Source organism: Sabethes cyaneus, chromosome 2, assembly GCF_943734655.1.
Source record: "Sabethes cyaneus chromosome 2, idSabCyanKW18_F2, whole genome shotgun sequence".
NCBI classification, from domain to species: Eukaryota; Metazoa; Arthropoda; class Insecta; order Diptera; family Culicidae; genus Sabethes; species Sabethes cyaneus.
The window spans coordinates 92,024,287-92,096,375 of NC_071354.1; the positions used below are offsets into that span (position 1 = coordinate 92,024,287).

Sequence of the window (72,089 nt, forward strand, 5' to 3'; positions counted from 1 at the left end):
GGAATCAAATTTGGCATTTGGGTGCTTTTAGAGGCAAGATATTTTACTATAGTGAACTGAAACCCTTAACCTCTTTAGGAAGAGATTTATGACCCCTCCCCGTTATAAGAGGGAGGGCTTCCATACAAATGAAATACAAATTTCCTGATAACTCGAGAACTACGCAATCAAATGAAACCAAATTTGGCATATGGGGGTTTTTGGAGGCAGGAATGTTTTCTGTGATGAATTAGGATCCCTTTCCTTTTTAGGAGGGGGGCTCCCATACAAATGAAATACAAATTTCCTCATAACTCCTGATCTAATCAAGCAAATGGACCCAAATTTGGCAGGCGGGTGTATTTGGAGGCAATTTTTTTCCTATGGTCGATTGGAACCCCTCACCTCTTCAAGAGGGGGGGGGGGGTGCTTCTATGGACATGAAATAGAAATTTCCTCTTAACTCGAAAACTAATCAAGCAAATGGTACCAAATTCGGCATGTGGGGGGTTTTTGAAGGTAAGAATCTTTTCTGTGATGAACTAGGACCCCTTTCCTTTTTAGGAGTGGGGGGAGGCTTTCATACAAATCAAGCAAAAGGAATCAAATTTGGCGTGTGGGTGTTTTTGGAGACAATTTTTTTCCTTGGTGAGTAAAGACCCCTCCCGTCTTTAGGAGGGGAATTATGACCCCTACCACCTATAAGAGATCGAGACCTCAGAACATATACTGTGTCAATGCAGCGCTCTAATTCAACGGAGGCTGCGTATTCTCGGAGAGGGCGTTCTAACGCCTAGCGAGATATGGTCTGCTGAAACAAAAAAGGTACTGAAATTCATTGAGGAAGTCATACCTTCTTGGAGGGAAATACAAATTCATAGGGCGACCAACAACTCATAGTGATGGAACGAACTGATTATGCAAACAGCAACTCGGAGTATACCACAATAGATCTAACTAATGGTCGCAGTGGTCCAGGCTCCCATAAAAAAAACCTATAAGAGGGAGACTCCCATACAAATGATATACAAATTTCCTCATAATTCGAGCACTAATCAAGCAAATGGAACCAAATTTAGCATGTGGGGGATTTTGGAGGTATGAATTTATTTTATGTTGGTTTGAGACCACTCACCCCTGTGGTAGTGGGGGCGGACACTCATACAAATGAAACAAAAATTTTTGCATAACTTAAAAACTAATCGAATTCGAGAAATTTTAGACTCTTCCCTAAAGCATTAGTCAATAACAAGACCACCAGAAACTATCTAAAGTAACACTAGATGACTCAGGGCGAGACGGCCGCAGTCCACGAGTGTTATCAGCGACCTGCCATCGGAAGCGCCGGCCACTGCGAGGGAGGTCCCCAGGGTTTATGTACAGCACAGTTTCATTTTTGACAATACGAAGTTTGTCGGGTCAGCTACTATATATATACATCCAATTCGTGTCCATATTTCAATTCTAAAGTTCGTTGCCAGTAATTCAGAACGATTTCTTTTTTCGTTTTCCATAACTTGTTTAATTTTTGAGCGCAGTATGTTGTGAGTGAGATTCGAAATCTCACTTTCGCTCCATACATATATTCCATTTCATTACTCAAATAAGTTATTCCGGAAAATTCTAGAAAATTCAAATCTTGAAAATAAAGTATGAATTTCAATAATGAAGTACAGTTACAGTGTACAGCTTTGTCGTCCGTACCTCGGAAATTAAGATATCGACCCAAAAATGATCCAAAGAAAACTTCAATCAAACTTCCAAAGGAGAGGATAAAACTTATATACTTTCATAAAGCATTCGATTGTCTGTAGCTGCATTGACAATGATCAAACTGGTGTCTGTGCTAGGGACATTCCTCACTTTCCTAGCAAGTGTAGGGGAATGTCCCCGGTTATGAAACAGGTTTTGTTTTTTGGCTATAGCTTTTGATTGGATCATCCAATTTTAAATATTTTTGAAGCATTGAAAAGTTTAAACATATACCTATCTTTTTGCCTAAGGAAGTATATGGTTTTTGTTTAAAACACATAAGTTGTAGCAAAATTTCAAAACATGGTTTTTTGTGGCTAAAAGAAAAGTGTCCCCGGTTGTGAAACACCTCGGGAAATCTTTAGAATAGAAAGGAAAATATAGAAATATCGAAGGAAAATCAAAAATTAAAATCATTAATTCATGGAAAATACTAAAAATACAAAATCATTAATCAATTTCTTCGTTTAATCATCTAAATCTGAATCGCAATGAATGCATGCAAAAAAGCATATTGGCGCATTTCAAATGCACTGGCCTGTCACATACGTTACAAAGAATTGAGTTTTTGCTAAACCTAAATGAATCCTGCTGCCATAAAAACTCGTAAAGCCCCAATTGAAGTAATGTACGATCATTGAAGCATAAAATAATTGATTTTCTAGATGTTTCACAACCGGGGAACTCGACTGTTTCATAACCGGGGCGGTGGCCATATTGCAAAAAAATTATAATAATTTTTGAGTCAATTATTTCACTTAAAATTTGTCTGTGTGATGAAATAGAGGCCCAAAACTTCGCTTATATGTCTTTACCTGAGCTTTTTTATTCCATTTGGTACACAAAATAATCAATTGCAAAACATGCGAAAAAACTTTTTCGGGTATTTTTTCGAACACTTTTCCTACAAAGCATTGTAAATGTTGAAGTTTGACCGATGTTTGCTCAAAAGTTATATTATTATGAGACTAGACGTTGGTAGTAACTTGACTGCACTAGGATAATAAAAACGTTAAAAATTACGTGTGTTTCACAACCGGGGCCGTTTCACAACAGGGGACAATCCCCTACTAAAAAGAATAAAATTTATTTTTTTACCAATCGATGCACAGAAGATTTTCCCATAGCTGAATTATTGACGCTCAAAACTTAACTACTTTTCGTGACGCTTGCATGTTTAGATTTTTTGAAATGACTTTAAAAAAATTAGAAACTTTGTTATGTAATAAATTCATACTAGCCACTAAAGTATAACAGAAAATACAAAAAAACACAGGAATATACTACTAAGTAGCGTTGAAGCGTACCTGTTATATAACAAAGGTTATTTTCGTTATTTAGTGAAACAATTCAAGTGTTATAAATTGTTATTATCATAGAGTACTGAAAATATGGCATCCTATATTGTTTAATTAAAAAAACACAGTATGCAAAGCTAGCAATAAATATTCCATAAAATCCCCAATCAAGCCCCGTTGACAAGCGACGCTCTCGGTACGAGAACGCCGGCAGCACATTGTAATTATTTTATCGACTCGGCGAATGCTCGAAGGTTCCTGTAAAAGCAGCGCTAACTACTAATGAGTTTCGCCTGCCCGCCCCATAGGGGAGATCCACTATAGGCGCAGTAAAAATATATAGACTCGCTTTCGATTAGGCGGTCACACATCTCGCGTAAGGATAGCTCGGTCCTCCACCAGCACGTATGTGTGCCAAAATGAGCGACGATATCCGCATGACGGGGGCTTTATGTGTCGTGAATATTTGCTGCCCAGATGGAATGTGCGCTTCCGTGCGCTCCTCTGACCGTACGGTACAGCGTGTGTTAGTTACTTGTCCATAAGTTGACCTCGTGTGGACTATTCAGGTACAGCGAGCAGGCGGTCGTGTCTTTACAAAATACAAAGTGACGCGATTTGAGATAATGCGAATTATATGAGATCACGATTGCTCCGACAGACGCCTTCTGATATGTCATTAAATTGGATGACATAATTTAATGTAACTTTTGTATCCGATTCTACAATTGTCCCGCCGTGCATCGTTTTGTGACTCATCAATTTATAGTATTGATTGATTTATTATATTTATTTCATGCAGTGACCAAAGTTGTTTCAAGGGTAGAACCTAAAACATTCACGAGAATCAAATATTAATAGCTTCCAAAAGCCTCGATCTAATGATAGACAAAGTTACAAAATTGCGCTTCTTCCACTTTACTTCTAAGTGGCACGCCTCGAGACTCTGGCTAACAATGTGGGAATTAAATATAGTCCTTCCACATGCTTACTACATGACAATTAGCCCCTCTAACCCTTCCTCCATTGGAACCGCATTGCGATACACACGTCCTGTTAATAAATGATCTCATTCCGACAGAGCATCAATATATTAATTAGTATTCACTGGCCGTGTTCTAGATCGGCATCTTCCATTCCATCTGCAGAAGCCAAGTACCGCAAGGCATCGTACAGTTTCTCATATTAAAATGAGTGATAACCCTCAGCGCCATCCATAACTCACATCTGTCCGCGCTGACCGCACAGGTTTGCCTTAATGGGATGCCTGACCTTGACCAAAGTCGGTAATATTCCTGACGGGCGGAGGCAGCATCCTTCATACGGTCCAACACGTGACAAGAGATCTGAAGAACCTTGTTCGGTTGTTTATAGCTTGTCGCTATATGAAGCAGGCTTGGTTTTCAGGCAAATACGAAAAATTCAGCACATATCGTTATGGAAAAGTTTTCTATTCTATGAGTAAAATATCCTGATTCAAAAATGCGGTTTAGCAGCTCCCCAAGATAACTTGAGCCCGACACGCCACCGGATAAGATTAATCGTAAATCATAACAACAATAAGGAGTAAATATTCTTGATGACTTCTCCTGCGAGTGTGCGGTGCTACGGATGTGGTCCAGGTATGCAGCAAAGTATAGGATTTAATCGGGCCATTTAACCGGACCGTCACGTAAACGTACTCAAATGCTTCATCATTATAAACAATTTGCAACCTCAGCTGCCTACCAGTCGAGAGAGTCGATTGCTCATTTCGCGTGACCATTCTAAGCCCTTTTATTTTGCAATCTTTCCGGACATAATACTTACTTGACTGAATGAGCAGCCGAAGCCAGGAGACGAAAGCTAATTGGTCAACATTTTCGCACATAATTGAATTAACTGGTTTGATCGGTGCGCTACAGCGTTTGGAAAATACGCAGTTTTATTTTTATTGCAATTACTTCCCTAGCAATCACAATTCAAAAATACTGAAACGATTGAACTAAATTGAAGTTACACAAAAACGAAATTTCGATTCATAAGTATTACGACTATTGTTAGAATCGCCAAAGTTCATTATTGGCTTATATTTGTGTTGATAAACAGGTTTATTATTAAAGCAGCAGTCAAAATACATGCCATGAGTTGTGCACAATAATGTAGACATAGGACTAGAATACTAATGGAATCTTTACGAGTTTGCAAAGAAGTAAAAAAATACCAGCATGACAGCAATAAATGAAAGAACTTTGACATGTTCTTACTAACAGTCAGCAATAGCAAATATCATCAAATCATGCCGGGTCTAGAATGAGATAGCACAAAACTTATAGCTTATGAGAAAATGGGAACAGTACAGTCATTCCATTTCCGAATTTTCTTTTACCATTGTTATGAAAATAGAAGCAATCCGTAGCAGGAGGCTGGTTAGTCCTCGTTATTGAGACTAATTGATGCGTTTGACTATTTAGTAGCTGCGAGTAATCAGAAGTATGAAATCGGCGATCGGTATTATTTGTTATGTGCCCAGTGTTTGCAACGAAGTTGAAAGAATTACGGCAACGTTTCGTAAATAAAGTAAAGTTTCGTAGATAAAGTAAATGTGTTCTGAATGGTATTCGTACTCATAGGATGCGCATGTTGACAATTTTCGAGAAAAATCGGGCGGGATTGGGTTCAATATTCGTTGGTGGATCTCCATGTGGCTTTATGGATATCCTTGCGGGGAAAGAAATTGTTTCTGATCACTAGACCTCGGGAAGCTACAAAGTTAGCCCAAGGACCATGGGAGTTCACTTGAATTGCTCTAAAAGAATAATTTTAAAGCGTACGGTAGCCCTACATTGCCGAAAAAACGGAGTCAGAGAAGTCCACTGCGCGCGATGGATCAAGAGCTTCCGGATTGCTTCAACCTCGACAGCGACTCGGAATACGCAGGACTTTCAGTCTCTTCGATGAATCTGGGTTCAACGAATGGGAAAATGATGAGCCGCACAGACAGTCTTTCTGATCGAGCAACGCGTTCAAATGACAACGGGGCACCAAAGTGGATTCATGGGGTTCTCCGATACACTGATACACAGGCTGTGCAAGATGTATGTCAGCGAGAGATATGCACAGCAAAAGGCCAGGAAACTGGTACTTCTTCATGTCGATCAACATTCGGCACGTGAAAATTGTGTCGTCAAACACGAGCGCTAAAGGTCCGAGTACCAAGCTACCAAGAATATTTAGAAATTAAAAGACTGTCGGCGCTTAAACTCCATTAAGAGACCTTGGAGGAACAAGTTCATTGCCGACGAGGAGTAAAATGGCTGGAGATTACGGTGAATACCAACCTCTTAAGGCGGGGGATGAAGCGCAGTGACGATGACGAACATATCTTATAACTGACATTCCAAAACCCGTGGTGTTCATGAGATATTTTATGAACCAGTGGTGAGCCATACCCCGAACAAGAGGTATGCTCCAACATCAGTATGACGGCTTTTGTTGGCAAAATCGCAGCCAGTTACTGATTATGGGATTCTGTGGTAAGAACAGCGAAAGTACGTACGGTACGGAGCAACCTCCTGCTCATGGCATGTCCGCGATGGTTACTAAGGTTCCGAAAACGTCCGGTTTTGTTTCAATTTCTTAGCTCCTGCAACCCCCGAAGCCCTCAGATGCCAGACTGGTTACTCAACACAGCGTCGACGTTTCTGGCCCCCGTCCGCCAGTTTCGGAGACTAACGACTTTGCCAAGAATGACAAATCTCAACAATAGCGGGCACCCGTTGCTGCGTTCAAGCGAACCTGTTCAGAGTGCTTTCAATGCACCGGGAGGTACGTGAACCAACGGTTTATTTACTTTACTTACTATGCTTTATTGGCGACGGTCCGTTATCGATCCTGCACCGAATGAATTATGGTCCTCCAGTACTGTCGGCCCTAAGCTGCTGTTCTCCAATCTCCTCGAACACCAGCAGACTGTGCGTGTTCTTCGACAGCGCAGAACCATCGAGTGTGGACTCTGCCCAGAAGTCCACGGCTTCTTCCCGGTTCTCTGCTAAAAATAGTTTTTGCTACGTTTTCATCGGGCGTTTCGGCTCTGTGCCCAGCCCACGGCAGCCTACCACATAGTACTACTTTCACTATATCAGCATATTTGTATGTTTGATTCAGCTCGTGGCCCTTGTGTCTGCGCCTGCGCCAACTCGTACGCTGCCCTGAAGTTCACAAACGGAAGATGATTTTGCAAGTTGTATTCCCGGAACTTATCTGGTAACTGACGCAGGGTAAACATCTGATCCATTGTGGTTTGTGGAGCGACTCTTACGAGAGCCAGCTTGGTACTCGTTGACGAAGGAGTCCGCTACCGCTTCAATACAACTGGCCTTGGATTTATGAACTAAAACTTTTACTCTAGAAAACTACGAAAGTAAATTTACTGCAGCTCACAATCCAAACACCAACCATTACAGGGAATAAAGATCTAGGAAGAAGGACGAAATACCGCCATCCGAAGTTATTGTGCTCGTGTGATACTGCAGAGCCCTCGACATGCCATTCATGATTAACTGCTAGTAAAGCAACTGGCTTTCTTTCGAGGAACCAGAGCAGGAATATTTTTGTCAACTTTTGGTCATATTTGCCAGATAGATTTTCTAGAAAACTTATCGGCAACCCTACCTATCAAGTAGGATCATAGATGGTTTTACTATGAAACAATCCAAGTAGCATACTTTAAGTCCATTTAGTTGAAGCCACCGAATTACGACTGAAATTAGTGATATTTCTGTTACCACAACAATTTTGTAACAATCGTGCTAGTAGGGAAGTACATCGCAGAGATTCGGAAAGCCAAACGGAAGTCCAGAGCCAAGTTTTGCGAGAGCATTTAGACTCTACCTGACGTTGCACGACTCTAAAAAACGTTGGCCAAAGACCATACCAATAATGGCAAAGGACAACTGAAAAGAGAGAATGAGTATCACATTGATTGTTTCCATGGAGTGTATCAAACGACTTAGTCCTGCTTGCACGCCAACTGTTTACGAAAGCTTCAATCAACTGATCATTAGGCTTTTTTTCTCTAGCAGAGAAATCACAGCATCTCCAAATGAGATACATCGTATACTATTCCTGTTGATAAAGGATGCCCTCAGGATGAAGTGCTCTCCCACCAACTCTGGTCACTGATGGTCGGTGTATTCCTTCATAACTCTGATCGTTAGAGGTAAATTCGACGCACTGCTACCAAGTCGTAGGCAAGGAGTTCCGATGCTTACAAGAGAAGCTTCTTAATAACCCTTCTAGATCTAGAAAACGTAACCATATTACCTTTGAAAAAGGCCAAAACCAACTACTACTACTACTACTACTACTACTACTACTACTACTACTACTACTACTACTACTACTACTACTACTACTACTACTACTACTACTACTACTACTACTACTACTACTACTACTACTACTACTACTACTACTACTACTACTACTACTACTACTACTACTACTACTACTACTACTACTACTACTACTACTACTACTACTACTACTACTACTACTACTACTACTACTACTACTACTACTACTACTACTACTACTACTACTACTACTACTACTACTACTACTACTACTACTACTACTACTACTACTACTACTACTACTACTACTACTACTACTACTACTACTACTACTACTACTACTACTACTACTACTACTACTACTACTACTACTACTACTACTACTACTACTACTACTACTACTACTACTACTACTACTACTACTACTACTACTACTACTACTACTACTACTACTACTACTACTACTACTACTACTACTACTACTACTACTACTACTACTACTACTACTACTACTACTACTACTACTACTACTACTACTACTACTACTACTACTACTACTACTACTACTACTACTACTACTACTACTACTACTACTACTACTACTACTACTACTACTACTACTACTACTACTACTACTACTACTACTACTACTACTACTACTACTACTACTACTACTACTACTACTACTACTACTACTACTACTACTACTACTACTACTACTACTACTACTACTACTACTACTACTACTACTACTACTACTACTACTACTACTACTACTACTACTACTACTACTACTACTACTACTACTACTACTACTACTACTACTACTACTACTACTACTACTACTACTACTACTACTACTACTACTACTACTACTACTACTACTACTACTACTACTACTACTACTACTACTACTACTACTACTACTACTACTACTACTACTACTACTACTACTACTACTACTACTACTACGGGGTTCCTGAAGAGAACGGATTTCACTACACAGTCGTCCGGCATCCTTGCGACGTGGCCGGCCCACCGTAGCCTCCCAACTTTCGCAGGTGTACGATGGGAATCTCTCCAAGCAGTACGTGTAGCTCGTGTCATACGACGTTCATACGTGTTCATACGTCTCCGCCACTCTCCGGCTTCCGTTTGCACTCCACCAAAAATAGTCTGCAACACCTTTCGTTCAAAACGGCAAGTGCAAGTATGTCTTCCGTAAGTTAAGTTACAGTCTCAAGTCCGTAGAGCAACGTTTTCCAAATGGGGGTCCGCCAAAACTTTAGTTCGCTGCAGAATAGTATAGGGAAATCCGCGTGGGGGTTCGCGAACCGAAAAATGTTGGGAACCGCTTGATCGAAACGTCTAGCAAAGGGAAAAGTAGGCTCGATTTCCAGCTTGAATGCGTCGTTGAATCTCCTTATTCGTATTATTGTCGGCGGTGACCAGAGATCCCAAATATACGAACTTACCAACCACTTCCAGTTCATCGCCGTCAATAGTCACTGTCCGTGGGAGGCAAAACGTTACTTTCTCGGGAGCCTCTTTCTACCATATATTTGGTTTTCGACGCATTAATTTATAACCCAAGCCTCCTAGCCTCCGTTTTAGTCTGGCGCAGATTGCCTCCTCCGTCCCACGGTTTCTAGTAATGTCGAGGTCGTCTGCGAAAGCTAGGAGTTGGCTACTCTTGCTGAAGATTGTTACTCTCGTTTCGATGCCCGCTCGCCGGATCACACCTTCAATAGCGATATTGAATAGCATACAGAACAGTCCATCCCCTTGCGTAACCCTCAGCTCGATTCGAAAGGACTTGAGAGTGTCCCCGAAATGCACACGTAGCACATCACTCGTTCCAGAGTAGCTTTGATCATCCGCGTCAGTTTGTCCGGAAAACCGTGCTCGTGCATTATCTGCCATAGCTGTTCGCGTTCAACGGTATCGTACGCTGCTCTAAAATCTAAAAAAATATGATGCGTGGGCACGTTGTACTCTCGACAGGATTTGTCGGAGAGTAAAAATTTGATCCGTAGTAGCACGGGCCCCCATAAAGCCCGCCGGAAACTTCCCTACGGAATCTCTTGCTATTGGGGATAGACGACGCAACAATGCATTGCAATGTCTGGGAGAGCACTTTGTAGGCGGTGTTGACCAGCGTAATGCCGCGGTTGTTACAGCAGTGTTGCCGTTCGCCCTTTTTGTAGATGGAACAGACTACGCCTTCCATACACTCCTCCGGTAGTTTCTCTTCTTCCCAAATCCTTGAAATCAGCCAGTGAAGTGCCGTTGCTAGCGGTTCCTGGCCATTTTTGTAGAGTTCTTCGAGATCGGGAGCCGGTACGCTGTTGTCGTTTGTAGGTACTTCGAGGTTAAATTCCATTGTGTCTCTTGCTGCTATATCGCCGTTGAGGTGTTCATCAAAGAACTGCTTTCAGCTGTCGACCACCTCACGCTCGTTTGTGATTAGAGACTCTCCCTCGTCCCTACACATGTCAGGTTTTGGTGTGTGGGCCTTGCGAGTTTCGTTCACCTTCTCGTAAAACTTGCGGGTGTCATTAGCCCGGAATAGTTGTTCTAGCTCCTCACGATCTCTGTCCTCCCTCTGGCGCTTTTTCCTCCTCAGGATCGTGGTCAACTCATTCCTCGCTCGTCGATACTTGGCCAAATTCTCTCTCGTGGATATGCTCAGATAGTTTTCCCAAGCTCTTTTTTTCCCTCTCTGTCGCTTCTTGGCATTCCCTGTCATTCCAATCATTTCGTGCACACCTAGCACCGCGGCCGAGCGTATCCTACTCCATCCGTTTTCGAGGTTCAAAACATCTAGCTCCACAGAGGAAAGCAGAGCTTCATCCAGTACGCGCGCGTAGTTTTCTGCAGTTCGCGGGTTGTCTAGTTGACGAATATTTAGCCGAGGAGGGCGACTTTGTCGTGAGGTATACACCGTCGATAGTTTTGAGCGCACATGTACTGCTACTAGGTAGTGGTCCGAGTCAATATCCGCACTCCGTAGGGAGCGTACGTTGGTGATGTTCAAAAAAAACCGGCCTTCGATGAGAATATTGTCGATTTGGTTCGAGGTTCGTTGGTCAGGTGGCCCTGTGGATATCTTTGTGGGGAAAGAAGGAGCTTTTGATCACCAAGCCTCGGGAAGCCGCAAAGTTGATGCATCGCTGACCGTTATCGTTCGTGTCGGTGTGCAGGCTCTGGGACCCGATCACCGGTCTATACATTGCTTCCCTGCCGACCTGGCCGTTCATATCCCCGATGACGATCTTGATGTCCCGTCGTGAGCAGCTGTCGTACGTTGCCTCCAGCTGCGTATAGAACGCTTTCTTCTTGTCGTCGGACCGTGACCTGTCGGGTCGTGTGCGTGTTGAGGATAAAAAGCCGTTTCTTCAACTATACCATTATAAACGTGGATTGTCCACACGAAGGTTCCGATCCTCTCCCGTATTGCCATCCAATTAAAGTCTAACACTGCAAAATATTTCGGAAAGACAGGCTTCCTGGTTAGCATATGGATAAGCTTTCAAAATTTACTAGCAGTTATTTGTAGCAGCATATAATTTTTTTGTTATTGTACATCAATCATTATAATTTCAAGAAACGGTAGAAGAAAACGCTACAAATTATTTACGCCGTTGTTATGTACAACGCTACGTATAGACTTGTATTAATTCGACGTAAAAGCACAGGTACAAAGGCATTGGCCTAATATACTAAATCAAGGAATGAAAATGCAAGCGAATAACTGTCAGTATTAGTTTGAATAATATTTATTATAGTGATAAAACAACATTTTTCTTGTTTTTGGAAAGAATTGCACGCAATTCCAATTAATCAAATATAAATCGCAATAACTTAACTGCTAATTTACTCTGCGTTAGAATGCGCATTAGGTCGATTCAGAGCGCTATGGTACTTGATTTTTTGCATGACGTAAACCGTCCTCGACAAGAACAATAGCAAATAAACATTTATAATTTGGATACCAACATTTTAGGAGGTGATAAATGCCCACCTCACAGCACATTCATATTCGTCGCCGTCGTCATTTCGCCGAGCTTTTCGATTAGATGAAACCCAAACGTGTAGTTGCCGCTAGGACGGGAATGAATGATCACTCGGCAGCAAAAACACATGCCTGCGAAGGCTCGTGCGACAACCGGGGCCGGAAGAGACACGGAATCGAGCTGCGTGCGGTAGCCACCGTGCGCTCTAATCGGATCCTATCCATCGCAGTTGCGCCCCGCAGGCTGGTCGCAATTTGACGCATCATTTGTTTTAAAGTGGCACTCCTTTGGCCAAGTAGAATTAGCATTGGCCCGGGACGACTGTTGTAGGTACGAGGCGTCTCGTCAGCAAACAGCAGCAAGTTAATCTACGCGTCGATCCTGTCAGTCGAGTCGGGTCGTGCAGAGGCCCTTCTGAAGTCGTGTACAATGTTCGGTGGTAAAAGTGACTTAATGACCTCTGCTGTTGTGCTACTGTGCGACAACGTTGTTATGCTCTCGGACATCAGCAGACTGGGTTATTAGGTAATATTTTGTATGACAATGTATGCCTTTTTTGGACAAATGGTGTGTTTTTATTTAGTATCTTTTCTCTATGGATGGGAGCATATTTCACAAACTGTGCATGTGCGCTTGACGGAAGAAGCGAGTGTGGGATCCGTAAAAGGTGAGAGAAGGTTTGTATTTTCCAACAATTTAACATTCCTGCGTATGAATGCGAATCCGGGTGAAGTAATAAATTGAGCCAAGGCCATTCATTGAACTAAGACAAAAAATTTCATCGGAAATTATTGCATTTTCGGATTACCGAATAATAATTATAAATTCCAGCTTCGAGTGTGGACTCCTAATGTTGGATAGGACGCATAAGAATTTATATCGATAAGTAAGGCATTTAACTATCAGTTACCAACATTGCTTCATGTCGTTTTTTTTAATAACGTTTACTGAGTTTTTAAAATTAGATAATATTTCAATCAATTTTCCCCAAAAAAATATTTTTTCGTTTGCTTCACAGTCATAACAACATGGACTGTTGAACGGAGAATTTGACGACCAACAAAATTATAAACCTCTGATGTATAAATAATTGGCGTACAATTTTGAGCAGCACTGTATAGGTTCTAACAAAGCAAATTGACATATACCGTATCGAAATCGTTCACGCAGACTGGCTCGCACTGTGATCGGTCATAATTAGTCACAATCAGTGAGTAAGCGATCGTAAGCGGCCGACTGCCTCGATCTGCCTTTTGCCAGCCTTAGATCATTCGCGCACAGCACAGAGCACAGTTCACGATAACATCTCTGTTTTCGTGCATGCAGTGCATACTAAACGTGTAAGCGAGCGACGCGCTGTCCCTCGAAAAGCTATGCTGTGTGAAGATATGTGCATACTTGCTGCTGCTGCTGCTGCTTCTACTACTACTACTCCTACTAAAATTGCTGGCAGTAAGCTCCTATCAACATAGCGGTTAGCGATGAGGGCATCTCACATCTTTGCTTTATTAGCTTTGGCAGTCGAGTTATTCCAGGCGCGGGGGAGCTAATGAAAACCCGCTCAAACTGGTTGCATGGAATGAATTCTGAATTCGAAACAGCCACCAGCGCAGTTCAAACGCAATTGTGGGCTGGTTGTCGGAAAGTCCAGCGGCAGTAGTAACTAGTGCCGAGCTGAGACGATGTTATCGGCCATTCGAAGGCAATTCACGTGCTTTGACGTGGTTACCATGGTTGCGGTTACCGTTTTAGCTGATGCGCTTATTCCCGAGTACATTTGCTCTTTTTGGCAATTTTTAAACTAATATGGGCCCAAGACTCACGAAAGCAAAATTGGCTTCTTTTTAAATCCACTTTTTTTGCTCATTTCATTCGAATTTCAGAATAGTAGGGTTTTTTTTCTAATTCCCGTCGTAATAAGTAAAGCCATTCTAATTTTCATTATTTATTGGATGGATTTAACGAATACTCCAAAAGTTCTTGTACTGATTTGACTAAAACATACTTACCTTCCTATCCGTGCACTTTAAAATCACTGAAAAGCGACTATTAAAGCATATTATTGAAATTACGCAACTGACTTTATTGCTAAAATTCGTCGTACCGTTTTAAAATCCGTCCATCAAAATTTTTCATCGTCCGAATTAAAAATCACAACAATGTTTACGAAGCTAACGCGCATGTATTTGTGTAGAACGGCATGTCAAATGTTTTTCTACAAAATTTCTGCAGGTCAGGCAAGTTTTCCTGGTTGTAGAATAACGACAAAGCCTTGCGTGAGTTATTTTCATTTATGAATGACGGAAATTAAAACGATTAGTCGACATTGTCTTCTTCGTCGCACGAAAAAACGTAGGAAATTTGGCTGGTAGGACTTCTCTAATGATAAAAAGCATTTAAATAGATCTCAGCTCACTTTGAATGATCGCGTATGATAGACAACAAAGTAAATTATTAGGGAATAACTAGTTTTGCATTGTGTGTCATAAAAATGCTGATATTTTGAATAATTTGTGTTGGATAGGACGGGAATTGGCAATTACGACGATGTAGCAACATACCCTATGTGAAATGAATATGTAAACGATGTATATCCATATACATAATGTACATATACATAATGTAATGTAGGGTGCTTTCACACATTTGTACCTTCCGGGATTCCGACCCACCTTCTACGTTTGAAGCCAGAAACAGTTGTAATTTTATTATTCAGCTCAAATTCTGGGAAAGGACTGTGTAATGAAACGAGGTTGATAATTAAAACACTTCACGAATCATTCATCACGTGTGATCTCTGCCTCACAGAGATGATGCGGTGTGCAACCCGTGAATCAATTTTTCTCCAGGCGATTCTAGGGTATATCTACTGGTAGTAAACCCTACCTATAATGGAGCCTTCCCAACAAACATTTTTGTTCCATAACAGCTTATCAAGTGCGTGTTACCGGTATTCAGCTATTCAATGGCTGAATAAACTACTGTTCAACAAAAATGCTTGTTATGTCGTGTACAATTTATTCCTAATGATGTAAGGCATGAAACAGGAAGATTTAAACTTTTTTGTTTATAAAATGTTAGCTGCATTTGGTTACTAAAGCCTGATTATAGACTTTTTCAACAATAGAGGTTCCATTATGGTCAACAACGCAAAAAATACTACCATTAGTGGACGGTACGTAGGCAGATCATGCTGCAATTCCTTTAATAGACCCGATCATTATCTTATTGTAAGCCCCAAAGGGTCCATAAAAGGGTAACGGTCATTCTAATCTGTTTTTGTAAGTTATGTACCGTAAAACGGTGTAACATTGATCATTGGGGGTAACATTCATCAGTTCAGGAAAGATGGCAGAACTTGTTTATTTCACTTATTTATGCGAATGGTCCATTTGATCAATGTTACCCCGGTGATCAATGTTACCCCGTTTTACGATACCTTAAGACATAGAGATTTGCAAAATAAGTTGTATTTGAAGTTAAGTTTAATCAAATGCTACTGGTACTGTAAGTGCAATCGTTTAGATATTTTATATTACCAGCTCAAAATAATGCATAGAAGAAGACAACTCAAGCACTTAAGTATGTACTTCTGGTAGATACACCCTAACTACGCATTCAACGTCAGAGACTTGAACTTCCAGTTATTCCTACGATCGCTATAAACGTCAACAATACGCAGAACCATACTGTTGAATAGCTGAGAATTATTTTGCACAACTTTCTTAACTGGATAATTGTATATTGCACTTTCAAGATAAAAAAGCCAGTATTCATTAAAATAGTCATCCAGAAAATCCAGGATACAGGTGCAATGATACCACACCCGAACTGTACTTGTTAACTTATTTTTACACCAGAAGAAAGGCTTCTCTGACGATCAGTAGCTAAATCGGCTACATGGCGACCGTGACAGGATCCTATTATGAACAGTTCCACGTGAAATAGGTAAATGACAAAGGTTGAACCTTTTTGATTTATATGAAACTTTCCAAACGTGTTTGGTAGGAGGAAATATGCACCTTCCACAGGTTTTGGTGCCATTTTGATTCGAGACTCATTTTTAAAAAGGGCTTATTTATTTTTATGTGTATTATGTTTGAAAGATTGTATCTCGAAAACTATCGATTTTACAAAAATTATGTTTAAGCAAAAGTTGTAGTAAATTGATTTCTGACCTTGAAAAAAATATGCACTGAAAAAAGTATTTTACCAATTTTTCAAAAAATTGAAAATAAAACTTAAAATCCAAATATCAAAAATATACCATTTTTGAAAATTTTTATTTTTTTTTGGAAAATATTGAAGTACCTACTTTGCAACCTTTTGAAAGTTATTCTGAGAAGGAGCAACTTTCATGGACAGACTTCGAAGAACATCCACTGTCATGATGTTTTCCAACTTGGGATTTTTCAAAAATATATGAATTTGTAATACAAATAACAATTCTTTATGTCATTTACAACAAAATAGCTCATAATAATTAGTTTTCTAAATGTAGCCGTTTTCGAGATATTCGGAGAAAAAATTAAACACGTAATTTTTAATGTTAAACACGTCTTTTTCATATGTTACTTCAGTTGCTCCACTGTTTCTATAAAATTTCTAGTAACTAAATTCACTTTTCTATAACTTATCCGAATTCACCTTATTGATTCAACTCTTCACTTTTGAGTCCCGGGTATTTTGAAAACTATATTCGAACAAACTGGACACGCTGATTGGTTAGTAACTTTTTACCGCGTGAGTGAACATAACAAAAATTTTGACTAAAAATAGTTGAAAGTATGTTGTTTCTATCGGTAGAGTTTTACCAAAATAGATTAAGAGATTTTTTTTCCTGTGTGGACTCATCACTGCTACCAGTATAGTTGATCTATTGTCATATCGCCCGGGTGTTTGCTGTATGACCTGCACTGTATTTCTTTTTACTATAATCGCAATTGAATGAGCGATATGCTTATTAAATTTCATGCTTGCTTGTGTATATTGGGGGTTTACCCTTCCTTCAAAGCTTGATTTACTTTATCCACTTATTCTTCACTGCCAGTACTATCCCATATTATAGCCGCAACTGGCGAGGACTCATTCGTTCCTCTAACCAGTACACTTAACTATAGCAGGGACTTTTGCACTTTTAAGAGGCTTCAGTGGGTAAATTTAAAATTCAGCATGAAGGAAGGGTAAATGATTAAGAGATTACAGTGATATCTTTGGAACAAGAGAAAGCGCACAAAAAATTGAGCACTTTCTTCAAAATCCAAATGCTGCTTATCGATAGAGCGGTAAACAACTCGAAATCAAACATTCGACCGTATTCCAAGTAATTAGACGTTCAAGAAGCATCAGACTACCAAACTAATTGATGACCACGGTAGAAAACGCGACACCACCACTCAGCCTTTTATACTCAACTTGTAACGAAGTTCGCATCGTAACAAATCGATATCTTGGATCGATACATCGGTTTGTAGAATAATTTCCTAATGTTAAAAAGAGATAGACAACTGCCAACAGCTGGTGTCAAAGAAAAGGTTCTACCCCAAATTTATATAATACTAAAATTCGACTCTGTACCAAACAATGTTCGATGCTAGACCACCGTCGGTGCGGGTCAGCAGAAAATATGAGCTTCTTTGTGCATACTTCTGCTGTGCTCATCGCCGGCGCCTGTTCACATAACAGCGAGCGGAAGGGTTTGGTCGTTTTGTTTTGGATGTATTAGACGCTGGTCAACGCCGCCTACAAGGTGCTCTACCAGATTTTGTTACGTCTTCTATTCCCAATAGCAAGATAATTCCAAGGGCAGTGCCAGGTGAGTTTCAAATCCTCCAGAAATGTGGGGAGTACAAGGTGCACACGCATAATGGACTTCAAAGCTACACACGATACAGTCGAGCGCGAAAAGCTATTGCACGAATACGGTTTTCCGGTCAAACGTGGCTGATCAAAGCCACCCAGGAGCGAGTAATGTGCTACGTGCGTGTATCTAGGGCCCTCTCTAGTCCCTTCGAATCGTGCAGAGGGTTGCGGTTTCTCTCTGATCTCTTTACATCTCTCTAACTTCTATGAAATTTTTAGCAAAGGTAGTTAAGAGGGTATTATCGCGCAATTATCTTCGTCAAACCAATATTTCGATTCAGGCTGTAGCAAAAAAGGCTAAAGTCTTTGTTTGTGTTGTGTAACAAACAATGACACGTTCTAAACTACACGCGATAAAATTCGGAAAGCACTGAACCGAAGTATCAAACAGAACACGAGTTTCTTTTAGTTTGTCCAATGTAAACTTTTTCACAGTGGCTACAAGCAATTTTGTAAACCCCTGCTCTGTTTAATAATTCAATTTTATCTTTAGTAGAGCCCAATCTATTTTTGATTTGGTTGTTCCTACTGGTGTAAACAATGTCAAAACCAAATCTTTTTAATTTTGGACGAAGGTGGTGCATTAAAACCGTATCGTATTCCACAGCTACTCTTTTCAGATCTTCTGTAATCGGAGTGAGCGTGGTAAAAGATTTCCTATATTGGATCTTACTTTTCTTGCTGACAATGGCTTGAATGGCATTTCTACTGTAGCCATTTAGCCTAGCAACTTCAAAAATGTAGTCCATTTCAATCTGTCTCGCTTCTTTACTAAGGGGCAGCGATTCCATCCGATGGACCATGTGATGAAAAGACGCCATCTTATGTTGAAAAGAGTGATTTGAAGTGCTAGGTATTACCCTTTTAGTGTTCCTAATTAGAATTAATTTAGAATTTGAAGTGTATTCGAAACTGCCAAATTACAATGATATCTAAGAACGGCAGTCTACCGTTTTGTTCAACTTCGAATGTGAATTTGATGTCCTTGTGGATATTATTGATAATATTTAAAAAATTATCAATTTCTTCTTCTTTGAAGATACAAAAAATATCGTCAACATATCTCCACCAGCGGTTTGGAAGGAGACTACCTTCATTTAATTTATTCTCTATGTTCGCCATGAAAAGCTCACATAGAAAAGGTGAGAGGGGGTTCCCCATTGGGGCCCCTTTCATTTGTTTGAAAAATTTTCCCCTGAATGTGAATTAATTTTCCTCCATGCATAGTCTGGTTTTTGGCAAATTTTTATTAATTTTGGTTTTCCAATTACTATCACTGTATTGAGTTAGTAAATCAGTCTTTTAAAATATTTAAGGTTTCATTCACTGGTACACTTGGGAACAGCGCTGCCACGTCAAATGAGACCATTTTCTCCCCTGTGTCAATATGCCGAGAAGCCCTTAATTTTTAGTAACTTTTAATTAGTTAAATCTTGTCATACTTTAACCGAAAAGTTCATTTCTTGTAAATCAATATTTTAAGTCAATCAAAAAATAAGTAGATGATTTAGTTCAATTGGACAAGATCTTCAAAACTGCTTAGTTTTATCTGGTATTGCAAGAGACTACAATCAATCACTGTCCAAATTGTTGCGAAATTTGACCGTTACTAAAACTATAATGAGTTCGTTATTGTTGCTGGTTGAAATCAATCTTAAAACGTTTTATTTTACCAGTATGTATTTTCAGGGACAAATAAATTAAACAATCTGAAATCACAACACCAGAACCGTTCCCCGATCAGATCACGATAATAAAGTTATATTTCTACGTGTTCATAACAAGTGCTATTCTAACGAAATCAAATTAGAAATTATTAGAATTTTGTTCTTCAAACTTACTATAATCTTAATCTAATAATCAAATCTCTTTTATAATCTAATTTAATTTAACTCTGCTAGAAGTTTGCTAATCTTTGTTCAGTTATGGCTTATTAGTTTTACTTATATTACAAAATGATTATTAAAATTACTACAATAACAATTTCATTATTGATTAAAATCAATAAGCTTAAGTGAATTGTAAAGATTAAACTCTCATCAAACATTTCGGAAGTTGCATGTGAAAAGACTGATAAACAATCAAACTAACCAACCAGTTATTAATTACGAGCTTCAACTGGAAGTTGCGTTTCTATTACATTTTTATTAGATCACTTTGATAGGGTCACTATTGTGAGTAACTCACAAACATCTGATTTCCAGCAGTATTTTTTCCCGCAGCGACTGCGATTAGCACAATGCTCCTGTAGGTTGTCAAGCGACCGGAACGGAACAAACGAAGGGGTCGCGCAAGAACAAGATTCGACAAAAAAAAATCAGAGGGGTTGTGTACAAGACACGACCGCATATATAGGTGACGCAGGACTACGTAAGTCTCTTTGTAATGATAGTGGCATGTATTCATGCCTGTAATCATTCGATTCTTCATGTATACATTCAACCCCCGCTAATATGAAAACACCTCGTTCAGATTGGGCGAGTTCATTTTCAATCTGAACATTTGGTAACTCTATTCATTTTCACATACGCGCAAGACGCGCACCCTTATGAACTTGTTGTTTTGATTTGACGAAAACAAATGTTTTAAAAACATCTCAAACATGCGCGAATTCTAAACGTCCGGTTTGTATAATAGGTAATTGGCACGGCAGTTTCGACTAAAATGGTCTATTTTGAGTGCTGGAGAGAGGTAAGTTCCATATGAGCTATATTGCCAAAGCTCTAGAGCAAGAGGAAACACATTAGGTTTTTTGCCTTTTTCTAATTTACCCGGTCAACTTTAACGTCAATTGTGTATGACGCTTGATCGGTTTTTAATGTGAACGCATTCATACCTCCGGGGTACAGATTAAAAATGTTCAGATTAAAGAAGGTCATACCAACGGGGGTACACGATACATGCTATATGCAACATATATACATGCTACATGCGTTGTATGTAACATTCATTAAAGTAGTAACATTGAATACGTTCAATTCTCAAAAGATTGTGCATTTGAAAACAATTTAACAAAATCAAGAACAAAAACTATTGCTTTCCTGCTACCTTACTGAAATTAAAGATTGTTTTTATTATCCATGGTTTCCCACGTTGAAGGGATTTTACCAATTCAATCCTATTTTATCAACAGCAAATCTTTTCACTACACTTCTAATGAAACGGTAAGCATGCGTATTCATACAGAGTCGTATTATAACCGAACACTACAGCTGTGGCACATTTTTCCAACACAGATATCAAGTTCGCCGAGGTTTAATCGTCTCGCAGTAAAGAATTTGCGATCTGTTGGGACGACGAACTTGTGTTATTTTTACTGGCACACTTTACTAGCACAGCCATCAAGTTGGACTAGGTTTAATCGCGTTCGTAAGAAATCTGTTGGCATGAGGGGGTTTTGATACTCTCTCTGGCGTACTTCCCAAGCAAGGACATCAAAATGGTCTAGGTTAAACCGCGGTGTTAAGAAATCTTGTTGAAATGAGGAAACTTGGTCACTTGCTTTGGCTTATTTCCCAAGCACAGATGTCAAATTGGTATAGGTTTAGACCATCGTAAAGAACCTTCCAACCAATCACGAAGCGAGAATTCTGGTGAAACATAGGTTCATTATTTTCAATTTTTCAATAGTTCAACATCAAAAATCCATACTTTTCTTCTTTTGGGTCAATTCTTAGAAGATTTTCCGATCGATTGGTGTAAGAATATTGAAAATCGATCGGAAAACCGCTGAGCTATTAGCGCTCAAAACCTTTCATTTTTCGTGACGCTCGCATTTTTTGATTTTTTGGAATGACACCCTATCTCAAAACTTGCCGTAAGACGTAGTCCTACGTCAAAAAATGCCTGCGAAATCCCGAATAAGTGACTGCAAAAGTACCGGCATACCGGTCCATTGAAGTAAACAATAACAAAAACTTCATTTAACGAGTCAGTTGAGCGTGCTCGTGCTCGTGCCCGCCGCCGTCGTTGCCGCCGCCCGCAGCAGTACCGGCGGTTGGTGTGTGGATGTGTGATCGCGCGCAACACCACACAAGAGAGATACACTTTTATCGAATCATCCGCGTGTGAATCTCACACATCGCAAGACAGCGACGACGGCGGGCATCGAAAAGCAGCGAATCCTCGCCGACTATACACAAAATTCGTCGTACGATGGAATAGGTAGTAGTTTACTCGATATACAAGCGGCTCATTGCGCTATCTACTGTGTATATCTACACCTTGGCAGTCTCTGCCGCTGCTCAGTTCACAACTGGACGATCTTGGGATAACACTAAATGCGTGCCGACAAGTGCTTGTACTGTGGGTTGAATTCGTTTACATAGTTGGTGAAGCGGAAGTAAAACTCATGTGCTTAACTGGGTGAAGCCGGAAGCTGAACCGAAGGAGAAAGTGAAGCAAGGAAAAGTGTTTGATTTGTGTTAGGTTCACGAACTACAGAACATTCGTCACACAAACCGTAAGTGAATAATTTTTCTCTTGCCCTGTTTGCTTCCGGTTCTTTGAAGATCAGTTACTTGGAGTGGACTCTAGATAACATATTAGTCAAGTGGACATAACAAGCTTTATGGACTCAAGAGTTTCTCTCGAGGCAGTGATTTGCGCGCGAGAATTGGTTGGACATAGTGTGCCGGGATCAAATTACGCACCCGGCTCGGAAGTGGAATCGACCGGGGTGTGGCAGCACACTATTCCTGACTCATCTTCCACACGGGAGGAACTAATCAGCATATTCATCAGCTCTTCCATTTTATCCCGTAGGTTCTCACGGTGTCGCTTTGTCGTGTACACTCGAACAATTCAATTGATAACCTGACCCGGTGTTCGTATGTTTATACATTATCCAAAGCTGCCTGTAATGCATGAGTACAGCAATTAGGACTGGTCTTGTGATTGTGGGAAAAAATCGCTGCTAATAAAATCACGAATTAATTACAATACTTTACCTGCCAGCATCCATCAGCTTGCGCTTGACCGCAGGAAACCTATCCGCAATGAATGCCCGTGTCATGAAGGTGCAAGTGTAGTTTATTAGACCGTAACGATGGGTGGCTTTATTGTCGGAACGGTTCGGTTCAATCATGAAGATTGATACGTGTTCGTACTGAACGAATTTTCGATGATCAAAGCTGATGGAAGTTGTGCAGTTTGTGCACATTAGCCAGTGCACTGCGTAAATAGAAATTTATAATGGGTGCCTACTGTTTTCGGCCGCTACAGAATCAGATCTGTATTGATACTAATAAATTAGCTTCAAACTGATATGAAATTGATTCTTCCAAACAACTTGGTGGTACTTATATAAAGCTATTAAAGTATCCCACGCTCTAAACTAGTAACAATCATTTCTGAAATGCAAATTATACGATGATGATACTGAATGGGAAACGTGTTCAATAAATTAGAGGCCAGTTTCATAATATTTACTATAGAATCGAAGCTACTATAGAACTATGAATAGAACAAGAAAATTTTATTTCATAGAATAGCTTGAGTTCCAAATTAAAATTAACTATCGGTTGTTACGCTTTTTGATATACAAAAACTTTTCTGATATATCACATTCAGAAAATTTTTATTGTATTAACGACTAAAATAATATGATTTTGAGTATTCAAATCATTGTGTGCTAGTGAAAATCCTCGCTACGAAAAGGTTGAGGTTTGACTCAAAATATGCCAATAATAATTTGGCATGGTTCGATTTTGGCAACAAAAGTATCCGTTTTTGGCAACAAAAGATATTTCTCTTCTAAAAATACGCTTAAATATCAATCAGTTTCCGCATACATGCTTTAAATGACGAAAAAATGATGCCCTGAGTATGTTTATGAAAAAAAGTTATGTGGTTTCGAACAATAATATTTTTAATGCCGTAGGACGACGTCTTACCGCAGGGTGTAAATAACTTATTTGCACCGGACGGATAGCTCTTGTCGGACTTTTTAAACATAAAATATAAAAACATCACCGATTGCAAGGTGATTAATGATATTTAGTCAACTTCTAAAGCATTTACATTAATTTTTTCATATCGAAAAAGGGTCTCGATTTTGGCATGGTTTAGATTTTGGCAACATAGGCGACACGCATTTGTTGCCAAATTCGAAATTCTACTGTATTTTTATTAAAGACTAGCTGATCCTACAAACTTCGTGTTGCCACAAATTAAACTGTGTTGTACATAAATCATGAATCTCGAATGACCTTTGTCACAATCTCCCCCACATTGCTTAGCCAACTCCTCCCATTGCTTAGCCTGATAAAATAAAGCGGATAGCATTTAAATATTCGCCATCATTACAAACCATTTCGCCGAATACCATTTTGCGGAGCACCAATTCTCGGTTGACCATAACGCGGAATATAGAGTTTCGCAGAATACCATTTCGCGAAAAACCTTACGCGGGATGTACCATTTCACGGAAAATCTTTTCGTAGAAAGTACTATTTCGCAGGGGTGACCCAACTGAAGGAAAGTAATAGAGGTCAGTAGATCTAGGAAAATAAATAAACCTAGATAGAGGTGATCTCTACGGGGGGCTGCCTTCCGCAGTGGCCGGCGCTTCTGACGGCAGGTCGCCGACAACACTCGCGGCCCGTGGCCGTCTCGCGCTGAATTATCTAATGTTACTATTGATAGTTTTTGGTGGTCTTGTTATTGATTAATGTTTTATGAAAGAGTCTAAAATTTCTCGAGTTCGATTGGTTTTTGAGTTACGCAAAAATTTCTGTTTTATTTGTATGAGAGTCTTTATCCCCCTACCACAGGAGTGAGGGGTCTCAAACCATCATCAAAAAATTCCTGCCTCCAACCCCCCCTCCCCCATGTCACATTTGGTTTCATTTGCTTGATTAATTCTCGAGTTATGAGGAAATTTGTATTTTATTTGCATGGATGCCCCCCCTCTTAAAGGGGAAAGAGGTCATTATTCCCCTCCTAAAGAGGGGAGGGGTTTCAATTCCCCAATAAAAAAAAATTGCCTGCAAAAACACCCAAATGCTAAATTTGGTTCCATTTGCTTGATTAGTTCTCGAGTTATGATGAAATTTGTATTTCATTTGTATAGGAGCCATCCCTCCTAAAGTGGGGAGGGGTCTCAATTCACCATAGAAAAAATTCTTGTCTCTAAAAACACCCACATGTAAAATTTTGTTCCATTTGCTTGATTAGTTCTCGAGTTATGCAAAAATTTGTGTTTCATTTGTATGGGAGCCCCCCCCCCCTCTTAGTGAGGGGAGAGGTCTCTAACCATCATAAGAACCTTCCCTGGCTCCAAAAACCACTATATGCAAATTTTCACGCCGATCAGTTCAATAGTTTTTGGTTCTATAGGGAACATTCGGACAGACAGACAGAAATCCATTTTTATAGGTATAGATTTATATAGAAGCCCCCCCTCTTAGTGTGGGGAAGGATCTCTAATCATCATAAGAACCTTCCTTGGCTCCAAAAACCCCTACATGCCAATTTTCACTCCGATCGGTTCAGTAGTTTTCGATTCTATAAGGAACATACGGACAGACAGACAGAAATCCTTTTTTATAGGTATAGAAGAAGAAGATTATAGAACGTAGCGGAATGGGTTAACCTTCCTAGTGCATTGGGGTCGTTTTCGACCCATCGGCATACTTACAAAGCTTGATACTCAGTAACGGAACGAGCTAGTGGCTTGAAATTTTCTGACTTTTCCTAACTTTGGAAAACTAGTATTATGGGGGAGTTTCAGCTTTCAGCGACCTCTAGAAAAGCCACAGCAAAAAAAGTTACATATTATGCATTGGGGTCGAAAACTACCCAAATTTTGAAATTGCTCTCATTCATCCATTTTCAATCCGAATTTCGTTTTCTTTACCTCGTTTGAAAGGTATGGCCAAAACCTGGCACCCAAGGTATATTAGGGAATATTTGATGACTAATGGCTACTTCTGCGTCTGTACCGGAACACCCACTACCAGGTCCCGGGGGATATTTTATATTTTGAGATAATTCATTTTGCGGCTCAACAAATCACATTGGCTTGATAAAATAACATTAATGGAAGTACAATGAGGACATTTTGGACCCAAATGGCCATTTTGCCATTGGTTCCGGAGCATCCGGTACCCGGTTTTTGAGGACAATTTTGAATTTTAGGATGATTTATCTTGCCACACGTCAAATCACGTCAGCTTAATAACATAAGACTATTGAAAGTATAATAAAGACATTTTGAAGGCAAATGGCCACATGAGTTTTGGTCCCGGAACATCCGGTACCCGGATTTTGTGGACATTTTTGTATTTTAGGATAACTCATCTTGCGACACATCAAATCACATCAGCTTAATAAAATAAGACTGATGGAAGAAAAACAGTGTCATTTAGAAGCCAAATGGCAACTTTACCATCGGTTCTGGAACATCCGGTGCCAGTTTCGGGGGACATTTTTGGATTTTAAGATAATTCACCATGCGGCACCTCAAATCACATCGCGTTGATAAAATAACAATAATGGTATTACAATTCAGTCGCATATAATCCGGTATCCGATATTCATAATGAACCGTAAAACGGGGCAGATGAATTACCCTGCAATCCAAAAATGTCCCCAAAAACCGGGTACCGCATAGTCCGGAACTGATGGTGAAATGGTAATTTTGGCTTCAAAATTTTTCCATTGTACTTCCATTAGTGTTATTTAATCAAGCCGATGTGATTTGATGTGTCGCAAGCTGATTTATCTTAAAATACAAAAATGGCCCCAAAAACCGGGTACCGGATGCTGATGTGGCCATTTGCCTTCAAAATGTCTTTATTATACTTTCAATAGTCTTATGTTATTAAGCTGACGTAATTTGGCGTGTGGCAAGATAAATTATCCTAAAATTCAAAATTGTCCTCAAAAACCGGGTACCGGATGTTCCGAAAACAATGGGAAAATGGCCGTTTGGGTCCAAAATGTCCCCATTGTACATCCATTAATCTTATTTTATCAAGCCAATGTGATTTGATGAGCCGCAAAATGAATTATCTCAAAATATAAAAATGTCCCCCGGGACCTGGTAGTGGGTGTTCCTAAACCGACGCAGAAGTGGCCATTAATCAACAAATATTTCCTGTCATACCTTGGGTGCCAGTTCTTAGCCATAGCTTTCAAACGAGGTAAAGAAAACAAAATTCGGATTGAAAATGGATGAATGAGAACAATTTCAAAACTTGGGTCGTTTTCGACCCCAATGCATAATATGTAACTTTTTTCTAATGCATTAGGAAGGTTAATCGAATAAAATTTAAAAATTGTGTAAATTTTTGTAAGTGTACTTCTCTAAACGCGATTTTATCAACGATGCATTGATCCATAAGAAATCTTGAATGGCGATTTTTAAGTATCTCATCGATCCGATGGTAAAGAGTTAGTTTATGTGTTACTGATTTGTAAAATTATATTCGCACTGCGGTAGGTGCGAACGTTTATAACATCAGAGAAGAATTTACCGTCGATTAGAATATGGTCAATTTGGTTTTCTATTCGTTGGTCTGGTGATCTCCAGGTGGCCTTGTGGATATCTTTGCGGGGGAAGAAGGTACTTCGGACTGCCATTCCGCGGGAAGCTGCAAAATTTACGCATCGTTGGCCGTTGTCGTTCGTTGCGGCATGCAGGCTGTTTGGCCCGATTACCGGTCTATATATAGCTTCCCGTCCTACCTGCGCGTTCATGTCACCGATGACGATTTTCACGTCCCGTCGCGGACAGCCATCATACACCTGCTCCAGCTGCGCGTAGAACGCCTCCTTCTCGTCATCGGGTCTCCCTTCGTGTGGGCAATGCACATTGATGATACTGTAATTGAAGAAACGGCCCTTAATCCTCAACTTGCACATCCTTGCGTTGATCGGTTGCCAACCAATCACACGCTGGCGCATCTTTCCCAGTACTATAAAGCCGGTTCCCAGCTCGTTGGTGGTGCCACAGCTCTGGTAGAAAGTAGCCGCTCGATGCCCGCTTTTCCATACCTTCTGTCCTGTCCAGCAAAGTTCCTGCAGTGCTACGACTTCGAAGTTTCGGGGATGTAATTCATCATGTATTATCCTATCGCAACCCGGGAAGCCGAGCGATTTGCAATTCCATGTCCCGAGTTTCCAATCGTAGTCCTTATTTCGTCGCGTGGGTCGACGCCGATTGTTCCGATCCCTATTTTGTTCTTCGTTGTTGGTAACTTTTAGTTTTCCAGGGCGGCTTGTTGGGCCTGCCCCTAACCCCCTGTCTCGCCGGAGGACCATCGTGCACAGCACTGTTTAGAGTCCCTGCTGGCATAAGGACGAGTATAATAATCAGCCGCCCCTAACATGGAGAACAGACGCTGTTTGAGCCGCACCTCCTTGGTGAACAGACGCTCGTGTTTGACGAAGCATTTCCTCTAGCGCCATGCTATGGTTACCGCGCCAGTATTCGCGTCGCACCTCCTCACTTCGCTATTGTCAGATTGACAACATTGCCCAGGCTACGCCGCATTTGGTATCATATGACTCGTGGAGGCGTGAGGCGGGAGCTTGTGAGGACCAGAGCTGTGTTTGACGTTCCTTCCAGGTTGTCAACTCACCATTTGATGCACCATTTGAAAAACGTATAGGATGGTTCTCGGGTATTTTTTCAAATAGATCTATGTGACAATGAGATATTCTCTTCGAGTCTCCTCTCTTCCGCTTTTTACGGCGATACTAATTTAAAGGGGGAAGGCGGGGAGTTTCAAGGCGGGGGGTGACAAAAACTTTAAAAATAATTTGCGATGGCCTTATTATGTAAATTTAGAAAGTGTTATTCATGATAGATGCTGTTGTCAGATGGATTAATATTAATAAATGTTAATTGTTAAAAGCCTGGTTGAAATCAGAAGAGCTAAGCGATCAGTTTAGTTCATACTGGTTAGATTACTTTTTCATTACAATAATTTTATCATAAATTTTGTAATTTTTGTAACATAAACACACAGTTTGTTGACAAAATTCGTTTGTTCAAACAAACGCAAAATTGAAAATAATGAAGCATTGTCCGAATGGAAATCCTCGCTTCGTGATTGGTTGGAAGATTCTTTACGATGATCTAATGCTATACCAATTTGATATCTGTGCTTGGGAAATAAGCCAAAACAAGTCAGAAAGTTTCCTCGTCTCAACAAGATTCCTTAAGGGGAAACCGAAAATGGCGCAAAGATGGCTGGATAAATGGCTACCGTTTGATGCATGTATTGTTTTGTGCCTTAAAAATGCATCTGTATTGGCAGAGCAAGCTTTCGCCACGTAATCAGCGCTCCTAGTGCTGTTATAATTTCCTAAAACTTGTCATTTCATTTATCGATCCGCTTTATATCAACAAACGCTCAGCAAAACATAATTGCTAATGGAAAATAAATTCAACTGATCATATAGATCATTAGGTGTTCATAAAACGTATAATCTGGAATTGTTTAATAGATATTTGGTTGCGCACATATTTCGTTGCACTAGCGATTTCCGAAAAAACAGCACCACGGTCTCAAAGTTTCGCCACATCAATAAGCTTTTAAAGAGCTTTCAGCTTTTGCCACATAGATAAGCTTAGAGTAAAGTAAACACACGGAACTGGCCTATAATGCAAACAGATTAATTAACTATTCTATTGATTCTATGCATTATTCAGTTGCTGCTGGAAATCTTTAATGAATCGGAATGAATGGATAAAGAAAACAAGCCATATATCGGGAATTTGGAGTCGCAGCGGTTGGCTGCGGGGATCAGCTGTGTTTACATTTGCAAGCTCTGCTATTTGACATATATTACTAATACTAATGCAACATTCAAATAAACGTTTAGGTTTTCTACGAACACATGAGATGTACAGTACAGTGTTTGTCGCTCTAATACAATAACGTGAGCCACTTTTGATTTCTCCTTAACACCGTAAATAAACCTAGACCATTTTGATGTCCTTGCTTGGGAAGTACGCCAGAAAGAGTGACAAAGTCCATACGTTCCAACAAATTTCTTACGAACACAATTCAACCTAGTCCAGTTTGATGTCTGTGTTAGGGAAGTGTACCAGAAAAAATCCTAAACCTAGTCGAATTTGATATCTGTGTTGGAAAAGTGCGCTACAACTGTGGTGTTCGGTTATAATATGATTCTGTATGGATAACGCATGTTTGGCGTTTCATTGGAAGTGTAGTGGTAATTGGTAAAATCCCTTCAACGGGGAGGATTCACATTGGTAATTGGTAGTAAAAACAATCTCTAATATATGTAAGGTAGCAGGAAAGCAAAAGTTTGTGTTCTTAATTTTTTTAAAATTGTTTCTAAATGCACATAAAAATAAATCTGAAATGTTTTGAAGATTGAACGTATATAATATATATAGTAGAGTAAGGAGGGGTAAAAGTGCGATTCATTGATTTATCAGTGCGGATTCCGAGTAAATTGACAACATTGGCATGGATGGATGAGTACTTTGACAGCTTAAATCTATCATAAATATTTGTTGTTTACGAAGCATAGTTGCTGAGTTATGGGGAAATGTTATTTTAGAACGGTTTTGATGTAATATTTCGTTGTACGGCAAATACGATATCAACAGGAGGATATTACTTGTTGACAAATTGTAGCAGCGTTTTACATCACTCAGATATCTCCCTTGAAATTGCGGTGAGAAGAATTTACAAAATATATTTCGTTTTTCCATAACTTAATAAAACCCCGTCAATCGCCTAGCGGGGCAAAAGTTCGATTAACTGACGGGGTAAAAGTTCGATTCTTGGATCGAGAATCTAACTCATTTTACTGACGGGACGACGACACTATGCAAGTCCTTGCGACTTGGGAAGTACTGCGCACGACGCTGTTCGTTTGTCAGCGTTATAGCCGCGATTCTCAACGGGGTTGTTCGGGGAAAGACGTCGTGTCTATCACGGTGCGAAAAAATTCCAATTTGTTTCAAACGAGATTTTTATAACTCAAAAATATTTTTGTTTCAAAACGAAATCCTATTTGAATCAAGAAAAAAACAGATTTTAATTAAAAGTAAAGTATTGTCAAATTGAGTTTTCGATATAACAATAAATATTTTCATTTCAATCATACATATCAGTTTGAAACAAAATGAAATTTTTGTTTGTGCGTAAAACAGACATAAATGTGGCTGAAGCTACATTTTTACCTCACTCTACAGGAGGGGTAAAAGTGCGATTTAATGATTTATCGGTGCAGATTCCGAGTAAATTGACTACATTGGCATTAATGGGTGACTACTTTGACAGCTTGAATCTAACGTAAACTTCGGTTGCTTACGAAGCATAGTTGCTGAGTTATGTGCAAATGTTATTTTGCAGCGGTTTTGATGTAATTTTTTGTTGTACGGGTAATACGATATCAACAGGAGGATATTACTTGTTGAAAATTTCTAGCAGTGTTTTACATAACTCGCATATCTGTTTTGAAAATACGGTGAAAAGAGTTTACAAAGTATAGTTTGCTTTTCCATAATTTAATCAAACCCCGTCATGCGCCTAGCGGGGTAAAAGCGCGATTCACGGACGGGGCAAAATTCCGATTCATGGACGAGGCAAAAATGTATAGCTAAATTATATACAGCCTTAGGCACTATATTACAGATACTAGAAATGGAAGATCTGTAGAAAACTGTGTGAGCTTCAGATGTTGGTCGAAGGAAAACAATGTTTTTCCGCTGATGAAACCAAAAACAAACGTTTGGGAAAGTTTCGATCTGGTGGAGGTTGCAATACACCAGCGCAAAATAGGAAAGGTGTAAATTGAGAATATTCCTTACCGTAACATACCGCAGATTGAAGATAATATGGTTTTGTTAGCTACTGCTGTGCTAATTTTATGAATTCGAGCTTCGCACTTGCCCCTGCTAGTGGGGTAAAAGTGCGAATCGGTACTTGATCAGAAGAATGAAGAATTTATTTTCAATAACACTATTGTTCCATATGATTTATAGTTGAATGTAAAGATATTGAGTAGCTGCATCACTATAAAATATATTTTATTGTTGTCCTTTATATCTCGCGAAAATTGATGACAACTTCAAACATCGCACTTATGCCCCGCCCTACTCTATGCATATAGCATGTATATATGAAGAATCGCATGATACATGCTACATGCATGGATACATGCTACTATCACCAGGGATGGCACGATCACTTTGACGCAATTCACATACATTCAACAGTACCGTCACAACCAAGCAAAATTTAACAAAGTTTCATATGGGACATTTATAAGATTAGTTATTATATACAAGTTTGCAAAATAAAGTTTTGCTGTATCTTTTGTATTTACCGTGCTACAACGTTCGTTCATGACAACGTTCACTTGTCTACTAATGAGGTACTAGCATTGTAGCACTGTAAATACAAAAGATACAGCAAAACTTTATTCAGCAAATAAATAACCATAATAACTAGTTCTTCAATCGTTCCACATATAACTTTTTCAAATTCTGCATGACTGAGACGGTACTGTCAAATGAATGTGAATAGAGTCAAAGTGATTGTGCCATCTCTGGATTTCACTACATAGAGACTTACGTAGTCCAGCGTCACCTACATATGCGGCCGTGTCTTGTACACAACCCCTCTGATTTTTAATCGGAAATTTATTCGGTGGTGACCGACTAGACCATGCTTCATTTCTAGGTTGATAGCATTTACTATTTTTAAGAAAATGTAATAAATAAGTGTGATAGTCACGACCAAATAGGTAAACAATAAAAATTTCCATTGACTTCTACAGCTATAGAAAACAAAATATTTACACTTGTAATAATAAGTAAATATAAATATTCACGACACAGTTATATCGTAAATATATGTGGTTCCACTGTTATTTATGTTGTTCAGTGCTTCGGTAAATAATAGAATATAACATTACACCAGTAGACTCGACACCACGACTACGTAAAATTCATTTGATCAACACAATATCTAATAACTTTTTAACACGTTTCGAATGATGTATTCTAAGGCGGAGGATGATTTAGTGGTATCATCAATCGCGTGGACTAGTTAGTCAATTAACACTTCCGTTTACGATATCGCACGATTTCTGAAGTGCTTAACGAAATAAACAAAACTTGAAAGCTCGATTTTTTTATAGTTTGAAATACTTTGATAGTAAGTTATAAAACATATAATATCCTATTAGTGATTATTTAGCCATAGTTATGGGTCATTAAATAATAATTACTTAAATCAATTAATATCTTAAAGAAGCGAACTATAAAACTCTGGTAGGTATGCAAAAGTTAATTATACGTGGTTGCGTTCTGGTAACTGGTTTCGTGTAATTAATATTTATTTGCTATAAATTCACCGGCATTGTACGTCAAATATAAATTTCATCTGCCAATTCAGGCGAAACAAATTCATTCACAAAGGATTGAAGTCGGTTCACTGATCAAAGCCACTTTATTGAACAGTAGGTACTGCCCATCGCGCGTCACCCGTAAACGCTGGAGACGCCGGTGTGGTGCACCCAGCACAGATGTGCTTCATACAAGCATCATTACGGAAGAGTGTCGATGATATCAATCAGCGTGTGATTATTCCTATTATCTCCGGTTCCTCGACGCCTGAAGTTCACGATTATAGACCAGCGCAACGGACGCTGTGCAGTTAAATTACAGCGTTAATCAGATCTATTTAACCGATTCGAGCCAGGTGTATTCCGGACCTCGAGGGACAGGTTGAGTAATAAAATTGCTATGTTATATATTTCATTTTAAAATTGATTTTTTTTATTTGTTAACTAAGTTAAACAGAAATTATGAGTAAATTTTTTTATGGGGAAAAATCCCAAACCATATATTTCTGTCTATCTGCATGAACCGATAACAAATTTCATCATTCAAAGGATCATGGATTCAAAGGATGATAATAAAAAATCAGTTATTAAAAACTATCCCAATGATTCGAATCTCATTACACAACCAATTTACTATGCAAATTGTGAACCTTTGCTGGACGAGCAAACATAATTCAATAGCTCTCCGGTCTCAACCCCTCTCCACCCATCTCATGTCAGTCACGGTGGTTGACCAGACTCGGGGGGATCGGAAGCACAGCCGAACCCTACGACCGCAGATGACGGTTGGGACTCCTGTCGAATAATATCGATAAAATTTGTCATATCACCCACCACACCACCGACATGAATTCGAACCCCTGATCTTCGCCATCGTCAACAACAACATCATCATTACCATTATGCTAATTTCATTGGCAAATTTTGTGCACCATTTAGCAATCATTATTTAAAGCGGCCGTAAAAGCCTGTCCGTTTTCAGTTTCATATAAAGAATCGCATTTGCCCTATATATATAAAGTGAAACATATCGCTTTGACGAGCTTTCCCCGCACTGGAATGGCAAAGATTGCCACCGCTGCGCTGCTGCTGCGGGAGAAGAGGCAAATTTATGATCATTTGGCATATTTAAGCAAAGGACCGTTTTTGTTTCATCTACCAGTGTGCCCGAGTTGCTTCTACATCCAGAAAATTGTATGATATTTGGTAATAATGGAATTTCAATATTGATTTTTGAACATCCCACATATTTCGTTTTAAGGCCCTTAATCAAAGAATAATAATAACAACTACAACAACAACAACAACATTTGATTGGCTTGTAGTTAGAGAAAACCACCAAACTATTTACCTGAGCTTGGGAACCACATCGCAATCAAGTTGAGCTGGTCGGCATGTGACACACAAACCGATTGCAATTATTTTTTCTAGACTTCACAACCTTTTTCAGAACGAATAAAAGCAAACGTAGATTTTACGATTCAAATTTTCACACTCGCCCGATGGGGTCAAATGACATCGTAAATGTATTTACAGTTGGGTCATTTTTCCAGGCTTTAGTTTTATGTTATTGGTAATGCAAACCGCGCGCATTGAGTTCCGATCTGCCTCGCCTCTGGCCTGCGACAACAACCAACGGTGGCCTTGTTTGTCCTATCATGTGCAAACTCGCTTGTTTACGTGCTGGACGTTGTCGGCGCCATAACCTTCAACCGGAAGAACGCATGAAGTTTCTCTACCTCTGTCCCGCATTCGCTCAGTCGAAGCCGGATGGTTCGCCACTCTGTGCACAGACTATAAAATTACATCGTCTTTGATGGGGCGGCTCTAGGATATGTGGCCACGCATATCGGCGCGGTTGAACCATTCATGGACAGGTGTGTTATTATCTTGAACGCGCGGTTTAGTGTGGATCCAGTGTCGCGAATTGATTCCATACGGCAATAACTTTGATTTGCTATTGAAGCGGTTAACTCTTGACATGTGTTCATCGGCACTGTATTTACTTTGTCATTTGAAGTACCTACCGTAAGGTGATCCGCTAGAGAAGCACATGATACATTGGAGATGTTACGCTGACATTTTCGAGTTGTGTTTGATATTCAAAATCTGTTAACATAAATGACAGTTTCCAAAAAACAAGTTCAATGTGCTAATGTTTAAAAACCAGTTATTTTCAATATAAAAATGCATTCAACTCTATTTTCGCTCTCTGGAGATTCAACTAAAATGTACCGGATAATGAATTGTTCATATCAATTCAGCCAATTAGTATCCTTATTCTCGTTCATTCGGACATGTGGTTCACAGTAAAGATTTCCAATTAATATCAATCGATTCAAAATAGATTTGTGAATTGTACGATGCTTGTGAATTGATTCGTTTTCAATAGCAAGCTAGTGAGAATTGTACATACACATAATCAAACAAATCCAGCCAATTACGGTGCTACGTTGTGCAATCGTATCATTTTACCATACAAAAATTTATTTTATTTTATTTGAGATGTTTACTGGCCAACATCAATTAATTGAAAACAAATGTGAATGATGCTTTTCAAATAATATGTAGTCGGGTTTTCATTTTTATTAACAAGGTAATGAAATCTGAACGCGAAATCGAGTACATCCAACCAAACATGGTGCTAGCTTGTGCTAAACAAATCTAGAAAGTACTCGACCTGATTACTTTAACTGCATATTTTCTTCACTTGATTATAGTTTTCAGTAAAACAATGCGACCATGTCTCTAATGAAAACTTCTCGTAAAAATTCGAACCATAATCTAACAATAATCAACAATCCATTGAAACGACCCTGTGTGAACTCCACACAACCGTCACGGATTACATAACTAGATAATACCAGGTATATTGTATTTACACCGACATGAATAAAGCTTTTGATGCAGTAGAAACTGCTAGCGTACAGAATGCAGCTTATGATTTCGGTATTAGAGGTTCGCTGCTAAACTGGTTCAGCTCATTTTAACATGCAGAACGCAGTATGTGAAAATTCACGGCGAAGTTTCATAGCCATTCATCGTAAACTCAGGTATGCCACAAGGAAATCATCCAGGTTCGTTACTTTTCATACTAGGGACGAATAATCTTCCCATTTTCATCGACAAAGCATTCTGGTACTCTGATATACGCCGATGATGTCTAACTGTTCTTACCAGTAAAGTCCGTCGAAGAATGTTTTATCCTTATAACAAGTGAACTTCGGGAGATTCTGCGCTGACAGTGGGTTCTGTAAATCTCGGGAAATATTCTGTTTTGAGATCAGCACCCTTTGTATTCAAGTATAGCTACGAAGAAACAGATATTTCGCCAGTGACAGTGATACGGGACTTAGGAGGTGTATTCGATGAAAAACTCTCGTTCAACGGTCGTATCAATAATCTAGTCAAGGAATCTTTGCAGATGTTTGCACTAGTGCGTCGATTTGGCCGCGAACTTAACGATCCGCATGCTCTGCCCACTAGAAATACTGGCTTAGTTCGATCCAAACTGGACTTTGCGAACACGGTCTAGAAGCAGCAGTATACGTATCAAATCAATCGACTGGAAGGATTCAGAAAAAAATCATAAGATTTGCTTTGAGAAACTTGGTGTGGAAGCACGATTAACTTCCTCAATATGAGTACCTTTTGACTTGAGACGTCTTACGGCAAGATTTGGGATAGGGTGTCATTCCAAAAAATCGAAAAATGCGAGCGTCACAAAAAACGAAAGATTTTGATCGCTAATAGCTTGGTGGTTTCCAGGTCGATTTTGAATATTTTTACGCCAATCGGTCGAAAAATCTTCTACGCATCCACTCCAATAAAACCTATTGATTTTAAAGTACATACTATTGAAAAATTGAAAATAATGAAGCATTATCCAACTGGAAATCCTCGCTTCGTGATTGGTTGGAAGATTCTTTACGATGATCTAAACCAATACCAATTTGATATCTGTGCTGGGGAAGTAAGTCAAAACAAGTGACAAAGGATGGTAGAGGATGATGAAAATAGCAAATATATTATATTAACAATATTGTCTACTTCGCAAAATTCCATATGTATCCGAAGAGATGCAAAAGTAACACCCTCTTGCGGACAAAAAGTTGACTAAAAGCTTTTTGTAATAAAATTTTTGAGCGTGTAACCAATACATAAGAAAAAGGTGCGGTAGATAGAATGGGCTGTCTCTAACGCTATGACGTCATTCTTCTAGATTGTAACGTTAGGTATGAAATTTAATTGTGTTACTATCCATACTATGCTGGTTCCCTTGTTTACATATCTAACGACAGAATCCAGCAAAGATTCAGCTGCCTAAACGGCATGTGTTGTTAGAACATTAGCAAAACTGAATTAGAAAAGCCATAATACTTGTGAAACGTTAAACATGCACCACATTCGATATAAATGAAAAAGAAAATAATCTAATATATAAACAAAGGCGCCGGTATCTGTCAATTGACGGCATAATGATTTGGTATATTTCATGATTGCAATAAGGATGATAGAGCTTCTTAGTCGTGAATTAAAGATAGAACCAATAACATGGCGAATGTTGCAAGCACGAACTAACCGAGGGATAGCTGATTTTCTTATGCTGGTTTCTCTCCCGTTTGGTTTACGTTTGCGACTTTCGCCCATTTGTTAAGTCTATCTAGAATTGGCTAAACTCTATACTGAAAGTTGAGTTGTTTCCGATAGACGTGTCGAATTTACGGTGTATAATGGTAACCTTTTATGCCACTATGGCGTTAGTAGTCGTGTTTTCAAGATTGCAGAATAGTGAACTATATTGTTAATATAATATATTTGTAACTAGTTAAGTGACTACGCTCGATGCTTTGTTCGTACTGCCAATCTCACCCCGGAACTTGACGTGGGAGATACATTTGACGTCATCACTTACCTCCTTGGTGGCGGTCATAAAGTACTTGATCCTCTGCCAGCCGTTGGCGTCCAGCGTCAAGTAGGGCTAGTTATCCATTATAATCATAACGACGCGCCTCGCTGAAAAGATGTTTTTACCAACACCTTCAGCCGCTCTTTCCTGATAATTACCTGCTACTCGAACACGGTCGACCTCGACTGACGTTTTCGCATAACAATGGCAATTTTGGTCAAGTACTTCATCGCTGCTTAACGCTCTGACAAGGCGGACAAGGCCGCGGAACAATGAGGCCACCTTACTCTCGGTCTTCCTCTATAACTTCTACTGCATTGTAGGTCGCGCAGCACCGCCGGGTGAGTCGACTGAAAAACGTTTCAGGTTTAAAGAAAATTCGGTTCCATTCAATTAGCTTTTGTAGTTCTTTTTCCATTGTCGTCGTTGTCGTCCACAGCCGGAGTGGCTCGTACTGTTTCAAGCAGTCGTCTCCATTCAACTCGAACTTGGGCAACTCGTCGTCCATTTCCATCTGGTCAAGCCATCATGCACGTTGAGCCCTCCAGTTCCTGGTGCCAGTGGGGCTGTTGAAGAGAGCTGTTTTCGTCGCGCTGTCGTCCGACATCCTTACGACGTGTCCGACCCACCATAGCCTACCCACTTTCTCCAGATATACGATGAAATTCTCTCCAAGCAGTACATGTAGCTCGTGATTCACACGCTTTCGCTACTCTCCGCGTTCACTCTGCACTCCGCCAAATATCGCCGCAGTACCTTCCATTCTAACACGACAAGGGCGCGTATATGCTCCGTTAGCAGCGTCACGGCTTCAATTCCATAAAAAACTACTGATCTAATAAGCGTTTTGTACATCGTCAGCTTCGTAGGGCGGTATATGCTTCTTGATCGTAGCGTTTTGCGAACGGCAAAGTAGGCCAGATTTCCTGCTTGAATGCGCCGCAGGATCTCCTTACTAGTGTTGTTGTCCGCAGTCACTAGCGATCCCAAATACACGAACTCATCTACTACTTCTAGTTCGTCGTCGTCAACAGTTACTGTTCACGGGAGGCGCGGATTTGTTTATTTAGAGCCTCTTCCTTTCATGTATTTGGTTTTTGGCACGTTTATTTTTAGTCCAATCCTCGTAGACTGCACTAGTTGCGTCAGTCTATTCCGAAACTCGTGTTCGTGATTATCTGTCATATCTGGTCTCGATTGACTGTATCGTATGCTGCTTTGAAATCAATACAGGTGTGATGCGTTGGCACGTTGTTAGAAAGATTAGCATCTTAGTCTTTGCAATGCTCTTGAAGCTCGATGACGGTACGCATTTTCTCTAAGCGAGTAATGCGTATCTAGTTTTTTGCAAGTAGGTCGCCGTATGGGAAAAAATCGGTAATTAAACTATTCATAATACGGACTGTGAATAAATTGTTCGGCTGCGGTATCTTTGTCGTGGACAGAAAGCAGAGTTGCTGCTATTGATGTCTAATCTGCAATGGGTAACAGCGTTTTCGAATGGCGAGCCACTGGATAGAGTCTCAGTCATCAAAGACCTTGGCGTACGCCTGGATGAGAAGCTCTCGTTCTGTGAGCATTACTCGTACATAATAGCGAAGTCCAATAAAAACTTGGGATTTATCTTTCGAGCCACCAAGGAATTTCGGGATCCATATTGCCTGCGCGCTCTTTGCTACTCCCTTGTGCGATCTGTAATTGAATACGCAGCTGTAGTGTGGAGTCGTTATACAGGTATTTGGTCGCTAAGATTTGAAGCCATCCACCGCAAATTCATTCGATACGCGCCTAAATATCTTTCATGTAGAAACACATACAATCTGCCTCCGTATCAAGACCGCTGTCGTTTGTTGCATATGGATACTTTGGAAAGAAAACGTAAAATTGAAAGGGTCTTCTGCATTATGAAGGTAGTCGGCAAATTAGATTGCCCAGCGATTCTGGGTCAAATCAACATCAGTGCCATCCCAAGTTTTCTACGAATGTTTTTAGTTGTTTGTTTAATAGTATATACAATTAGAGTAGAGCGGGGCATAAGTGCGATGTTTGAAGTTGTCATCAATTTTCGTGAGATATAAAGAAGGACAACAACAAAATATATTTTAGAGTGATGCAGTAACTCAATGTCTTCAAATTCATCTATATATCATCTGGAATACTAGTGTTATGCAAAATAAATTCTTCATTCTTCTGATCAAGTGCCGATTCGCACTTTTACCCCACCAGCGGGGCAAAAGTGCGAGGCTCTAATCCATGAAACTTGCACAGCAGTAGCTAACAAAACCATAGTATCTTCAATCTGTGGTATGTTTCGGTAAGAAATATTCTCAATTTGCACCCTTCCTATTTTGCGCTGGTGTATTGCAGCCTCTGTTAGGTTGAAACTTTTCCAAACGTTTGTTTTTTGGTTCATCAGCGGAAAACATTGCTTGCCTTCGGCCAACATCTGTAGAGCACCCAGTTTTCTGGAGATCTTCCATTTCGAGTATCTGTAATAAAGTGCGTAAAACTGTGTATAATTAGCTATACATTTTTGCCTCGTCCATGAATCGCACTTTTGCCCCGTCCATAAATCGCACTTTTACCCCGCTAAGCGCTTGATGGGATTTGATTAAGTTATGGAAAAGCGAAATATATTTTGTAAATTCTTTTCACCGTATTTGCAAAACAGATATGTGAGTGATGTAAAATGCTGCTACAAATTTTCAACAAGTAATATGCTCCTCTTGATATCGTATTTGCCGTCTAACGAAAAATTACATCAAAGCGCCCTAAAATAACATTTGCACGTAGCTCAGAATGTATGCTTTGTAAGGAACCAAAGTTTACGTTAGATTCAAGTTGTCAAAGTAGTCACTCATTCATGCCAATGTAGTCACTTTACTTGGAATCTGAACCCATAAATCATTGATTCGCATTTTTACCCTCATCGCACTTGTACCCCTCCTTACTCTATTTTGATTTCCATGTTTCATGTAGTAAATTCAAAGAACAACTGCTGCTCTCCAGAACCTTTAATTAAGTTAGTTAGTACTGTTTTTATTCATGTAGATAACAGCGTCAGATGAATTATTGAACAAATAAAATATGGTGCTAGCTGAGTGTACAGAGATTATAGATTACAGAGGCAACAAGGCACTCAAAACCGCGGTTTTTGATCGGCAACCGATAAAAATTGTATAGTAAAATCATTGGTAAGTGCCAAGTCTAGTAAATGATTAGAACCGGATTACATTGCGCAAGGCCTTGGGGACAGAAACTATCGACAAGCGCGATGCAAACCACAGAAATGCAAGAGCGTTGGTAAATTAAGGCTTGGGCAATCGTTTACAGGAACATTACCAGCTAGACTGCTAGACAAGCTATCAAAGAACAGCAACGCTAAGTTGTTCTATAAATGGAAAAGGTGCCTAACCAATGTAGCGATCTTCTCATCAAACCGAGTTTACATTAAAACGATAATGTCGAACTCCAAGTCTACCACACCAGTGAAAAAATTTTATGATATTGGTTGGGAGTCCACGCACGTTCTGGTAGTAGATTAGCAGTCAGCGATTTGGAAGATTCAGTGCTAGACGCAAGACACGCGTTATCGGAAGAATTGCTAAAGGAGGAATCGTACTTGTTTGAATAGTGGTGTGGGGAGTTTCGATTTTTACACTAATACATAGGACCGAGACGACTGCCAGAATTGCCCTGACTGCTGCGGGGAGTCGGGGGATGCCATAATTCCGAGGTCACTTCATCCTGCTATCGCATACTACGTCGGTAAAGATACCGTCAGCAGTTGCAGTTGGAGTTGGATGCAAAAACACGGATTAGTGACTAGATATCTGAAGAGATCAACGTATGAAGACAAGATCAAAATATCACAATAGATCAAATAACTGGTCGCAGTGGAGAATGTACCCGACAAAAAAATATGAAGATAAGAGGGAACATATTGATGACTCACAACACAGAATGTATCAGCAGTGGAGAGGAGAATTCACGCTGACAATTACCAAAATGTGAGTTTCGGGGACTTCATTCCTCACAAACCTACATAACGCCAGGATGAATAATGAGTACTGGTAAGAAGAGCTCAACTACGAACGCAAACTTCCATGATGTCACGTACCTTGCATCTCCGGGCATGCACTGGGCAGTAGATATAGTGCATCTCGCGGAATTAGAGCCAATTAATATATGAGGTATGAATATGTGTGGCCTATGTGTAAAGCACAATTGAACCATTCGTTCTTCTCAACAGTCAAGAATATACGACTTGCTGTTGTTCTGTAGAAATATATATTCAGGATCCAGCATTTGGTGTGTAACCTAATTAAAAAGCCGTAAACTCAGTTTGATCATTTTTATTTATTTAAAAGTGAAATGTGATAATAATCGAAAATTCAGAATCAGTTTAGTTAGGGTCGATATGACAATCTCTTGCCTTTACAGAGGTCTTGAGACGATCAAAAATCACTGCCCAACTGTGACTAGCTAGTATTTTGATCAACTCACGGTCCCGAGGTCGGTACATTTTTTTAGTTCGAACCCTGCTGTTAAAAACTAACCAGAGAGAATCATCCATTGGATTTACGACTCGTGAGTTCGAGTCAACGTGTTTTTCAACCATGTTTGGTTTACTCGCGCTTCGTAAGACGGTACCGACGGCTTTAAGTATGTACCTCCAGAACATTTCTCGTTTTGCCGATAATACGTCGCATTTATTTTGACACCCTACTTAATGAAAATAATTGGAGACCACCCGTACACGATTACTGTGGTTCAAACCATTATTTGTGACATTCGTAGATTTATTTTCTCCCGTACATGTTGTTATTACGAATGGTTCGTAGTTGGTACGAGGACAAATTCGTTGCCCATTTTTCATCATAACGCATTTAATACACGGTCATTGTCTGGCTGAAATGTCGGACATAACTGTTTGATGTGAACAACAGATAAAATTGAGAAAAATGCTAAATAAAACAGAGACAATTCAAACATAAGACGTCAGACTCGAGTCAAACAAAATGAAACTGACATTGGCAAATCAAACCAAAAAATTAGGAACAGAACATGGACAACCAACAAAAGTAAAAGAAAAAATTAAAAACTGCAGCCGCTTAAGTAGCACGAATTGCATAATGAATGAAATTTGATTGATACATAATACAGTTATTTAATATTTGTTTTTTCTGCCACTTTTTAAATTTTCCTCTAAATAACATCCGAATTACCGAACTTCGACGTTACCTTTCCCAAATTTTCATTGTCTAAATTTGTTTTCGCAATTATTTCGTTGATTTATTTCCGTAATTATGTTATTTTAAAAATTCAAAACGAGAAATAAAATACCGATTCCTAAATGAGTGAACTCATTTTTCGCTCCACCACTGATGATTAAGTGTGATGCTTCTTCACTCATCACGAATGCATACCTGCCAATGAAAGAAAGAAGAAAATAAAAAACATTTTAGTAGGTAAATAACTACCCAACATGGTTGCATGATGTTGGGTACACTTCGGAAGACGCTAGATGCCACAGAGATGACACACACTCTAGAGTCCACTCCCCGGTGGCGATGGCTGGAACCGCAAATAACCAAAATACTTGACTTTGCAATAATTAAATTAACACGATTTTACACCCATTTACTGTTTTCTCCTTCGCAGATATCGTGAACGTCATCCAGACTTTCAACGGCAACGGTCACAGGAAAGCGTGTGCAAGTGATAATTGAAATTTGTGCTGAACAGGAGGGGAGATGAATTGCGGTCGCAAAATGCTGGGTTGAAATGACAAAAAACATAGTGGAAGTAGAATCGACTTTCTGTTTGATGTGAGACTTGCTGTAAAATAGTAAAAAAAGAACGATATCGAAGAGAACGAAGTGCCAAGATAGTCGACGATAGCATTCATTAGTCAGGTTATGTTAATTGACGGTTTAGAGTGAGATCTGTTTGCAGTAGTTATTTAGAATCGAGTCACAGCGTGAGCAGGGTGTGATTATACTCACAAGAACGTTAGACAGGCTGGTGTGAAGATGACATTGAAGTGCTTATTATTGGGTCATTGCCTGTTCCTCGGTGTACTAGGGATATGGGCGCAATTCTCACAGCAGCCCACCCTTAATCCTCCAACTCCCGCTGTCCCCACAACGCAATCGGAAAGGCAGTTTCGAGTGGTTTACGAATGGAACGTTCTGGATTTTGCATTCGCTAACGAAGATGAGCGAGCTCGTGCGCTGTACCTTGGAGAATATATTCCTAGAAATGTGTTGGTTTCCGATGTAAAACCATACGCCAATCGTCTGTATGTGACCATTCCTCGGATGCTGTCAGGAGTTCCGGCAACTCTAGGCTATTTCGTACGACCAGAAAATAACGGCAGGACCGATCCAGAAATAGTTCCTTTCCCATCATGGGAAATGAACCGCCGTGGAAACTGTTCGGCGCTACAGTTCGTTCAGGGAATTGCGATTGACAAACACGGAATTATGTGGGTGATCGATTCTGGTAGAACTGAAACTTTACAAAGAGGTAAGTTCTGATATTACAAGACGAATTATTAAGCCCTAACTAATTTTCACGCGTATTTTTAGGAACTAATCATGTCACCTGCAATCCGAAAGTTGTGCTACTGGATCTGAAACGCAACGGAACAGTTCTTATGCGCTATGAATTCCCTCCGGAAGTAGTTCCTGCAGGAGTTAACTATCTCAATAAGGTGGTCATTGACGATGCGTTTGGTGGATTCGCTTACATTACGGACAACAGTGGTGCCGATCCCGGAATCGTAGTTTATTCGCGTCAACTAAACCGCTCGTGGAAAGTTCGTGAAAATAATTCTATGCGTGCAGCTCAAAATGCGGTCCGTTTCGCCGTTAATGACACCGAACTGAACTTTTCCATTCACATAGATGGTATTGCTTTGGGACCCTACTACAATCCACACGTCCAAAACGACATCGACCCGCAAAACGATCCACTAATCGGAAATCAAAACTACGAACGAAACGTCTACTACAGTCCATTGTCCAGCTATCATCTTTATTCTCTGCCTGCTTCCGTCCTTCGAGATCCGGAATACGTTATGAAAGCAAGCCCGCGAGACATTCTAGAATCTGTGACCGACTATGGTCGAAAGTCCTCACAAACGGATGGTATGATTATGGATAATCAGGGCGAACTTTACTTCGGTTTGTTAGGCGAACATGCCATCGCACGGTGGGACTCGTACAGACCATTCACCCCGAAGAATCAGATTGTGGTTGCACGAGACAAGACACACATTCAATGGGTCGATGGTATGGGATTCGACCACGAAGGTTATCTGTATGTGGTGGTCAATCGCCTGCACAACTTTGTCGCCGGAAAATTACATCCTGAAGATACGAACTTCCGGATTCTCCGATCGAAGACCGGTGCGTTGAGCTATGTTGAGACCCCGGACAATAATTTCAACAATGACGTTAGATACCGCTATGATGGCGAAGTAGATAATAGTCTTCTACATTACGGCTTATCGTCGACAACTCCCGTTTCGAGTCGATTGGAGCTGGCTGGTTTGTTCGGAAGAAGTGCAGGACAGGCGCAAATCAGTAGCTTCATTACGGTGAGCATCTGCTTGGTTCTAGCCAAACTTTTGGCAGTTTAGGGTGCACCGATGGGCCCATGCCTCGGGCCTGGATATGATTCCTGATTTCAGTTACCGTTCAGTATCTTAATTACAGTTTAAGTCAGCAGTGAGTTGTAAATAAATTGTGTTACCATATGTGAATAGTTTGTAAAATTGACCAAACTGAATGTTGATATTCGAAACTGTTCAAAACTGATAATAATAAAGATAATTTAATAAGGTTAGAGTTAAATCTGCGGTGATTTGTTTTAGAGAATCCTTCAAAAATTGACGGTTTAGCTAAAAAAGTTTTTTTATTGAAATTACATTAATAACAACTGGGCAAATATGATGTATAATTCAAAGTTTCGTTGTTAAATTTTGGAAAGTTTTGAAACCTTCATCAACTTGGTGGGCATAATTAATACTGAAATCGTTCATGTCCCCAACTGTGTTACAAATTCAGTTTGTAACAGTCAGGGTTACAATGCGCTCTTTCAGAGATGCCATATTTTCTAAAAAAAATGTCTGGAACTGCTCGAAAACCGAAAAAATCGAGCAGTTTTGCGACTACTCGAATTTTCTGGTTTGAAAATAATCTGCGAAAATCTGCACACTTTCTTAGGAAGTCTGTGTAAGTTTAAAGAGCTTCGAACAAAAATCTGCACCAAAACAATAAAAGTCATAAAAACTGCAAATATCTGCAAATTTATAATGATCTGCAAGACCGCTCCAAAAATCTGGAATTTGCAGACAAATCTGCAAATCTGGTATCCCTGCGCTCTTTACACTCAATTGGATTGCACAGTTATAAAGTGCAACTATCAAAACTGTGATGAAAAGTGTGCTACTGATAATATCGCTAGGAGTCTTATATCGATAATACCTTCAAGTTTTATCGTCACGGAAGAATATCGAAAGTTGGAGTTTAAAATGAAATCTTCCTCTTGTCTTGTTATTATTTTAACATTTTTGTTCTATTTCTTACGTATTTTTGCTGTCGATAATACTGTCTTATTATCTTTACTCATTTTTAACGATAAGAAAACTGTATCAATAATCGATATAGATTTTGATCGGCATTTCCCATCATTACAACTCTCACATCTGTGCTGACATTTGATTTGGCAGTGGTACTAGTATCAGTTGTAGAAAAAGTTAATAGTATTTAATTGTCCATTTATTTCATATATGCTGCATATTTCTTCAAGTCATGAGTTATGTATTCAGAAACAATTTTTATATTATTCTTAGCGTCGATAACAACTCTATGTAAGCATTAGAATTCAAATAGGAATCAACCAAGATTCTTTTTTTTTCCCATGAAATTTTGGCAACTTTTCTCACCTACAAATGTGTGACTGAACAAGTGTGTTGAAAATCCAACTTTCAATGCAAACAGCAATATAATTAACACTTCCCATCTCAAGGGGTTCACTGTAACAGTATACTACGTACGAGCTAAATGGCGGTGCCGCAAACCACCCACAGATGATCAGGTTTTTAGATTTTTCATAAAATATTGTTTTTCGATTTTGCCCGTCCTCTACGACAATCCTAATGGTGCTGCTTTTCAACTATTATTGGAGCATAACAGCCGATGAAATTTAATTTCCCGAATGGAGAAAGGTCGTTTGAAATTGTTGACCCAAATTGAAAATTTATTACCTCTTCTAGACTAAGTCGCTATTTTACATTAACCGAATTGAATATTCTCACTCATTTCGCTCCTGGAAAACGACCAAGTAAACTGGAAAACGAGAAAGAATTACCAATTCAATGCGCCTAGCTGTAGGCAACGACAGCCATTCATTTGCACCATAATGATCAAAGGGTCAAAAGCTCTCAGGCATTCCGCATAACACTATCCTGCGGAATAGTTAGAGATGCCAGATATTTTTTTGACAAGTTTGCATAATAATTAAAAAATGTCTGGATTGGTTTGTGCTCACTCCTAGCCCATCAATTAACACATGACGTGACATATGTCAATCTGTTTTGCTTTAGTGAGGTTTTTATTCAGAGTAGTGTATTTAATAGATTTCGAAAAAGTAAGTTTTGTTTGGGAAACCCAGTGATTCTAATGGTTTCGAAACGGAAAAGGAATTTAACGAAACATATGCAAAACTATTAGATTGGGCGTACCGGCTCTGGAGCAAAGACCTATGCTATTTGTTATTTGCTATTTTTATACGAGTAGGAAAATCTGCTAAGCACCTGAAAAGATACGGTACTATCAGACACATGAGAAGACAACTCAGGTAATGTGGGGCTGGGAATCTCGACCCTCCTAATGAGCCGTGAGGATCACGACCCACTAAAACCCTACTCGAGTCTCCAGCCTCAATCCCCCCTCGCACCACCTTATCGGTATTACTTCAGGGAGGGACTATTGCGCCCTCTTCGATAACTACTGGACTATGGTGTCGTATCCGAATCCAAAACACATCCTTCGTTCTCGATCTCGAAAATAGCACACAGAATGACTTCGCTCGTTATTCTCGCATTACTCGACCTTACGGAAAACGTTGTCCCACTTAATAGAATTATATATATGGCTGCCAGAAACAACATCGACTCAAAATTTGGGCAGTGCTAACATTTTGAAAGCGACATTATTGCTTTATATTTAAGTGCTTAAAAACGTTATATTGCTCATTAGTGCGGTCGATATAAGAAAATGCAGCTGTAGTCTGGGCGCCGTACTATCAAAACAGCATTCAACGGATTGAGTCTATCCAACGAAAATTTGTCCGCTACGCCTTACGACTCCTCCCTTGGAATGACCCTTTGAATCTTCCAACCTATGAACACCGCTGTAATCTAATTGGGCTTGATTCTTTGGCTGTACGGCGAGAGGTTGCTAAAGCAATCTTCATTTCAGACATCTTAACCTTTCAAATTGACAGTTCAGATTTACTTCGGCTCCTGAACATTAAAATCCGTTGTCGGCATCTCCGATCTCCATTTTCCATTTTCTCGATCTTCCTGCGTCACGCACCAATTATGGTCGAAACGAACGGTCATTTGGTATGTAAGCTGTTGATGCAAAAAATGAAGGTTTTGTGCCTGCTGAAGAAGGAGTCGCTAAAGCCGATCCACTTCCGCGGGCTTTTCCCTTCTCGAAGAATAAGGAATAAAGTTCATAACTTAGATCATAAACATTTGTTTACACATTTGCTGTACATTCAACCATATCATTGCTATTCACTACATATGGTAGTTAAACTGTTTACTCGCCGTTGATCGGTTCTCCAGCGGTATTGTAGCTCAAGTACAATCTGGGTAGCAGTCGCAATTAACGCGCCCCAGATATCCGAGCTAGAACACATCCTTTGGACTAAGTATCCTGTCCGCTCACTGCCATCATGTTGCTTCTTGCGCCCGCGAAACGAGGGTATATGAAGAAACCATGTTCTGCAGTTTAGTCTACATCCTCGTATTCAGGACACGCGAGGGACTCCGCATGCCCGAACTTGTGCACTGCCTAAAACAATCATGTCCTGATAGAATTTGTGTCAGATGAAAGTTAATTTCACCATGGCACCTGTCGACCCACCCGGATAGTTCCGGGATAAGTCGATGTGTCCACCGGCCTTTTGTGGAACTAGACTATGCCCGCTGCTATGTGACCATTGAGGCCGATCTTGTGGTACTCCGTATGCCTCTAGTTCCACGTTGGTTGAAGCAATCTACGTCCTCGCTGATGATGATGCCAATAGGCATCATGCCCGCTAAAACGCAGATTGCGTCATGTGAAACTGTGCGATACGCGCTCGCCACTCTCAAGCACATGAGACGATAGTTGCTTTCCAGCTTAGCTAGATAGCTTATGGTACCTAACGCCGATGACCACACTGGCCCACCATACCTGAGTATGGATTGGACTAGTTAGCTAATAGCCTTCGTTTGCTGCCATATACCACAGAGCACCATACGAGGCAATGCCGAAATAGCTGCGGAAGCCTTCTTGCAGGCATAGTCGACGTGGCTCCCGAACTTGAGCTTGTCGTCGACCATGACTCCCAGGAGTTTTAAGGACCGCGTTGACGAAATAGTGCAGTCCCCGACGCTGATATTTGCCTGCTGCACCGACTTGCGGTTGTTCACCACGATAACCTCCGTTTTATGATGCGCTAGGTCCAGTTTCCTGGATCGCATCCAATCTTCAACAATGTTTATAGAGTGGGCAGCCGTCAACTCAACCTCTCTGATAGATTCACCGTAGACTTTCGTCCGCAAAGAGGACAATCACCACCCCTACCGGGAACTTTAGCTTCAACACCTCGTCATACATGACGTTCCACAACACCGGGCCCAGTATGGAACCTTGCGGAACCCCTGCGGTGATTGGAACGCACTTCTGACCCACTTGGACGTTCCGAAGCGAGTTGGCTATGGAGTCCCAGCTAGCGCTATTAAACGCATTTCTCACGTCGAGCGTGACAACTGCGCAATAGCGAATACCCGTCTTCTTGCGCCATTCCGCAGTGGATTGCCACCTCGGCTATCTTAGTGACAGACAAGATGGCTGCCACCATAGATTTGCCCTTTCGGAAGCCGAATTGGTTCCTTGATGGACCGTTTGTACCCTCAGTGCCTGTTAAGGATAACCCTCTCCGGCAGTATCGTGCAGACAGATCGGCCTATATGGCGAGGGGACACCCGCCTTCGGCAATAGGACCAGATTCTGTCCAGAACCTGCCTGTCGTCCATACAGCCACTGTTCCGGACCTATCCGAGACCCAGTTACCGTTTCCGGCAGGGATGCGGTATGAGTCCCAGATGATGGCAATGCCCGTCAACGACTCAGTAACTGCTTGGTACAACAGCTGCTGGGCCGCGTAGCAGTGATTCAAGTTTAGTTGCGTTACCTGCACTACGCCCGTGTTTTAGTCGCCGGCGCGCCTGCCAGGCACTTTGGGCCTCCTGTTGTGTGCTTAGCGTTCCGTTGGCGGTACGTATCAGGCACTTGAGTGGCGTTGTACAGTCCCTCGTTGTATAGCCCGCACCGCCACACCTCCTACACAGGTGACTTCTGTCTGGCCCCTTATAGCTCCAGGACTTGTGCCCTCGCTTATAGCACCGCAAGCAAGCCTCCGGCTGCTGGGACACGCTCAGTGGGCATACGGACTATCCCACCTTCAGCGTAGCCACTTTCAGGGCTGCATTTCCTTCTACCAGTGGAAGTCTTATAGTTGCTACCTGGGTTCCCGCTGGTCCCTAAGTAGCGCAGACAAACTGCTTCGGTAGTCGTCACCACGTTACATTGCTTCTTGAGAGCCCATGCTAGTTCGCCCGCTTCAGTGATCTCGTCCAGGTTTTTGAGCTAGAGAATCATCTCAGGCGTAAGTGCGCGGATCTGTACGCTATCGCCAAAGACCTGTAATGCCAGCACTTTGTAGGCAGAACCGCTCTCAGTGGCATTCTTTTTGAGCTCAAGGATCATGTTACCCGTACGAGAGCGGCTGATACTCCACACATCCGCACGAAGACCCTTCAACTGATCGTTCCCTCTCATGGCATTCAAAACTTCCGAATATTTCGGCCCCACGATTTTGAGGATTAGAGCATCGCCTTTGCTCCTCTTTTTCTGACCACTTTCGGTGGAGCTCGATCCTCCTCTTTCTTCCTGGTCTTCTTTTTTTTGACTAATTTTCACTGATTGTAGGACGCTAACTGTGTCTGGTTACCCTCGGTGAGTTCTTCAGTTGGCTTGCGACCCTTTGCGATCAGGCGCTTCTTCGGGCCCGTGGCGGATGGTGCCCGTCCTCACAACGAATCCAATGGCACCATCCGCTGCGCTGTTAATGACTGATTAAATACTATCCTAGCAGTCCTCAAGAGAGGATCCGTTTAGCCTCAGAAATTTCCGCGTACCTCCGGTAACAAGTGAGTCGTTCCAGATTGTACCGTGACGGGCAATGGTACTGACTGTTGGTAACAACAATAACGTCTTTAGTGCACTTTAACCATCAAAAGTTAGTGATCAGAATCAATGCTTGCACCACGAATAGGTTCTAACGTCGATGGCATCCAAAAAGGGCTTTCTACCAATCAAAACGTGATCGATTTTCGATTACATGTTGTGGTGATCTCCTGACATAGCGGTATGGGAGGGTATATCGAAAATAGGTACACCGTATAGCCATATTTTGGTAAACATTATTTAGCCGTTTACCAGCTAAGATACTCTACAACTGGATTCTTTTTAGATATCAATGTAGCTACGTGCCTATCATTATCTACTACTGTTACATCTTTTTTCGAAACAGTTGGAAACATCCCCCTAGTAGCCGAGCAATTCCGTTCACTCACACTGTAATTGATATATTCTCACCGTTTTACCGGAAATAAAACAACGAATTGGAACAAATTCTTTTTATTCTTCTGTTGTTGAACGTTTGAAATAGACTTTTATAACTTCTGCGTTGTATAAAAAAATATAAAAAGAAAACACAATTGTGTTTCATCGTCCATCTTGTTTCCTTATTTTTCTTTCCTTTACTGCTTATGCCTTATTAATAAAACTCGAAAGTTATAAAAATCTCCTCCAAACGTGTACCAACAAAACAAAAGAAAATTGTGTTGGAAAGTTTCCGCAAGAAGGTACAAGAAGCTTGAAAAACATAATTTTACAGGGTGTTGAATTTGTTCCCCAAGTCATTGGAACAATTAGGCGTATGATTTATTTTCATTTGCTCTTTCTGGTCGCATCCCCCACTATGAAATTAGTATCAAAATAAGCCAACTTATTACAGGACTAAAACCTGAAATTAAAAATAATATTGATTTTAAAACCATGTCCGCACCACTTTTGGTTAGGAAATCGACTTTGATCCTAAATGAAAATTAAATCCCTTAATTACCACAAGCGAATGCGAAGGCCAATTAATTCTATCGAACTTTTTTTCTGTTGCCGGCGAATCCGACTCCTATAGGCGAATAAACGCAAAACTAATGAAGCCCATGCGACTCCTACATTTGGCTGTACGAACTAGGAAAATGATGATCAGTTACAAATTTTCGCTGGACGGATATACAAATCAAAACATTTTTCATTTAAATCTCAGTAAAATGAATATTGCGAACATTGAATTTTCTGCAGCGGGTTAGAAATCTTATTTACCAGCTAGCGCACTGGTGGTTGCAAATGACATGTGTACTTAGGACAAGTAAATTGAGATCCGAATTTAGTTTAGGTGTGTGTGGTTATGTTTATAGGTTCCGGACCGAAAAATTTAGATCCAGATATATTCATGAAAGTGTTCTATATATTGTTTAAGGTAATTTCAATGATTTTAAGCAAAATTATAACAATATTTCATACAAGGCATGTTGAATCAATGTCCTTATTGTTTAGTATTTATTATGTAATAAAATTATAAATGGTTTTAAATAAAATGCAGGCAAATAAAAATTATAGTAAGTATATATGTTATTTTCTAACCCAACCATAACATTTGATTGATTCCAAAGCGCGCATTTTTAAAAAAAATTCAAATTCGCTTCTTATGATTTTAGTTTTCTATGTGTTTTGACAGCTCGAAATAAAAATATCATCATTTTTACCGCGGCGCCAACTACTTGTCGAATGAAGCTTTTGTTCACCTATTGTCCCTGTCAACTCAAACAGTGAACCCAGCTTTTTCGGAAGACACCAACTAATTAAAAGATCCCCGGCCAAACTTCAAACCTTTCGCTCCAAAACATGCGGTTGCAGGAGGGGCTGTAAATAGGGAGAAAAAATCCCTACGAGAAGATAGCTATTAAACTGCTCATTTCCTGCTAATTTTCAAGGCTATAGAATCATTTTTCATTCGCAACATGGGTACCGATTGGTCCTATGTCCGGTAGGTTTCGGAAGCGACGTGAATAGGTTGTTTTTTTTTAACGAAGGCAGGCTTGGTTATAAGCTTCTTATCACCGGGAACGAAGAAAGAGGGGGGAAAAGCGAAAAAGGATGCTAAATTTTCGGTATTTACCGAGCTATGATAACTATTTCAATGGTAAAACGACACCCGCGCTTTTACGAGTGTACGAAAGGAAACCACTTCCAAATGGCTTGTTTTGTCACTGACTCAGCGTGAAACTGGCCGGTGCGAAAAAAATGATTCGTACCTTTTTTATCTTCCTGGAATGATGCAGCAATCGCATGTTGTGTGTTCAGTTAACTTTGCAACTTAGCTTATAACTCAATTTCCTTGGTGAAAGCTAACCAGATTGGGGATATCGATACATTGATCGTGACACCTGGCAGGAAGGAAACAGTTGTTTCGTGGAAACATTCTAGCACTTTTGCTATAGAAGAATGGAGAGTTGAAATGTCGAATTATTAAGAACAGAAAAATGAGCACCCCTACTGCTGGGTGGATTGATCAGAATTTTTTCGGTCACTTACTCTTTCCGCTTGGCTGGAGACCCTGAAGAAGAATATGCTTGCCAAACTCAATTGGCCTGCAGAAAGCGTAGAAAGCACAGCCCGTTACAAGGGGATGACGATAAGGTTTCGCTCATAATTTCCGTCTTTACTTTGTGACATCTTGCAAACCCGGTTTTGCATCTGATAGCAAGCCCAAGTAGCCCTAGTAGCAGGCATGCTGCGCCTCCTGGCGAGTTTTTGTTTTGCCTAAAAGGGTTGCAACGAAAATTGGCCACTTTTATTGGTCAATCAACGATGAACAGCTTTCTGACTAAGAGTGGCGTTTTTCCGTTTCATACCAGGATAAGGTTTGTTGCGATAATAGAATACACGTACTCGTACTTGGAAGAGAATTGCACAAATCTTCTTGTAGTTCTACAATGATTATTTCTAAACCGAAATGGGAAATAAAGAGCCCAAAGTTGCAGGCTTGTTATATACCTTTCGATTCGAAAAATGTCTTTTAGACGAATTTGTATTGGAAATATAAGGAATGTTCTTAAAAATAGTGACAGGAAATGAAATAAAAAATTGAATATATCGTCGCACATTTGAGCTGTTAAACTATTACATTTTTGTCATGATCTATCTCAAATAACAGCTTGTAAACCAAAAAATTGCCGAAATATTTTATGAGCAAGAGATGAAAATCTATCTAAAAATTCATCTTGGAATGGTCCTTTTTAATCTTAAACCAATCATCTCGGATCTATACGATGATTACCCTTTAGAACTTAAACACTTCTTTACCGCTTTCATGTCGCACTGAATGCCTTCGTACTCATAACAAACACTTTTCTTCTACTTCAATTTCCAAAGCAGTGCACAAAAAGTTACTAAATTTTGTAATTAATTTTATAGCTCTCTCCATTCAACGTACATCCTATTCATGCGAGCAGAACAGCAACTCAAACTGTAATCAACACTCCCACATTGCACCCGGACCGGGTTACGGGCGAGCGGAAACGCACTCTCAAGGTTCAGTAAAAACTAGCTGTGCTCCTGACACAACTAGCACGGCAGCAGCCAGCCAGCAGTGCAATCAAATTGAAGCGGGTGTCGGAAAATTCACCCAACACTCCAAGTGAATTTGGCCGTTTAGAACGCATCCCCTCAAAAGATATAGCTTACGTGATGTTGACTCCAGACTCAGCTGCAGCATTGTGCGACTGACTGCAGCAACGATTGGGCGCAACTGCAACGGGTTGGAATACAAGTTTGGTCTGCAATTTGGTAAATAATGTTTGTCTTTGGCCACACTACTGTTCGACACTCAGTTTTCTGTAATATTAGTAGGTAGACTTTTTAGACTTGCAAGAGTTTCCGAAATCGATCTTTTGATTTAGATAGAAATGTTTTTTTTCCCATTCGTGTCAATATTTAGAACGAGTAGGCAGGTACTCCACTAGATTGGTTTTCTTTGCTATTAAGAGATTAAATCGATTACGAGCATCCTTTTATGTTGAAAATGTATTTAATAAATGAACCGTTTGTTTGTGAGTGAGTATTTCAATCACTTCTTTGAACTTGAGCTTTTCGACAAATAACACTTATATTGTGGGTAAGACGGACAGGTGGTTGATTTTACCACTTAAGCATCAAAATTTGTAAATGTTTTGATGGGCATCCAACCTTCATGATATTTCATGACGTTTGAGCAGTCCCATCAGGATTTAGAACTTTTAAATTTTGATAAGGTACAGAAAAACAGAAAATTGCAAGTGATGCTGCGTGCGGGTGTTACTTTTATGTCATTGAAATTAAGCTTTTTGAGTGGTTTATTTCTGAAATCTTACCCATAACACCAGGTATTTCGATTTAATACCTTTTCAAGTAACGTCTACATTGAAAACATACGTAGTTCTATACGCTTACGAAAATCGTGAACGCTTTTAAAAAATGTATAATAATGGGGTGAAATGGACAATGGCTAGTGTGGGTAAGACGGTCAGTGAATATATGGTTGATTTTGCTTGTGAGCTTATTAATGCTTATAAATGAAAATTTAACCGGCAAACGAGAGCTTCAACCCAGTTAACAGCGACCAAGCATGAAATAGTTTTCATCAAAGTTTTAACGTGTTTTCAGAAAGAAAGTAACAGAATTTTCTCGTCCAGGAAGACTGATTGTGATGTCTATGTTGGAGGGTGCGCCAGTAAAAGTTAGAAAACTCCCTCGTCACGACAGGTCGAATGTTCTTTACAACGATTAAAACTAGACCAATTTGATGTCTGTATTAGGGAAAGACTGGACTAACTCCCTAGCCGAACAAGGAGAAACCGCCATCGCCAATGGTGATATCCGTTTGTTGTACGATATTTCTCGCCGCCTTAGTGGTGCCAGGATGAATACAAAGATGCCGCTAAAGGAGAGAGCTGGTCAGCTATTGACTGACCGTACAGAACAGCTTAAGCGATGGACTGAACATTTTGAACCGAGTTTCAAATGTCAGAGACCAACAAAACCAGCAGCGTATGACGCCTACAGTTCGTCGAATTAATCGCGTCAACTCGGAGGCGCCATCGCTGGATGAAATTGTAGCAGCCATCAAGAGTATGAAATCCAATAGAGCGCCAGGGACAGACTGTATTTCAGCCGAAATGCTCAAAGCTGACCCATCTTGTTCAGCCCAAATGATGCATCAGCTTTTCAGCAATATATGGGAAACCGCAACTTTTCCGGTGGACTGGATGCAGGGCATATTGGTCAAAGTCCTTAAGAAAGGAGACTTAACCGAATGCGGTAACTGGCGTGGCATCACGTTGCTCTGTATTACTCTCAAAGTACTTTGTGAGGTAATCCTCAACCGGATCCAAGAGAAGATCGACGCTACTCTCCGGCGACAACAAGCTGGATTCCGCGCTGGCCGATCATGTGTAGACCATATCACAACGCTCCGCATTATATTGGAGCAGATCAACGAATTCTAGGACTCTCTTCTGCTGGTGTTCGTTGACTTCGAAAAGGCGTCCGACCGACTCAACCACGAAAACATCTGGGGCACACTTAGGCGTAGAGGAGTTCAAGATAAGCAAGTCCATCTCATCGAGGCTCAGTACGAGGCGTTCTCGTGCAAGGTTTTGCACAAAGGCGTCTTGTCCGACTGCATAAGGGTTACTGCTGGTGTGAGACAGAGCTGCATTTTATCACCGCTTCTGTTTCTCATTGTTATGGATGAGACATTAGTTGGAGCAATTGACAGTAGACCAAATCGAGGATTGCCTTGGAATCCTCTAACGATCGAGCAGCTAAAAGACCTTGACCTAGCCGACGACATTGTCTAGCTCGGACAACGCTGAAACAATACGCAGAGCAAGTTAGTTGACGAGGGGCTCTGTAGCCGCAAGGTTACCGAGTCTGCTTTGGCAAGCGAATGGTCGTGGGTTCGAATCTTAGTAGAATCAGGCCATTCGATGTCAAAGTGACTTTAGCATGGGTTTATTCTCAGGCCCCTCATTTACCCTTCCTTTATGTAAATTCTATCTTATCCCGATAAGGCCTATTGACAGCGCAAAATGAGACCCTTATAGTTAAATGCACTGGTGTGCTGTGCCAGGGATGGCTATAATTGGGGACAGCGCTATCATGTGGAACAAGGTGGGTAAAGTAGAGAAACCATTGATAGAAGGGTAAAACCCAATTACACAAAAGCACGCATGAAATTCAATAAGTATATCGCTCACTCAATAGCGATTATAGCAAAGAAATGCAGTGCAGGTCATACAGCAAACACTCGGGCGATATCACAATAGATCTAACGATACTGGTCGTAGTGATGAGTCCTTACAAAAAAAAAAAGTTAGATGACCTCTTCGAGAGCTGCCAGGCAGCAGGTCTCAGAGTCAATGTAGCGAAAACTAAGTCTATGGTAGTGAACACTGACGATTCCACCAACTTCACAGTAGCGGGACAGCAAGTTGAGCAGGTAGACGCCTTTCAATATCTTGGTAGCCAAACAACGCCCGATGGTGGCACCAAGAGTGATATAGCCACACGGATCAGGAAGGCCAGTGGTGCCTTTGCAGGTCTGCGAAACATTTGGTGCTCAAACCAGATTACTCTACGTACGAAAAGCCGAATCTTTAATTCAAACGTTAAACCCGTACTGCTGTATGCCTGCGAAATGTGGTGCGTCTCAGCGGAGACAGCGCAAAACTGCAGGTATTCATTAACCGGTGCCTGCGATACATCATTCGTGCCTGGTGGCCTGATAACTGGATATCCAATGAGGAACTCCATCGTCGGTGTCATCAACGGCCGATAGCCACAGAAATTCGTGAACGTAGGTGAAAGAGGATCGGACACACCTTGAGGAAAGGAGCGAACGAGGTTTGCAGAGAAGCACTCGACTGGAATCCACAAGGACAGCGTAGAAGAGGCAGACTCAGAGGCTCATGGCGACGGAGCTTAGCCAACGACATCCAGGCTGTAGACGAGAACCTGTCCTGGCGACAGGTAAAAGCCATGGCGGGTAACCGTCAGCAGTGGAGATCTCTGATTTCATCCCTTTGTTCTGCCGGACCGGCGGACATGGACACATAAGTAAATAAATTAGGGAGAGACATCAATCTGCTAGGGAAGTAGTGACAAAGCAGTCTCCTCGTCGCAACAAGTCGATGATTTTTATGACGTTCAATCGTAGGTCAATTTGATATCTTGGGGATAGTTGGGGAAGTGCGCTACAGCTGTAGGGTTCGGTTGTTTTATTTTGATTTTACATATATGCGCATGATTGCCATTTCTGAGAACAAGGTGACGTCATCTATGAAGAATCATCAATCGCCAGGTCTTGACGGGATAGCTTCGAGTGTGTTAAAGGAATGCGCTACGCTACCTTTATCGAAGCCATTGCAATTAGTTTTCAATTGGTCACCAGATAAGCAGAAATTTTCCGCCAGTCGGAAAAAATCTCATACCTTTCCGGTGTTTAAAAAAGGAAACAATAGCGATTACTCGAACTACAGGGGAATCACATCGCTCTGTGCCTATTCAAAATTATTTAAGATCCTTATAGGAGATTACGTCCAGCGTAGTACAGCGTGGTTTTGATTGATGGAAAGCACGCCTCGGATATTATCAAAGTTAGAACCTATCGTGGCGCAAACATCGATTCTGACCATCACCTTTTGATGATTAAAGTGCGCCAAAGGCTTTCCGTTGTGATCAACAGTCGGTACCGTCGCCCGCCACGGTACAATCTGGAACGACTCAAGTTACCTGAGGTCGCTACTAAGTACTCGCAACGCCTTGAGGCTGCGATGCCGGAGAGAGCTAAACGAAGCCCTCTCGAGGACTGCTAGGATAGCGTCAAAGCAGCTATTAGCGGTGCTGCGGAAGGTACCAATGAGTTCGTTGGGAGGAGTCAACGAAGCGACTGGTGGGGCGAATCTCAGAGAAGAGAATAATACAGCGCGGGCGTCGATGCTGCATCAAAGGACCCGGCAAAGCGAGGAACGATATAAACAGAAATGAAGACAGCAAACCCAGTATTTCCAGGAAAAGAAGCGCCGCCTAGAAAATATGGAGTGCGAGGACATGGAACAGCTGTATTGTTCTCAGGAAACGTGAAAATTCTACAAGAAACTGAACGTATCTCACAAAGGATTTGTGCCGCAAGCCGAAACTTGTCGAGATAAAGACGGAGGAATCTTATCGAATGAACGACAGGTGATCGAAAAGTGGAAGCACCTCTAAAATGAGCATCTAAATGACGCGGAGAAGCAATACCAAGACAGCAGGGAGAATGTCTACGCGGATTCGAACAGCTACCAGAGGAGAACGGCGACAAGTTGGAATATGAGAACTATCGAGCGATCACCATTCTCAACGCCGCCTATAAAGTGCTTTCCAGATCATCTTTCGTCGTCTATCGCCGTTAGCAAGTAGAATACCAATACCAAGTCCCTTCGCACACTTTTTATAGATTTCAAGGCCTCCTATGACACTATCGGTCGTGAAGAGCTACGGAAAATTATGGACGAAAACGACTTTCCCGGGAAGCTGGCGAGACTGATTAAGGACACGATGGTAGGTATTCGGTGCTGCGTGAGGATATCGGGCGCGTTATCAAGCCCGTTTAAAACACACAGGAAACTCTGACCAGACGATGGTATTTCCTGTCTCTTGATCAACATCGCGCTAGAAGGTGTTATAAAATATGTGGGTTTCAACATGCCGGGCACCATCTTCAATAAATCTAGTCAATTTGCTTGCTTCGCTGGCAATGTGGACAATATCGCAAGGACGTGAATCAAACTGAAACGTGAAGCAGTGATGCTCGTATAGGCAATAGTGTGGTAGTCGACGGGGACGAGTTCGAGGCAGTGGACGAATTTATATACCTTGGGTCCACAAGACCCTAAGGTCTGGTAAGCCACACCCCCGCACCAAATGTACCATGTACAAAACGCTAAAAAGACTGGTAGTCCTCTACGGGCACGAAACGTGGACAATGTTCAAAGGGGACTTGAAAGCACAGGCCGTTTGTGAACGTCGTATGATCAGGACCATCTTTGGCTGTCTATGTGAGAATGGTCATGGAGGAGAAAGATGAACCACAAGCTGGCGTAGCTCTTCGGAAAACCCAGTCTCGAGTAAGTTGCTAAAGTTGGAAGGGTACAATGGGCGGGACGGAACGGTGTGAGAAAACCGGACAACAACTCCGCAAAAATGGTTTTTGCCTTAAATCCGGTTGGTACCAGATGCAGAGGTGCGCATGATTAGACCAAGTGAAGTACGAGTTGATTGTGTGGAGCAGTCGAGGAATTGGAGACGGATAGGCATGGACCGAGTCTGTCGAACACGGTGACTGCTCGCACTGAAAAGCCACTGCGTTTCAACATCCAGCGGTTAACGGCAGACGGCGTGGCAGTGGAGTACGCCAGAAAGGTTGATCAACGAACCGCAGAAAAGGAGGAAGATAAAAATAACACCGTTAGCGTATTCGTCCTTCGTCTGCGAATATCAAGCTGGTTTTCGTGAGGGTCGCTACTTGCTGTCTCAGACGTTAACCCTGCTTCAATTTTTTTCCTTGTTGGGTACATTTTCCACTGCGACCCTGCGGCAGTTACTAGATAAGTTTCGGTAGTATAACTTGCAGACTCACCATCTGTTTGTAAACTTTAAAGCGGTGTACGATTCAGTCAAACGAAATGAGCTGTAGCAGATAACGCTAGAACGTGGTTTTCCGACAAAACCCGTTACGCTGATTCGTATGACGCTGGATGGGTCAAAATCATACGTCAGAATAGTTTTTATCACCTCGGCTGCGGGCGAAAACCATAATGACCATAATAACCATGTATTTCAAAGTTCATTAAGCAGGCATCTAACATTAGTCGATTTGATGGTTTATGTTTAAAACCAGGTTAGTTTCACCGACCGTGAAAATAGTAAATATTGAATAAAAGACGTCAAAGTTTAACATGAGTAATAACAACCAATTTTGATTCTGATATAACTGGCGATCCACCAATTAGAGTACGAAACGTATCAATTTTCATTATCTCATTCGGAAGGTCCGTATCAAAATTGGCACTAACCTGATCTGTGTCAACTGATAAGCAAACGATGCATTTGATAAATTCGAATGGCACGGACTCAATCTAATTAGGTCAGTAGTTAACAGAAAAACTTAGCACCGCTTCCCATTACGGATCCACACTGCTAATGGCTCCGTTCGACCATTATCGCTAGTTTGCTTATTCGGAGAATCTGCCGGATCGTTTTAGCTAAAGCGAAACCGAAAAATCAAATCTTCCTACACCATCACAGCAGCAGGCAGTGGCGGAGTGAACCGAACTGTACTCGAATTACATTTTTTTATTGACCGCAAATGACTTCCATTATTGGAAGCAATTTGGTACATACTATTGAACGGACTGGACGCTTTGGAAATGTTCCACTACTGGGCAGCTTATAGTCGACATTGACACAGTCAATTTGAGAGTAATCTCCGAGTGGAACCAGGCCACTGGTGCACAATCCTAAACGACTGACCGGGGCTCTGCCAACGCTGCCCAGCTTCGATATCAAGAATGATTTAATCCGCAATAGTATTTCCCGTAGTAGGGTATGTGCCCGATTTGATACAGGCTTATTTTTTCCGAGCCCCAGTAGTCATTCTCTTAAGAATAGAAATTATCTATTGGGTACATTACTTGTTTTCAGTTATTTCGCATTTCAACACTCAGAGGAAAAGACTTTTGAGCGGCTGTGTTTAGAGTGTACACAGAACAATTTTCCGAAAACAAAAGACTCTCATTTGCTGTATAGTCCAGAGCCAATCCGGAAGTTAGAGAACAAACCTGAGTGCCTTGCCAAAGTAACCAACCGAGTTATTCGATTCTGGCTATCGCTCTTCAGCGTAGACTTGACCGCATCCGAGCGATTTGTTTATTTGTTCTATCCGTTGGCTGTTGGCCTTATTGGTCGGTGCTTACCTACACAATGCAGTGCCGTCTGCCGATAGCTAGGCAAAGATCTGCCAATGTATCCCAAATGGGACTCTCCGGAATAGTTTCCAGAGTGTTTCCCAAATTGGAAATTTAGCAAATAAGCTTCCTTCGTGTCAGTAGCCGGTTGTTTCATCGTGTTAAAGATGTGTTTTCGCATTCGCACATGCTGTGCATGCATCAGTTTGTTAGCATTTGCCGACAATTGATGGGAAATAGTTCTGTTACAATTTAAATTACATATGTTGATGACAATACCGTCGCAGACATGATACGCTTTTCTATTATTTTGATTATTTTAGATTCGATATTGTACTTTTTTACATGATGTGACATTACAAGACATGCCTTAAGTTAAGTTATATTAAGTTAAGTATGAAGATCAATAATAATAATAATAATAATCAAAATTGGCCAACTTAAACTTGACGCATTTTGTAATTATACATTTGTAATTATACATTGAAATTACGCAACTGACTTTATTTCTTAAATTCGTCGTACCGGTTTAAAATCCGTCCATTAAAATTTTTCATCGTCCGAACCTAAAAATCACAACAATGTTTACAAAGCTAACGCGCATGTATTTGTTTAGGATGCCATGACAAATGTTATTCTGCAAAATTTCTGCAGGTCAGGCAAGTTTTCCTGGCTGTAGAATAACGACAATGCCTTGCGTGAGTGATTTTCATATATGAATGACGGAAATTGAAACGATTAGTCGACATTTTCTTCTTCATCGCACGAAAAAACGTAGGAAGCTTGGCAGGTAGGACTTTCTTTAATGATAAAAAGCATTTAAGCAACCAAAGTTTACGTTAGATTCAAGCTGTCAAAGTAGTCACCCATTCATGCCAATGTAGTCAATTTACTCGGAATCTGCACCGATAAATCATTGAATCGCACTTTTACCTCCATCGCATTTTTACCCGTCCTTACACTACATATAAAAATGCTGGCTGGGAAGTCATCAGTACAAGCTATATGTTTGATTATATTAATACAAGCGCCTAGAAAGATATAGGACGCTCAGTCATCGTAAATCTGCGCGGTGAAATCTAAGTCCACAACTCAACAAGCTAAAACCCAAGCCCAAGGCCAGGTCTAGGGAGAAGCCCAAGTCTAGACAGGAATTCAAGTTCAAGTGTAGGTAGAAGTCTAAATACAAGTGTAGGCAGAAGTCTAAGTCCAAGTCTAGGCAGATGTCTAAGCCCAAGTCTAGGCAGATGTCTAAGCCCAAGTCCAAGTGCAAGTGCAAGTGCAAGTGCAAGTCCAAGTCCAAGTCCAAGTCCAAGTCCAAGTCCAAGTCCAAGTCCAAGTCCAAGTCCAAGTCCAAGTCCAAGTCCAAGTCCAAGTCCAAGTCCAAGTCCAAGTCCAAGTCCAAGTCCAAGTCCAAGTCCAAGTCCAAGTCCAAGTCCAAGTCCAAGTCCAAGTCCAAGTCCAAGTCCAAGTCCAAGTCCAAGTCCAAGTCCAAGTCCAAGTCCAAGTCCAAGTCCAAGTCCAAGTCCAAGTCCAAGTCCAAGTCCAAGTCCAAGTCCAAGTCCAAGTCCAAGTCCAAGTCCAAGTCCAAGTCCAAGTCCAAGTCCAAGTCCAAGTCCAAGTCCAAGTCCAAGTCCAAGTCCAAGTCCAAGTCCAAGTTCAAGTTCAAGTTCAAGTTCAAGTCCAAGTCCAAGTCCAAGTCCAAGTCCAAGTTCAAGTCCAAGTCCAAGTCCATGTCTAAGTCCAAGTCCGTTCCATTTACACGTCCAAGGTCAAATGCGAGTCCAAGTCTAAATCTAAATCCAAATCCAAGTCCAAGCCAACGCCCAAACTCAAACCCAAGCCTAAACCTGAGCCCAAGCACAAGCTCTAACACAAACTTAAAGTAGACCCAAGTAATGGAAACGAGCCATTGGTAACTCTTGGGGGCTTAATTCTAAATACATACTCTGATTATACACGGTCATTGTCAGACTAATGCTGGTGTATGGTTGTCTCCCCATCTGGGATAACACTCCTCTCCCTCCCCGCCATATGTTACGTAATTTGTATACGAAGCCTAGCGATACAACGCTCATATGTACTAACCGAAAATGTTTGCCGCGCAGACGGTTCTGGCGTCTGGTAGCTTCTCGATCGATACTTTTAGAACTGATTACACTAGTTAACAGCATTTATGAACTCAGTAAGCTGAAGGTGATTTTTCATGTAAAATTGGTTGCTGAATCCGAAAGTGTGGTCAGAAAAATTTAAAGTAGGATACTTTTTGAGATATGCATTAAAGTTGAAATTTTGCTTAAAGAAAAAAAGTACACGCATATAAACACAAGTTTCTCCGGCTGCGGTGCACCAATTTCAAATCTCTTTTTTCCATATCAAAGAGGAAAAAATTTACTATCGATTAGTTGAACTCCATTTTTCTGTAAGTATAATAATACTGTAGATATTTGAGAATTTGTCAAATTCCTACATCAATTGCAGATTACTGTATGTGTCGATAACCCAACCAAACGCGTCGCTGTCTTGATAAGTGGATTTTGCAGTCTCCTTTGTCCAGCGCCTCTGTGGTTCAAAGGTACAAATACCAGTGAACCACATGCCCTGGCGGGTGTTGTGGGTTCGAATCCGGTTATAATCTCAGATTATAGCTTGGTTCGACTCATGCACCTTCCAGCATTGGACAAAAGGTAGGAGTCAAAATGACTACTTGTCAAGCGTAGGTACCAATACCCCCCCGTTCCTTTCCGCTCTTCCCCTCCTTCACCAAAAATTTTCATTTCTTTCCCCTTTCATCAATTGTAGAACCATCATTTCAAAAAAAATATTAATATATATGTAGGACCGCATTTCAAGGTCAAGACTAAAAAAACTTGAGATTAGTCTACAAATGAAACAGATATGAAAGAGAAAGTGCTGTTGCCAAGCTGAGTAAATTTTTTGTTGCGCAAAATTGGGTTGTTTTCAATATGTACAATATGCGTTACCAAGCAACGACATATGTTGTATTCAATAGGGAATTATAACCGTCGCGGGCGAAACCGTCGCCAGAATCGTCGCGGGGCAAATATCGTTTATTTTGTCAAGTAAATCAATAGCTTATGTGCTAGACAAGCATAATATATACTTATAACTTACATACAGCCAAGTACATTCTCTCTGCGACGATTTTAAGCTATCAAAAAAGTGAGCAGCGCGTTTTGTTACCAAAGAAACGGGCAATATTCAAATGTAATTCAAATGCGCAAATATTACTGTTTTAGTAAAATGTTCATAACTTCTAAAATTTTCAACCGATTGTTATCATTAACCCCACGATTTCTTTGTTTTTAACGGCCTTCAAGACCTACATTAAATGAAATTTTTGAAATGCGTTAATCTTGTATAAAACCTTTGATAAAGTTGAAATTATTCCAAAAAAATGCATTCTTTTTTATTTTGCTGTGAACAAATTCTCAAATATCTACAGTATTATTATTCTTACATAAAAATGAAGTTCAACTAATCGATAGAAAATTTTCTCCTCTTTCATATAGAAAAAAGAGATTTGAAATTGGTGCACCTCAGCTGGAGAAATTTATGTTTATGTGCGTGTCCTTTTTTTCTTTAAGCAAAATTTCAACTTTAATGCATATCTCAAAAACTATCCTACTTTAAATTTTTCTGACCACATTTTCGGACTCAGCGACCCATTTTACATGAAAAACCCGATTTAATCCACCTAGTGGTGAAAGGAACCTTTGTTATACGGTCTTACTTGATATTTGAGATAGAAATCGACACGTTTTCGGAACATAATTCATCTATTGGTTAACGTTGCGTAATGCGTTGGTTTACATAAAATTTTTGAAAATTGAATAAGTTTACAAATTTTGAACAAAATAGGAACACTTTTAAATTTTGATAGATCCTTTTTTCATGTAATTGCTGAGTAAGGATAAGTAAGTTGTTATTAATTTGAGTAAGTGCAAATAAAAGTAAGTTGTAAGAGGAAATCTTATTCTTTAACATATACATTGCCTAGTAAAGGTCTAGTTTATAGGTTTTTGAACTATGCATAATTTCCTGTAATGTCATTCTATTTGATTCACATCAATAGAGTTTTCTTGAATAATTTTAATCAATTTTTATTAACCTTCGGTTACTCACGCTGTTGTATTTTGTACAACACGTGTAGGTTTTTCAACGCCATATTGTTATAAACTTACAAATCGTTGTTTAACTAACGAATATTCTTCAATAAACTTATTCTGAGCAAAATGCCATAATTATTCAATGCATCAATAATTTAAATTGTTTGAAAAATAGATCAGCATAAACCGCCATCACAGAAACGAAACAATCAGCATGCGAGGTGTACCGTAATTGCCCCAAGTGGAATTTTCTCTCGTTTCTTCATATGGAAAAATGGTGTCTGTATGCAGCAAAACTAGCCAATGTAAAATGTTTAAAATGTATCTGCTGGTAGTCGAGTAATTCGTAGTCAAAATTAAGGTATTTTTATAATCAAAGTTCTACAGTTCCTAAACAAGCAAACATAGAGGTATACTATATTCAGCAAAGTTGTGTATTTTTATCATTTGTACAATTTTGTAATACAAGAAAAAGTCATACAACAATTACAAAAAGAGCAAAAATATAAAAACTGAGTTTACAAATTCATATACAATAAATAAGATTTTTCTATTTTAGCTGTAGAGATGGAAGGTTACTGTCTCTAGCAAAATTTCTTGTAATAATATGCTCTATAACTTTGCAGAACACATCAATGTGTTATATTGACACTGAAGAAAAATAATTTTTTTTATTTCACTTTTAGGGGCATTAGTCAAAATTTAGATTCCACCAGACGATAGAGCTTTTAATTTCAAGAAACTATTCTAAAGGTTTGATAAACCTAAAACCAAGTTTTCCCAGTCAAACCTCTAGTGCGCACGTTTTCTTTGGTTTGGGGTTATAGTGCGCGCGAGTAACTGTGTTGCAAAAGTTGGCGCGAGTATTCGAGGGTTAATATCTTTTGACCGGTACAACCAATTCTTATGAAATTTTGCATATATATTCGTAGTGTCAAAACCTCTCGTTTGATATTAAAATAATTGAAATTAGGTAAATTATCTTGGTTAAAATCATTATAAATTATTGTTAATTTTGGTGTGGTGTATACGGTTGCTCATAACTTTCAAATTAAACGTCCAATCAAAAAACCATTCAATAGTGATCTATTAGCATATATTATCTTTCAAATGAGACTAATAGCGCATAAATCGGTTTGGCCATCTCTAAGAAACAGGCGATAATTATTACCTTGTCAAAACAGGTTTTTTAAGCATAACTTTTAAACTACTTGTTTGTTTTCAATTAAAAATTTCTGAATAATTTAGCTTTAATAAGGGCTTTCATTTGATACTAAGATCGTTGAAATCGGTCATGTAGTTCTAGAGAAACCCGTGTCACGTATTTTTCACATTTTTGTTTATAACTTTTAAACGAAACGTCATGTCACGAAGCAACTCAATAGTGATCTACTAGACAATAATACCTTTCAAACAAAAGTAATAGCGAACGATTCGGTTCAGCCATCTCTGAAAAACAGGCGATAGAAAAAATCATTACATACATACACACACACACACACACACACACACACACACACACACACACACAGACATTGCTCAAATCGTCGAACCCTATCGATTGGTATATGTGACTTGGCCCTCCGGGCCTCGGATCAATTTCGTGTTTTTCGACCAATTTTTAAACCTTTGTTATAGTATAACAAAGGTAAAACAACTTCAGCTTACTGAGTTCACGCTTTTTGTTTTATTTTGTTAACTAGTGTTATTTATTAAGGTAAGTTGATTGGTCCAATTGACTCGATCGACTATTACAGCTTGAGTATCAGTCCTCTGGCATTGACAAGATGTTGATTTCTTATTGCATTGGATTTACCTTTGATTCCATGACACTTTAGGACTGATATTCTTTATGAGGTGGTTCCTACTAGTGTCATCAGCGACCATAATTTTAGATTGGTTTATTTGAAAGCACCGATAATTATAGAAGTTTATTACTACTACGAGGTGGATGATGGCTGATCTAAGTCTTAGTCTATGTGTTAAGTACATTCAACTGTGCTTTCTGGGTTCAAATTCGCTTGCGAATTCCAACCTCGCTGCAGGCACGAATGACTCAAGCAGTTAAAGTGAATATAATCTAATAACAACAAAAAATCTGCTCATCTATAAATTATTCTGATATTTTGTTCATTGCGAAAACTTTCAGCGGATTCTAGATACCTCCTCGCGTGTCTACTTTTAGACAAACATCGCATTAATTTTACATTTGACTCCAGAATCCTTTTTCAAATCATTTCTAAGATCTCCATATGCATAAACGAAAGCGAAGGAGGAACATTCTAAATTCAATATTCAAAAATCAGCCCGTTGAAATCACCGATCCTTTTGCACTCTATACACTCGTTAGAAATTTAACATCCCAATAAAAAATTCATTCCCGCATTCAGCGATGTTACGGGAAAAACAAAATTTTTCCTAAAGGCGAACTTCACTGCACCAAACAGGATTGTTAGTGCAATCATGTTTCATGTGGCTGATTTGATACCAGGTTTATTACATTACGGGGCAGAGCTTTTGCACGTTCTTCGGTTGGCGAATGCCAGTCGGTTAGGTGCTAGGTACATACATATAAGGCACGTAGCATCGCTCTGCTTCGAATCGGGCGAAAAAAAAACGGAAACGAATCACTACATACTGAAGAAACGATTGCTTCGGTTCGATTCTGATAATAGAAATTTTGCTATTCTACCGAATGAAGTTCCCAGCATCAATCTCGAAGGATGTACGCTGCGCGTTGTTGTTAAAGCGAGTTGTTTATGCATGTGTGGCAAATCGGAAAAACGTGCTCGTTTGGGATGGATTTTTCCTGTTATGCAGTCCTTCGGATCGAGGCGAGGGTTTGCCATTGTTTGCTAACAAAGATTAAACAAGAGCAATTTCCTGCCTAAGGAATCAGAGGTTACGAACTTCATGATTAAGTTTTTCCAATCCTCCTCCTCAAACTATCCATATTTCAATATTTATTGGCATATTTAGTGAGTGGTCGATTGGTTCACTCACTGAGTAACACTGCCCAATTATGGGAATGCCATAAATGACATGGAACTTTCTTAACCAATTGCTTATAATATTCATCATCAATATAAGAGCCTATGTCTGTCGCCAAAGCGAGGGGCGCGATATGTATTTTCATGGTAATAATCGCCTACATTAAGCAGAGACTCAAACCAATCATACCAGATTACATTCAAGACGAGCAAAAGTAACGTTGTTGCACTTCATAGAGTTACATAGCGTACCTCCATCTTGCTCTCAATCATACGCGAGGCGACGCGCGGGGTTACAGCTAGTATCTAATAATATAATAGCCTTATTCGGTCTGAAACAAAAACCCCAGCGTCACCGTGACAACTAGCAAATGAACTGTAATTACAGCGCTTCGCCTCTAGGTGGCAACTCTATGTTATGTGCAAGCTAGGTTCAGTAAAATGATTAAATGAAATTGAACCATCAAGGCTTGTAACATATGTACATCTACTACAAAACATTCCTTACTCGTCTAGATTTGGTGACGTAGCAATGCACGCGGGTATAGCTAGTAATATGATAATACTCGATTAAGCTGTCAATCGGCCAAAGTATATGGGTTTTCTATTATACTGCCAAATGATTATGAATAAATCGCCACTCTGACCATCACAATTTAAGTTTCATTAGACGTTTATTGTCAGCCTATTTACTAAACTTTTTCGATAGACTCCAGGTTTTTAACAATAGGTAAACAGAATGACACCTCATTTCCATTAGCTTGTCGAATATTTTTATATACCTGCAAGCACCTTACCAACATCCAGTATGTACTTACTTTCAAAAGTTGATCGCAATAAGAAAAAAACTTTTCCATGATAACGTAACTCGTGTCGCCATGGGAATGAATACTTGTCAGAAGAAAAAAAATCATGCAAACGTAATATCAATAATCACTTTTTTGGTCCGCGCCGTCGACTTCGCACGAAATCCATCCATTGGGCTAGAGTAATGCGGGTTCAGTTTGAAACTTTTCCAGTCTCTCGTGACCGAACGCTCCATTATGTAGCATTTGCACCGGACAGCGCTAATAAACAATGCTAATAAAAGTCCGGCAGAGGGGTACTGGGGTGGGCTCCAACGAATCGTCGACATCGGCTTCGAAGTGCCTGCTAGTTGACAGAAAGTTTTTATGCGGAATCTCTGGAGACCGTATGATGAATCATAAACAACGAGCAATGGAGTAATATGTAAAAGAATATCGCCCATTGGCCCATCAGCACCTTAATAATTCTGATCAGTAACATTTAAGGCTCAGTTGCGTTGATAAATTGTAAATTGTCTGAATATCGATCGTGAACCTAGTGTACGCGTAAGCAAATGGCTGTGCCCCAGTCCCAGTAATTCCATGTTACTCGATCATCAATAAGCCATCCATCTTTTAACATTCTTTATAAATTCTTTTTTTTTTAGCCAAGGCCTGTGATATACAGACGAAATTAGAATGTTTGCAAGATGATAATGATGATTTGATGTTTTAATGTTCGCTAGGATAATCTCAATCACTTCTTTGTTAGTACCAATAAGCTATGGCTGCGCAAAAATCAAAATTGAGTTTTTAGTTTCCTGCTTTTGCCTTCTTTCGGTTCACGACAGCTCGAATTGCATTTATTTAATTAAATTATCATCAATTCGAAAAAAGCCCGAAAATATATTCACCCCATTAATATTTTGACAAAAAAAAACGAAGAACGGTAGAAAATTGATGTCAAAACCAGAGTGCGAAATCGTTCGTTTTCCCGTTCCACTTGGAAAGTTCCAAAGTGCACGTCCTGACGTCGGCGACAAACATAAATTGGCCGGAGAGCAGATATCCCACTCATTCAAGCTCCGCACTTCAATTCAACAGAAACAGAAAACCAATCGCGCCGTACTATTTTCGATTTGCATAATCTCGTTTGTCCTAATTGGTTGTTGCAAATGTAGGCGTGGTGTCTGGGCTGGGATCCGTTTCGGAAGCGAATTTATTTAC

The 72,089-nt window shown here is 40.2% G+C and overlaps 1 protein-coding gene across 1 annotated transcript; it reads left to right on the plus strand.

Annotated features, from left to right (window-relative positions):
* The first annotated feature begins 22,504 nt into the window (after nucleotides 1–22,504).
* Nucleotides 22,505–46,343, plus strand: LOC128734567 (protein yellow-like). The gene is made up of 3 exons (XM_053828831.1): nucleotides 22,505–22,705; nucleotides 44,159–45,025; nucleotides 45,088–46,343. Exons 2-3 carry the CDS (start codon nucleotides 44,530–44,532, stop codon nucleotides 46,140–46,142), a joined length of 1,551 nt encoding a protein of 516 aa, XP_053684806.1. The 5' UTR covers nucleotides 22,505–22,705; nucleotides 44,159–44,529; the 3' UTR covers nucleotides 46,143–46,343.
* The last annotated feature ends 25,746 nt before the right edge of the window (nucleotides 46,344–72,089 follow it).

Excerpts from the sequence above, each read along its gene's own strand:
- LOC128734567 (XM_053828831.1), top strand. The coding sequence starts at position 44,530 with ATGACATTGAAGTGCTTATTATTGGGTCATTGCCTGTTCCTCGGTGTA. Across the intron at positions 45,026-45,087 it reads AACTGAAACTTTACAAAGAG|GAACTAATCATGTCACCTGC; the intron begins GTAAGTTCTGAT and ends GCGTATTTTTAG.